Here is a 72089-nt window from a genome sequence, read left to right as displayed (position 1 = left end):
TTTATTAGTAGTGTGAGAACAGACTAATACAGAAGGAATGCTCTACAGAGAGGCCAAGAGGAATCTAACAGACAGCCTTCATGGGTTTCCCCACTCAGCCTATTAACATTAGATCTTATCCTCTTTGTCCGCTTATATTTCTACATAGCTGCCCATAGTTTGTTGAACCTAAGCATAAAAATGGCCAGTTTCCCTATATCTTTGGGTCTTCATTTTGAAGGCTCCTGGGTGATACAAACTATGACCAAATAAGTTTGTTTGTCTTTTCTCCTAATGAATCTGCCTTCTGTCAGTTGATTTTCAGTGAACCTTCAGAGGGCAAAGGGGACATTTTCCCTAGGCCCCTGCAAGGCCGAAATTGGAATGGTGCATCTGTAAGCCAAGGAACTCCAAGGATTGCTGGTTGTTACCAGAAGTGTGGAGCAAATTCTCCCAGAGTCCTGAGAAAGACCAACCCTGCCGGCACCTTGATTTCAGACTTCTAGCCTCCAGAGCTGTAAGGGAGTAACTCTATGTTGTTTTAAGCAACAAAATAGTTTGTGGTACTTTGTTACAGTAGCTTTAGGAAATTAGTACAATTGGGAACTAGTGACCTGGTATGCTTAAACATGGGAGAGACAAACAGGCAGACACGATGCATCACAAACTCAAAGTCAGGACAACCCGTTTTCTAGGCACACATTCCCATAATGGGACAGAGAACTGAGAGCAAAGTCTAGGAGGTGTAGAGACTGGTCTGGAAGCACCTGGATGCTTGGTTTCAACTGCCTGCCCTTGAGTGGGCCACATGGCAACATGCATCTCCCCGTAACAATGATGGACTGAGGTCAGATACTCCCTTCTGTTGGCTGGGCAAACAGCAACCCTTACATTACAAATGGTTGGGATGAAATATTTACCCAAATGACATTGCTCAGTGTGGGGTTGTGGCATAAGGCAGCTATCTCATTTATTAAAGCTGATCTACATGGACTGATTTTGGCTTCCACAAAGAAACAGTGAGGTCCTAACTGTAGTACCTCCAAATATGACCTTATTTGGAAACAGGGTCACTGAAGATGTAATTAAGTTATGAAAGTTACTTTGGAAAGTAACTTCAAATGAAGAAGTAGGGCAGGAAAAATGTGTCCCCTAACCACCATCCAAAACAGGAGGATGTACATGTATTTCATCCGTTACATTTTTTTCCACAAGTATTTTTGCTTTGAATCCTCACTTTAGAAACTGTTTCTCCTGAAAGCTAGGTGGCATTTCAGGGTCACTCTCTGCTAACAGGTGAAGGCCTGTCACAATTTATTACTATTTCAGTTAAAAGATTCACTCAAATAAATCACAGAGATTCTTAAAGTTGCTACAGAATCAGGGCACTTTTTGGGTTCTAACTTGGAGGGAGGAATTCAAGACCACAGACCCCACTTTGATGTAAGCATTTACACAGAACTTGGATCTGACTCAGAAAATTTTAGGACCACCTGGGGCAGATGGAAGAAAGTATTTAATGAGCACCTACTGTGTTCCAGGACCCATGGAAGGTGCATTTCACGGAAATCACATCTGTTACCCTGTGGTCCCGTGGCAGAGACATACAAAGGGGGTCGTTTCAAATGGAAAACATCTAGTTAGTCTGCAATGATCCAAACAAAAATTTTAAAAGAACACGACAGTTCCTTCTCTTAGAAGCCCAAAATCCACTTTCTTGGAGTCTAATGAAATGAGCCCTTTTTTTTTGGAAATGCAGTGACTCCAGGGTCTCCCAGGCAGGAATAAATCCTGGCTCTGAGTAGACCTTTCATCCCCTGTAATGAATTCCTCAGGCCCTGCCAGTCCGAGAGCAGCAACGGCTCCCTGAGAGGACAGAGTTTCATTGTATTCAACACTGTGATCTTCCCGCCGAAAATTAATCCCACAAGCTGCATCTTGAACAACACCCCCACCCCCACGCGGTCTGAGCCTCTGTCAGACTTTTGAATTTGAAGAAGTTAGAAAGATTTGGAAAGCGGGGGTTACTTTCTTAAGCAGGACAGATGCATTGAGACCACCTTGCCAATCATAAACAGAAGACTGGCTTCAGTTCCTCGGTCATAATTAAGCAAAACCACAATTGTTTCTCAACAAGCCCCTAACTGTTGTGTTCTCTGTCCAGGTGGCCGGATCACAAGACCCCAGGTACTTTTAAGGAAGTGGACTGGTCATGTGTGTGTCCTCTATATCATTCTTTTTGGCTCTCATTGTCGTTGTGTGATTAGTTATGGTATCATGACAAGACCTGGGGAGAGCGAGGTCACCTTCTGAGATAAGACACTCAGCAAGTGCCCCCCAGTGGTGGTGGTGGTGGTGGTTTTTAATTGACAAATAATAGCTGTATATATTTACAGGTTGCACTGTGGCTAGAGGACATTATGCTAAGTGAAATAAGCCTCCGGCAGTTGCTAGAACAGGTGAGGCTCTGTGGGTTCTCAAATAACAGTTACTATTTATATGTCCCTGAAGAGTCTTCCAGATTTGGGAGCTGCGGGTGAACGGTATAAGCAATCGTAAAAAATCTGAGCAGCTGCAACTTCCACCTTGCCTGGGCCTGGCTCCCGCCTGCAATATCCCCCTCCCAACCTCTCTCCTTTATCTGTCCCCCATCCCTCCCCATGCCAGAGTTAGGGGCTTTGCATGATACTGTTCTGCCTAGTGCTTGCTTTGCTGTTAAAATTCGGTCAACCTGAATCGCTGAATCCCTGGAGCAATTGAGTGGTTAAAATCTCAACATGGGAATTTTAGGTCCTTGTCAATCATATTCTAATTTTGACCTGGGCAGGTGTGATGCATGGGTCCTTCTCTCCCTCTGCCCCACCCAGATACATCATCCCAAACTAGCACCAGGCTGTCACCCACTCAAATACCTCTAAGGTTACATAATTGTCTAAATATAAAATCCAGACTCTCTGGCCTGGCATTCAAACTTGCCTACTCCCAGCCCTTCCCCAGAAGACACCCTAACGTACCTTCCAATGGTCTTTCCCACTTATTATTTATTTATTTATTTATTTATTTATTTATTTATTTATTTATTTTTGTGAGCCAGAGTCTCACTCTGTCACCCAGGCTGGAGTACAGTGGCGTGATCTTGGCTCACTGCAACCTCCGCCTCCTGGGTTCAAGTGATTTTCCTGCCTCGGCCTCCAAGTAGCTGGGACTAAAGGCACCTGCCACCACGCTCGGCTAATTTTTGTATTTTAAAAGAGACGGGGTTTTGCCCTGTTGGCCAGGCTGGTCTCGAACTCCTAAACTCCTGACCTCAAGTAATCCACCCACCTCGGCCTCCCAAAGTGCTGGGATTACAGGCATGAGCCACCACGCCTGGCCCCACTTACTGTTTATTTTTGAAAATCACACTGCTTTTTCAAAAGTTACGAGAGACATGTTAGTTGCCAAACCCAAAGCACTAAGTTCTAGCCTCTGTACTGATTGGTGCCAGGCACCTGCTGACCTCTCCTGCTTTCCTAAACATCTCCCTGCCTTTCCTTCCACTCCACCATGCTCTCCTGGCTTTTTAAAAGCAGCTCCACTCCGTTGCCTTTTCTCTAACCCCTCTTCCTTCTTCTGTTCATTTAACTTGGATTTCATAAGAATCCTAAGGACCCTAGCTGCCATTCCCTGGGCTCTGCCCTGGTGCCAGGCATTGAAATCAGGGCTTTACACACACAATCTTATTTAATTCTAATCATTGCCCTGTATGGGAGTTTCTATCATTATGCCCAATTTACAGATTAAGAAATTAAGGCTCAGAGAGATTCAGCAATCTACCCAAGGTCACACAGCTAGTTAGTGACAGAGCAGGGCTCAAACTCAGGTATGACACCATAGCTGTGGTGTTCATTACCGCCCTGGAGGCTGTTTGGCCTCCTTTCCTCTCCCCACTCCTCCTCTCCAGTTTCTTCTCCTCTTTTCCTCCCTCTACTCCCCTCCCCTCTTCTCTCCACTTGCAGTCCTCTTCCCTTTGGAAATCTCATGGATCTTGGAGCTTTGCACTGTTGCCTGAATGACCTCCCCTCAAAGCTCAACCTTCAGCCTCCATTTATTGCTTAAGCTCCAAACGCATCCCCATATTTACAGCTTTCTGATGGTCACCTCTTCCTTCGTGAGCCTTGTAGGTCCAAAGATAGCCCCTCACCTCCTCTCTTCTGCCTTGCCCCAAGACCCTGCATTCCTAGCCAGCATCACTCTCCTCCTGCTCACCTAGACTCAAGGCCTCTCTTTCCCTTGGGTCACCTTTCCCTCCCCACCCCCACCCAGTTCACACACCTCACTGGTCCTTCCCTTCCGCCTCTCAGTGGCTCAAATGTCTTTCTTCCCCTCCATCCCACCTCCATTTGGCTATGTCAGGCGTGGGTACCGCTTATTTCCATCACTGCAAGGGCCTTTGGTTTCAGAGCCTGTTTTCCTAACTCACATAGCGATGTCAAGTAACTTTTCATGAGCTGGAGCTCAGATTGAATTCATAAAAGCTAACTCTTACCTAACACGAAATGGCAGGCCCTACTGCAAGAGCCTTACCCACTCAGTCGTCACAACAACCCTAGGAGGTAGGTACTGTTGTTATCCCCATTTTGCAGATGGGAAACTGAGGCTCAGAGAGGCGTGGTCACTTGTCCTAGATTCCACAGCTAATAGGTGGCAGTGCTGGTATCTGAATCCAGGCAGCCCAACACCAAAATGCCTGCGCATAACCACTACTCCCAACTGGCTCATGTCACACCCCTGCTCAAAACATTCAGTGGCTCCCCATGGCCATTCTTGAGGCCTCCAGTTCTGTGATGGATAGTATCTGTGTGCCTGGAGGGACAGAACTGGCTCTTGGAGAAGTTTGCATTGTGCCAGCCCTAGACATTGTGCATCAGTGGCATAGGCAGAGGGGTTCTTGCAATTTGCCAACCAGCCAAGTGAATCGATTGTCCTTAGTGGGGTCCTGTTCCCAGAAGGGGCAGCAAGGGAGGGAGGGAGACACAGATAAGTTGTCCATTTCACATTTATCTCAGGGAGTGAGAGTTGAGATAGGGTCTCCTCGTACCACTGGTGTGGACAGAAAGAGCAACAGGGCAACAATGAACACTGGTGGTGGCCCTGGGGAATTTGGCCTTGCAGGGTGAAGTAATCATAATGTATGTTGCTTTTTAAAGGGGTGCCCAAGGAGCGCCCTGTCCTCAGACCTCCCTCGCTCAGGGATGTTTACCTGGAAGAACGAGAGGGCCCGATAACAAAGACATTGGGTTCTCGCCTCCAGGCCTCGAGACTGACTCTGTCCTAGCTGCTGTATCTTCAGGGGCTGAAGATGTTGAGAAAGTCGGAGGGAGGTTACCCAGGATAAGATAGAAGGCTCCAGACTACACAAGCCCTATTCTTTTAGAGTGAGTGGTGCAGAGTCCACGCATGAAGGTTTAGAGGCAGATCTGTGGTCCCTGAAGGAGGGATGAGTGTCCAGCTAGGACCCTTAGTGCTGGGGAGATTTCTGGGGGGAAATCTCAGGGTGCGTTTTGCAAAGGACCAACCTTCTCTGGCATGAATGCCTGTTGTCAGAAGAGCTTGCTGTCTTTGGGTATCCATAAGCAGGGTCTATTTTCAGCCATGGCCCCTGTCCCCCAAGCCCAGTGACAGGGTCAAAACATCCACATCCTCAGGGAGGGCCTAACACAAATGAGAAGGACTGGCTGGAGGAGCAGTGGGTGCAGGGATTCCTGAGACATCATTGGCTGAGTGTGGCCAAGGGAGGCCTCAGAAGATGTTTTACATTTTTATTTTCTTTCTTTCTTTCTTTCTTTCTTTCTTTCTTTCTTTCTTTCTTTCTTTCTTTCTTTCTTTTTCTTTCCTTCCTTCCTTCCTTCCTTTCTTTCTTTCTCTCTTTCTTTCTTTCTCTCTCTTTTTCTTTCTTTCTTCTCCTTCCTTCCTTTCTTCCTTCCTTCCTTCCTTTCTCTTTCTTTCTTTTTTTTCTTTCTTAGACCAAGTCTTGCTCTGTCGCCCAGGCTGGAGTACAGTTGCATGATCTCAGCTCACTGCAACCTCCATCTCCCCGGTTCAAGCAATTCTCCTGTCTCAGCCTCCCGACTAGCTGGGACTACAAGTACACACCACCATGCCTGGCTAATTTTTGTATTTTTAGTAGAGACAAGGTTTCACCATATTGGTCAGGCTGGTCTCGAACTCCTGACCTCAGTGACCCACCCACCTCAGCCTCCCGAAGTGCTGGGATTACAGGCATGAGCCACCGCACCCAGCCTAATTTCATTTTTTGATTGAGGTGAAATTCACATAACATAAAACTAACCATTTTAAGGTGTACAATCCCACGGTGCTTAGTACATCCACAAGGTTGTGCAACCACTACCTCCATCTATAAAGGTTTTGAGGCTCCCTAGCAGGGCCAGGGCAGGTGCAGGAGCTGCTGCTGAGGGAAGGGAGCGAGGTTGTCTGCACGGGGAGTGAGAGGCAGGCCTCGGAGGATCTGGTAGACATGGCTCGGAAGAGGAATCCAGATGTGGGGTGGGCAAGAGTCACAGCCTTGAGTGTGGAGAGGTTGCTGAGGGAGAGAGCAACCAAGGCAAGTAAGAAGACCTCCAGCGGAAGCCAAGAGCCCCTTATGTTAATGGGAGGAGGAAATGGGCCAGGGCCAGAGGCTGCCAGCCTTCCACACAGGCCCAAGGAGGTGTGCTTTGAGACCAGCCTTTCTTCCCTCTGTTGTGGCCTGAGAAGTGTTGGGGGAGGAGGGTGCCAACGGGTGGAGGGAATTTCTCAGCTGCTACGGATGGCTGGGCTACTTCCTGCCAAGGTCCTTTCTTCTTCTCCATTTCCCCAGCTATAGGGGACCCCACCACTGACTTCATTCTTCAAACTTTCTTTGAACAGGGATGTGCTTTGTAAGCCCTGCAGAACAACAGTAGTCCTGGTAGTTCTTGCAGTCAGGAGACCTGCACCTGCCCCAGGTGTCGGACTTTGAGGTTCCTCACTGGCGTTTCCCCCAGGGTGCGAGGGGCCCATCAGCCCAGAGCACATCTGGCCAGAGCTTGCCCTCTTCCTTCTGCCCCTGCTCTGGGTGCCTGGGATGCTTGAATTCCCAGCCCCAAAGCCTCAAGCATGCTTTCCAGGACCTGCCATGGCTGCCGCCTCCCAGGGCCTGTCCTCCCAAGGGGCCAGCACTATCCTTGTGCACAGCCCCCGGCCCGAGGGGGCCCAAGGGTCAGCGTTCTTGTGGAGGGTGTGGATAGAGCTGGGATGTGCAAATTGGGGTATCTTTTGTGCGGTGCCCCTCAGAGGTTGGATGAAGGAAGAGGGCAGCTGGGGGCTTCTCCCCGGGCTGCCGTGTCCTGGTGTGGAATTCTGAGAGTCCAGCGGCCTTGCAGGGCTTCATGAGGGTGTATTTGTTAATGGAGGAGGATAGACATGTTTTATTTAATAGTCTGTTAGGTGTGTTTATCATTGTAATTATCTAGGTATGTGGTAACCGCTCACTGATCATCTCACCCTGTGCCCTGTCCATGTCAGGAGGGGCCCTGCCTACAACCTCCTCACCAGGTTAGACTGTGATGGTTCCAGGCATGATTTTGAATGTGTTTCTTCACCTTAGAGCCTGCAATATGGTGATAGGGAATCCTTTCTTAGAAGAACAAACCTGCATGATGAGCTCCGTAAGTGATAGTTTGGTCAACCTTCCTAGCTCCTCCATCACTCCCTTGTATAGCACCTTTGTTGGAGGGCCAGGAATACGGACTTGTGTGTGTGTACGTGTGTGTGCATGTGTGTGTGTATGCATGCATGTGTGTGTGCACATGCATGTGTGTGTATGCATGCATGTGTGTGTGCACGTGTGTGTGCACATGCATGTGTGTGTGCACATGCATGTGTGTGTATGCATGCATGTGTGTGCATGTGTGTGCATGTGTGTGTGTGCATGCATGTGTGTGCGTGTGTGTATGCATGCGTGTATGCATGCATGCGTGTGTGTGCATGTGTGTGTATGCATGCATGTGTGTGTATGCATGCATGTGTGTGTGCATGCATGCGTGTGTGCATGTGTGTGTATGCATGCATGCGTGTGTGCATGTGTGTGTATGCATGCATGCGTGTGTGCATGTGTGTGTATGCATGCATGCGTGTGTGCATGTGTGTGTATGCATGCATGCGTGTGTGCATGTGTGTATGCATGCATGCGTGTGTGCATGTGTGTATGCATGCATGCGTGTGTGCATGTGTGTGTATGCATGCATGCGTGTGTGCATGTGTGTGTATGCATGCATGCGTGTGTGCATGTGTGTGTATGCATGCGTGTGTGCATGTGTATGCATGCGTGTGTGCATGTGTGTATGCATGCATGTGTGTGCATGTGTGTATGCATGCGTGTGCATGCATGTGTGTGCGTGCATGCGTGTGTGCATGCATGTGTGTGCGTGCATGTGTGTGTGCATGTGTGTGTGCATGCATGTGTGTGTATGCATGTGTGTGTGCATGTGTGTGTGTATGCATGCATGTGTGTGTGCATGTGTGTGTGTATGCAAGCATGTATGAGTGTGAAGTTTCCCCCACTTTCGCCTAGGAACCCATTGTGTGTGCTCGCATGGTGACAAGCCCTTGTGAAATCTCTAGAAATCCTCATCCAGCCTCAGGCTTAGATTCCAACTTGCCGGAGGACCCTGACCAAACCACAGTACAGTAAGCATCATGACAATTGCCGCATCACCCCTATCTCCACCCTGTCACCAGCCTCCCCACCTCCACTGCCCCTACCTCAGACATTGCCACCACCCTCACCACTGTCATGACAAATTCCACATCATTAACAAAGAACTATTTGGGCATCTACTTTGTGCCAGACACTGTTCTAAGCACCTGGGGTACTCCACTGAACAAAATAGACTATGCCCCTGTAGAGCTTAGATTTTAGGGGGAAAGTGGGGAGACACAATAAGCCATAATAAATAAGGAAATTAAAATGTTAGAACTTGTTAAATGCTATGGAAAGAAGTAGAGAATGGTAAGAAGGATGGGGAGGTGAGGCCAGTGGGCAGGCTGCAGTTTCATACAGGTTGGTCAGGGACATTTGAATCAAAACGTGAAGGAGGTGAGAGAGGTGGCTGCGCTAGTCCACACCATTTACTGAGTGCTTTTTGCACACTCACAGTTGTTTTTTTTTTCCCGCTCAGTCCCACAGGCTGCAACCTCCATCTCCCAGATTCAAGCGATTCTTGTGCCTCAGCCTCCCGAGTGGCTGGGATTACAAGCTCGCACCATATCCGGCTAATTTTTGTATTTTTAGTATTTTAGTAGAGATGGGGTTTCTCCGTGTTGGCCAGGCGCATCTTAACTCCTGACCTCAAGTAATCCGCCCGCCTCTGCCTCCCAAAGTGCTGGGATTACAGGCGCGAGCCACCTCACCCGGCGATACACCCACAGTTTTATGAAGAGGCCTCTGAAATAGACTGAAATGGCAAAGACTAAACTCCTTCAAGAGCGTTTTAACTCAGGCTCTAATCCGGTTGAGATTTCACGGTGCTACTGAGAAGCATCGCCGGGTTTCTTTTACAATGCTGCCCCCTGGTGTTGAGGAAAAGCAGTGCAGGGTCAACACATTCCAAAGTGGTCAGGAATTCAAGATCCCACCGTGGGTGAGAATTACCCACCCACTCCCAGACAGTAGCACAGTAAATGTTCCAAAATACGGAAAAAAAAATCATGACACAAACATGTTTTAAGTTAAAAAATCGGCCAAGGCCAAAAGTAAAAGGTACGGGACCAATCTGAGAATCTCACAATTGGCAAAAATATAAAATTGTATTTTATTAATTATATTAATATTTTATGTGGATTAGTGATATTTATATATTTTAACCAAATAGAGTTTATAGTTTTGATGCAAGGAAAATTATCATCATGGTCACATTAAGAAAACCCAGAAAGGGCTGCTCTGCTGATGGAGTAGTCATTCTTTTATTCCTTTACTTTCCAATAAACTTGCTTTCACTTAAAAAAGCAAAAAGAATGAAAACCAAAAAGAACTGCCCTGTAGGCCGGGTGCAGTGGCTCATGCCTGTAATTCGAGCACTTTGGGAGGCCGAGGTGGGCGGATTACTTGAGGCCAGGAGTTTGAGACCAGTCTGGCCAACATGGTGAAACCCCATCTCTACTAAAAATACAAAAATTAGCTGGGCGTGGTGGCATGTGCCTGTAGTCCTAGCTACTCGAGAGGCTGAGGTGGGAGAATCGCTTGTACCCGGGAGGTGGAGGTTGCAGTGAGCCGAGATCGTGCCATTGCACTCCAGCCTGGGAGACAAGAGCAAAACTCCATCTCAAGAAAACAAAAACAAAAACAAACAAACAAACAAAACAAAACAAAACAAACCCTACACTATTAATGAGAATGGAAGGAATTATCACTTACTGCACATTTGCTGTGTGTCAAGTACTGTGTTGGTGCCTTCCATTCATTCCTTCTCAATTAAACTTTACAGTGTTCTAGAAGGGACGTATTATCACATTTTACCTGAAGCTCAAAGAGATTATGAATATCTTATGGTTGGTAGAAGGGTACTGAAGCTCTAATTAACTAAATGTTATCTAGTCCCAAACCTAAAGTTCTCGTAAAACAGGTATGATGAGCCTGCACAACACAGCAAGACCCCATATTTACAAAAATTTAGAAACATTAGCCAGGCAAGGTGGCGTGTTCCTGTAGTCCCAGCTATTCAGGAGACTGAAGGGGGAGGATCACATGAGGCCATGCACCACTGCACTCCAGCCTGTGCAACAGAGCAAGAACCTGTCTGAAAAAACAAGAAAAACAAATAGGTGTGATGGATTCTTCCTTAACCAGATAGAAAGTATGTCTTTTAAACCAAGAACCAACCTGCTACCCAATGTGGAGCTGGACACATCCTTAGTGGTATAAAATACATCCATCTCCACCCAGACATGAGCATCATGTTTAATAGGAAAACATTAGAAGCATCTTCATATAAGTTTGGGATGAGAAAAGCCATCCACTACCACCGTACTATTTAATATTCTAAAGGTCAATGCAATTAACCAAAAAAGAATGATTTTAGGAGTTTAAAAATTAGAAAAGAGGAGGAAAATCATCAACATTTGAGATGGTGTTACAATTGTGTGCCCAGAAAATCCAAGAAAATAAAATGAAAAAGTATACACATAGCAAGGTAATCAGTAAAGTGGCAGGTACAAAATTAACATATGGAACAAAATAGCTTTCAAATAGCAACTAGTTAGAAGATACAGTGGAAGAAGAGGCCCCATTTACCATACCAGTAAAAAAGATGGAAGATATAGGCTTACATTTAATGTGAAAAGCGACTTGCCTAAGACTTCAAAATGCTTCTGAGAGGTCAGAGACTTGGACAAAGGGAAAGGCAGACCCTGTTCTTGGATGGGAAAACTCAATACCATCAAAATCTCCCCAAGTTAATTTAAAAATTTAGGGTGACTAACAAAAAAATCATTAGAAACTTGATTTGGAGGAGCTAGATTCATTGCTTTTAAAGTTTCCGTGGAAAAAATAAACATTCAGGAATAGCTTCGTGGTGACTAAAATTAATGTCTTGTATATTTAAAAACTGCTAAGAGAGTAAGCTTCAAATGTTATCACCACAAAAATGAGAAATATGTGAAGTGATGGATATGTTGATTAGCTTGATTTAATCGTTTCACAGTGTATACGTATATCAAAGCATCACATTGTACCTCATGAATATGTACAATTATTATTTGTTATTTAAAAAAAAGAATAACTAGGAAACCTCTAGGGAGAATAATGAAGGACAGAACAATGCTACCAAATATTAGAATATGTTACAAAATTATGATGATTTAAACAGATTAGACAGATCGATGGAAGGTATTTGCAAAAGAAAGTTAAGGAATCAGACCCAATGCACATGGAATTTTACTACATAATAGAGGTGGAGTTTTAAATCAATAGGGGAAAAATAAGGATCATTGAAATCCGGGGATTTGGAGACTTGAGAGGCCACTTGGAAAAATGTGGAATTAGAGCTATACCTTTTATATTACACTAAAATTAATCCTGGATGGGTCAGACTTAATCTAAAAAGGAGTCTAAAAAGGGAACTCATAAAAGTGATAGAAGCAAGAGAGAATTCTTTTATAACCTCAGAGGGACAAAGGCCTTTCAAAGTATGATACAAAGCCCAGAAGCCATAAAAAATGATGGATTGGTTCCAAGCACCAGAGATAAGTGAGAAGCAAAAAGGACAAATAAAGATGTGTGCAAAATAAGAGGATGGCCCCGTTAACATGATTTTCAGTAACAAAGTCAATTTCATATCATGCCCGGCTGGGAGCACGTGAGGACCCTGAAATGTGGGTAGAAATTGGTAGAAGGAAACTGACATAGGGTTTATCTAAATATTTTTGGTTTTCCAGGCTCAGTGGCTTGTGTCTGTAATCTCAGCTACTCAGAAGGCTGAGGCCTTCCTCAAGTAAGGAGAATCACTTGAGGCCAGGTGTTTGAGACCAGCCTGGGCAATATAGTGAGACCCCATCTCTAAAAAAAAAAAAAAAAAAACAGAAAATTAACTGGGCATGGGGCCATGTGCCTGCAATTCCAGCTACTCAAGGGGCTAAGGACGGAGGGTTGCTTGAGCCCAGTAGTTTGAGGCTCCTGTGAGCTATAATCGTGCAACTGCACCCCAGCCTGGCTCTGGAATTAACAACCTCATCCAGCCTGGGTGACAGAGAGAGACCCCTTCTCTAAAAATAAATAAGTATTTTTGGTTTGGGGAGATATGCTCGGTACCAACAAGAGCCTCCTTCTAATTGGAACATGTCAGTAAGTGTTCAGTAAGCAACGCCTTGTATTCCCTCTCTTACAATAAAGGAAAACAGCCAACAGAGAGAAATGAACTAAATTGTTACTGAAAACCCGACATGATGAAGAGCCATTGTCCAGAGCACACGATGAGTATGAAGGGCAGAGCGTTTATACAGAACGGGAGATTACAAAGAACAGAAAGATCTGGCAGAGCGCTTACATCAACACACTTGCATTAAGAACGGCAATAAAACAGATTAGAGTACTGAGAACTCTCTGAGTTATGAGTAATATAAACTGTAAACGTAAACAGCGAGGAGAATGTTCGAAACCAGAAGCGAACCCCAGAGCTGGGCTTTAATCACACTCCTTCTCCGGGCCTTTCTAAACTGGAGGGAGACAACAAAGACGTGATTGCTGGGGCGGATCTGCAGAGATGGGATCTGGGCCATGGTTATGGGTCCTGTCTTTTAAGAAAAGCAGCTTGAGAAATGATGAGGATGATGACATGGACAGTCGTGGCATTGGAGAGAGCAAAGGTGATGGTGTTTGGACTCCTGCCCTTCTTGAAATTTGTTACAAACCAGCAAACAATTCTCCTTTCTCCACCTAAGCATTGTCTAATTGGGCATCTGTCCCTTGAGGCTGAAAAATCCTGACTAGTAACTTGTCCACGATGTGGTACCATGTTTGATGTAGTTTGATGTAGGCTTGAGGCTTGAGGTCACCCAGGAAGACACGACTCCTGTCTCAGTTCAGCTCCTTTTCACCATGGCACAGCACAGTTGTTTGCTTCTAAGGAAGGAGACACGTGTGTTGCTGAGATGGCTCCTGAGGCACCTGCAAGGAACCCCAGAATCCAGCAGGGTCCACCTTTAGAAAACGCATGCACCAGAAGGAGCAGGATCTGCAGATTTCCCTTTGTGGAGTGGTAATAGTTGCTCAAATGAAAACATGTTGGCACCATCCTCATCCTCTCCAGACATCATCAAAACCACACATATTTTGGCCATCATCAAGAATCCTTTGAGTAATTGACTGGATGCTCCTAGCTGTGCCAGAGAATCAGCTGGAAGTACACTCTGAGTCACCTACCTTACTAATGGGTCAATGTTTCAGCTACATTTTTTTTTTTCCTTAGGGATAGGGTCTCGCTCTGTCACCCAGGCTGGAGTGCAGTGGATAGATCATAGCTCACTGCAGCCTTGAACTGAGCTCAGCAATCCTCTAGCCCTAGCCTCCCGAGTAAGCTGGGATAACAGGCACACACAAATACAACTGGCTAATTAAAAACAATTTTGTTGTTGTTGTTTTGGAGACGGGGGTCTTGCTATATTGCCCAGGTTGTTCTTGAGCTCCTGGTCTCATGCCTGTAATCCCAGCACTTTGGGAGGCCAAAGGGGGAGCATGATCCACTGCATCCGGCCAGACCTAAATCTTTAGGCAGCACTGCCAGGTGAGCTGGGGGAATTCCTGGACACTGGTCCCTGAGGCGCTGCTGCTGCAGCTCTGAGAGGGGTCCACTCTCTTTGAAATGTGTGTAAATAGAGGCCCGGGCCTCACTGGATCCTGCAGTGCCACAACCCAGAACCTTCTCCAGGCGGGCAGCCAGGTGGTTTTGGTTACATGAATCAGTGTTCCAGATGGGTTTGGAAGTAATTTTCCTCTTGGGCTGAGTTCCCAACTGCTTCGTCTTGGGGATGAAGTGAGGGAGGTGACCCCATCATGTGGGATGAGATGGGCATTACAGGGCGCCTAGCAGACCTATGCCTGGTGCAGTTCTGAGAGTGTCAGACAGGACATGAGCAGACCTAGTTTCCCGCCTGGCTCTGGAACTAACAACCTCATCTCCATCTGGAAAATGAGATGCTTGGGCTAGAATATGGGTTCCAAATATTTGGCTTATTAGTAATAGAGATTTTGTATATAAACTTGTATACAAACCCCTGCAAGTAGAGCTCCCTGGTAGCAGCTGGAGGTGTGTCCAGAGCACCCCACTGTCCCCACCATCATATCACATGTCACTGTCCCCACTGTCAGCTGGCGGTGGCTCTGCGGATCTCAGGATGCCTTAGAACACTGAACTTCAACCAGAGTGCCAGGTCCACAGGAGAGATTGACTGCTCCCAACACACAGGCTACTAGGTAGTTAGATAAAAATGAGAAATAGAATGTCACTGTGATTAAAAACAAGAAACCCACGCCTCTGGATAAGAAATGGGAGAAGGTCACAGCTGAAAGCAGGAGCTCACACTTGTGAGGAGCTAAGAAGACAAGTGGGCTTGAGAGGGGCTGGGATAGCAAAGCTGCCCGGCAGGGGCTGAGCTGGCCACCCTGCACTGGCACGGGGCCAGGACCAGCTGCCCGATCATCGAAGGGGCTGAGAATGCTGCCCACACACCATGGGCTGTAGCCAGATTCCAGGCTGCTTGCCAGGAGCTGGGCAGAGGCCGCGGATGAGACAAGTGCTCAGGCCTGTGCCAGGTCCTAAAACCGCTGCACCCATTGGAATGTGGAGCTAAGCTAAGCCACTACCATAAGACCTGCTTGGGAGCTAGGCACCCTGTAGATCCTTTAAAAAAATAAGCCTTAAAACGGCCCTGAAGAGAGGTGTACCTGCGGGAAAGCCCTCCAGTGGAAAAGGGGCTGTCAAACATGAATTTCTAAACACATGATTCTAAAGACATGAGAAAATCTAGCACCAAGAATGACAGATCCACAAAAATAGAGGAATTTATGACTGAGGAAATAGACATAATAAAGCCATCTGAAAATGACATTAAGACTTTCAGGTTTAGATAAATACATGAAGAAAGAATAAAACATTAAAGTAGATAAAAATAAAAATGAAATTAAGTGAAATAATAATTTTTAGAAGTTAAAAACTGTCACATAAATAAAGGACAGCATAGTATCCATGAAATAATATGAAGTTATGGGATAAGAAAGGCAGTTTTGAAATAGAAGAGGCAGATATGGGAGAAAAAAACCTCTTGGTTAGAAATCTGGGGTATGGGCCAGGTGCGGTGACTCACACCTGTAATCCTAGAACTATAGGAGGCCGAGGCAGGTGGATCACCTGAGGTCAGGAATTTGAGACCAGCCTGGCCAACATGGCAAAACCCTGTCTCTACTAAAAATACAAAAATTAGCCAGGCGTGCTGGCACACACCTATAATCCCAGCTACTCGGGAGGCTGAGGTAGGAGAATTGCTTGAACCCAGGAGGCAGAGGCTGCAGTGAGCTGAGATTGCACCACTGCACTCCAGCCTGAGAGACAGAGAGACTCCGCCTCAAAAAAAAAAAAAAATCTGGGGTATGAAAATGCGGTCATAAAAAATCCCTCAGTAGAGTATAGATTGCTTTCAGTTGAAAGCATGGCTGGGAAATTAAAAGACAGGAGTGGGGGAAAATCCCAGGATTTAGTAATGATATGGAGAAGCAAAGTATGAAGGAAAAGAGACAAGAGTTCAGTGGAGATGTCCAAAGAGAGTTTTCCAGAAATCAAGACATGGCTCACTGAATTCCAAGCTGGGAACCTTGACAATTGCACCCCTAGACCTGCAGTGCAGCTGCAAAACATAAAGAGAAAACATTAATAAGACAGAGAGGAAAGACAGATAATGGACAAATAAATCACAGACAGGTGACAGCAGGCTTCTAATCAGAAGCCACAGATGTCAGAGGAAATGAAGAACTATCTGTAAAATGGTAAGGGAAAAATTGTGATCATTGAATTCTATTCCCAGCCAAAGCATCATTCAATCGTGAGTGTAAAATAAAGACATTTTCAGACATTCAAGGAGTCAGAAGATAAGGAACTCATGGATCCTCACTGTGAGAATTAGAGAATATATTTCAGCAAGAAGAAAAATGAACTCTGGAAGGAGTGGGATGCAAGAAGCAACAATGAGCAAAGAGATTGGTAAGAAAATACATTGGTGATGCTAAACACTTTATTTCATCCCATCTAAGATGTTACCAATTATAAGATACACTGTTATGTAAGATATACTGCTACTTTATTAACTTCTAAGAAAAAAAATCAATTATAATTAAAGACAGAATTTAACCTCACGATCATAGGGAAGTTAAATAGTGAAACAATGTATATCTCATATATAATTGATAAATATGGTAAGTATTCACTCAAAATAATAACAATATAAATTATTATTATTGCTATGCCTTTTATTATGATATAATATAACAATTATGATATAATAAAAGACTTAGCTGTAATTATAATAATTTATATGAACAAAAGAACAATTTATGTTTTAAAAGAAGTCAGAACTAAAACTGTAGATAAGAATGACATAGTTGCTGGTGGGAGCTAAGTTATGAGAAAAGGGAAAGAACTGAAAATTCCAAACCTTGTTTAAAAAGGGGGTACACTGTCTTGATTTGTGAGAAACATATGAAATAAAGATGCCTATGACAAATATAAAAGTAACTACTAAATGAATAAAACAAAAATATTTAAATTCCAAGCAGGCAGGGAGAACAAAAGGGAATAAAGAACAGATGTGCAATGCCAGTTAGAATGGTGATCATTCAAAAGTCAGGAAACAACAGATGCTGGCGAGGCTGTGCAGAAATAGAAACACTTTTACACTGTTGGTGGGAGTATAAATGAGTTCAACCATTGTAGAAGACAGTGTGGCGATTCCTCAAGGATCTGGAACCAGAAAGTTGACCCAGCAGTCCCATTACTGAGTCTATACCCAAGGGATTATAAATCATTCTGCTGTAAAGACACATGCACACATATGTTTATTGCAGCACTGTTCACAATAGCAAAGACTTGGAACCAACCCAAACGCCCATCAATGACAGACTGGATAAAGAAAATATGGCACATATACACCATGGAATACTATGCTGCCATAAAAAAGAATGAGTTCATGTCCTTTACAGGGACATGGATGAAGCTGGAAGCCATCAGTCTCAGAAAACTAACACAGGAACAGAAAACCAAACACCACATGTTCTCACTCATAAGCGGGAGTTGAACAGTGAGAACACGTGGACACAGGCAGGGGAACATCACATACCAGGGCCTGTCGGCAGGTGAAGGGCAGGGAGAGGGAGAGCATTAGGACAAACACCTAATGCATGTGGGGCTTAAAACCTAGATGACAGGTTGATGGGTGCAGCAAACCACCATGGCACATGTATACTTATGTAACAAACCTGCACATTCTGCACACGTATCCCAGAACTTAAAGTAAAATAAAAAATAAAAATAAGATAAAAAAAGAAAGCATGTGCAATCTACCAGAAGTCAGAGAAGGAAAAAGTCAGCAAAGGGGAAGCAGGTTAAGTAGTAAACACAGCACTAAGTGACAGAAATAAGTCCAATGTAATGGTAATCACAATAAAAAATAAATAGGTGATAGACCCCTCATAGTCACCTAATCTAGATATCCAGATATTTTTGGATTAGAGCAAAAGCCACAATTACATGAAGTGTAGTTCTATGCTGTTTATGAGAAACATAAATCAAAAGACACTACAACATTAAAATGAAAGGGGCAACCACCAGGCCAATGTTAATGACACTAAAAAAGACAATGCAGCAATGCTAATATCAGACAAGATAAAATTTTAGGAAAAAAGGCAGTAAAAAAGACAAAGAGAGATGTCTCATACTGGAACAGTCCACCAAGAAAATACAACACAGGAACTTGTATGCTCCTAGAAGGATAGTCTCAGAACAATAAATAAATTATACAGTCACAGAAGAAATAGACACAGAATCAGAATTAGAGGTTTGGGGCCACATCTCTTGGAATAGATTAAAACATTGAGAAAAAAAAGATGGCCAGGCATGGTGGCCCATTCCTGTAATCCCAGCACTTTGGGAGGCTGGGGCTGGTGGATCATCTGAGGTCAGGAGTTAGAGACCAGCCTGGCCAACATGGTGAAACCCCGTCTCTACTCAAAATATAAAAATTAGCCGGTGCGGTGGCACATGCCTGTAATCCCAGCTACTCGGGAAGTTAAGGCAGAGAATTACTTGAACCGAGCAGGTGGAGGTTGTGAGCTGAGATTGTGCCACTGCACTCTAGCCTGGGCAACAGAGCGAGACTCTCTCTCAGAAAAAAAAAAAAAAAAAGAAGGAAAGAAAAAAAGTAGATTGAAAGGAAAAGAAATAGAATCAGGATGGCCAATGAATGAATGAATAAGAAAATCAGGATTAATACACCTGAGCATAAAGGGAGGGGCTGAAAGGGGGAAGAGAGGAGAGAGAGGGAGGGAGGAGGGGAAGAGAAATGGAGGGAGAGAACAGAAATCTTTGGCCCCATAGAAAGCATACACGTTTTTTAAAATTTAGGTTCAGGGGTACATGTGCAGGTTTGTTTTATAGGTAAACCCATGTCATGGTGGTTTGCCGTACGTATTATTTCATCACTCAGGTACTAAGCCTAGTACCCAATAGTTATATTTTCTGCTCCTCTTCCTCCTCCCATCCTCCCATCTCAAGTAGGCCCCAGTGTGTTTTGTTCTCCTGTTTGTGTCCTTGAGTTCTCATCATTTAGCTTCCACTTATAAGTGAGAATGATAAATAAATTATACGCTCACAAAAGAAATAGACACAGAATCAGAATTAGAGACTTGGGGCCACATGCCTTAGTTTGCTAAGGATAACTGCCTCCAGCTCCATCCATGTTCCCACAAAAGACATTATCTTATTCTTTTTTATGGCTGTATAGTATTCCGCAGTGTATGTGTACCACATTTTCGTTATCCAATCTGTCATTATTGGGCATTTAGGCTGATTCTATGTCTTTGCTATTGTGAGTAGTGCTTCAGTGAACATATGCGTGCATGTGTCTTTATGATAGAGTGATTTATGTTTTGGAGGGTATATACCCAGTAATGAGATTGCTGGGTTGAATGGTAGCTCTGTTTTTAGCTCTTTGTGGAGTCACCACACTGCTTTCCACAATGGTTGAACTAATTTACACTCCCACCAACACATACTCCCAGTGTATAAGCATTCCCTTCTCTCTGCAACCTCACGGGCATCTGTTATTTTTTGACTTTTAATAAGAGCCATTCTGACTAGTGTGAGATGGTATCTCACTGTGGTTTCGATTTGGATTTCTCTAATGATCAGTGATATTGAGCTTTTTTTCATATGCTTGTTGGCTGTGTGTATGTCTTCTTTTGAAAAGTGTCTGTTCATGTCCTTTGCCCAATTTTTAATGGGGGTTGTTTTTCTCTTGTAAATTTGTTTAAGTTCCTTATAGATGCTGGATATTAGACCTTTGTCAGATGCATAGTTTGCAAATATTTTCTCCCATTCTTTAGGTTGTCTGTTTACTCTGTTGATAGTTTCTTTTGCTGTGCAGAAGCTCTTAAGTTTAATTAGATTCCATTTGTCAATTATTGAAAGCATACAGTTTTTTTCTCACAAGACCACATAAAACCTTTCCCAAAATTGACCATATATTCAGCTACAGAAGAAATTTCAACAGATTCTAAAGAATTCTTTTACAGACCACATTTTTCTGATCTCAATGAAATAAAATTGAAATAATTCAGGGATTAATAAGGAAAACATAATAGAAAATCTGAAATATTTATCTTAGGCAATAATACCAATTTTACTTCGCCAAATTTGTGAGATGAAACTAAAGTGGTCCTTAGAGGTAAATTTTTTATTCTAAGATAAACTTGTTAGAAAAGAAAGACTAAAAATAAATTAAACTATTTGTTATGAGCTTTAATAACATCCAAAATATGCATGGGAGAGAAAGAAAAGCACTCTGAACATGTTAAATGGCTTTAAAAAATAATATTTAAAAAATGAAAACTTGTTGAATGAAGGTAAAATGAGCATTAGAGGTAAATTTATAGCCCAAGTGTACATTTAAAAAGTATAATCTGAATCTAACAATGAGGAAAGAATTATAGGACATTCTGCAACTTATTTTCAAATGGTTCATATACATAAATAAAGATTTTTCATAGTCTCACTGTTGATAAGGGCAAACAATTAGAAATAACTTAAATATCCACCCACAGGAGAATATGATGAGTAAATGAACTGTGATTACTTACACAATATAAAATAACAGCTATAAATATGAGTGAGTTACAGCTATACAGATCCCCACAGCAGAACCTCACAAACAGCCCAGGCACGGTGGCTCATGCCTGTACTCCCAGCACTTTGTAAGGCCAAGGTGGGTGGATCACCTGAGGTCAGGAGTTCGAGACCAGCTTGGCCAACATGGTGAAACTCCATCTCTACTAAAAATACAAAAATTAGCCAGGCACGGTGGCACATGTCTGTAATCTCAGCTACTCGGGAGACTGAGGCAGGAGAATAGCTTGAACCTGGGAGGCGGAGGTTGCAGTGCAGTGAGCAGACACGGCACCACTGCACTCCAGCCTGGGTGACAGAGCGAGACTTCTTCTCAAAAACAAAACCAAAAACAAAACCAGAAGAATGTCACAAACACAAGCAGAAAGCCAACTTGCAGAGGATTTCATGTGTTATGATGCATTCATTTATTAAAGTTTAAACATACTAGACAGTGTTTGAGGATGCATACATTTGTGGTGAATGTTTAAATGAATGCATGGGAATGGTGAATAGCAGATTCAAGATAATGTTCAGCTCTAGGGAACATGAGCAGGCAGACATGGTCCTGGAGGCATTCACAGGGGGTTTCAACTGCATTGGTTTAAGGTGTTACATTTTTAAGCTTCATGGTGGATACATGAGTGTACATAAAATTATTATTTATGTTATTCTATAATTTTAACAATTATACCACAGATAATCACTACTACATTTGATGTATGTCTTTACAGTGTAAAATACACAGACATCACATATATATGTGTGCCATAACAAATCTGCCTTCTTAAAAGAAGTCTGTTTTAAATTTATCCTTTTATGCTCAAGAGTCTTGCTCTTGGCTGATTCCTGGACTAGAAGCCTATTAAATGCAACTGATAGCTGTCCGTGGCATAAATTAATAAGCAAACATTGGGTGTTTCATTTTTGTGTAATTGCTTACCAGGGCAGGGCTGGGCAAATGTGGAAGATCAGTTGGATATCTGAAAACACTATATGAAATGATATTCCACCTGGCACACTTTCGTCTAAAGAGTGTCTGGTTAGTTGAAGCAGAGTAACAGCATTTCATGTTCATTTCAGATTTTCTTCTGGGAAGTTCAGCCCATTCAATTTAAGTAACTGGCTGCTGTATTCAACCTGCATCTACATCACATTGAATTTACTAAAATATGTGTTTATAATGGACCTCATTTTATGCCAAGGTACACAAAGTAGACTTCAACTTGTATCACAGCTGGGTTTAGGAGAAGCTGCATAAAAACTGAACTTTTATAAATTTAATGCCTTCTCCCCATTGATTTACATTATAATGTCAGATGCTTTGATTTCCTTTTTGAAGCTTTTTAATAAAAGGTGGAAAGAGCGACACATTAGCAACAAAAATCTCTTTAAATGGCTAATGATCCATCAGAAGCTTTTCAATTGCTTTAGGTTCACTTTTAATGGAATCCTTTTCTAATATGTGTATTTATAGCTCCTATTCTCCAAGACCCAGTCATCAAACCTTCCACGTGTGAATAATTATCCATCTAATTACAATCACGTAATCCTGTTATCAGCCAGACTTGTTCTCATGTTATCCATGATAAAGTGCCCGTGAAGGTGATGTGAGGAGCCAAGCTCTTTGTGTCCTTCTGTGTGCCCAGGAGATGGGCAGAAAAATATGCAATTTCTCATGTTTTCAGTTTATGCTTTACCATGAGTTTGAAGGAATCTTCCTTGTGAAGCCTCAGTCTTTGCAATGATGGTTTACATTCTGAGCATCCTGTGGAAGGAGCAGACTGTTCCAGCACCAGGAGGGGATCCATCCAACCCGGGCAGAAGGATGGTGAATAAGGAATGTCAAGGAGCAGATTCCTACCCTTGAAGGAAGATTCACTTGAAAGTAATTTACTAAGGGGTAGGCCTCAGGAAAACCCAGGGAGTGAGGAATTGGGACTGGGAAGGGAAGGAGGCCAGGCGAGAGTGCAGAGTGGAGCTGCAGTGTGGCTCCTGCTTCCCCAACCACCTGTCATGATGAAGATCTGCCCTCGGGGGCTGTGATGGTTACTTTTATGTGCCAACTTGGCTGGGTCGCAGGTTGTCTGGATGTTCAGTCAAACATTCTGAGTGTTTCTGTGATAGGGTGTTTTTAGATGAGATTAACATTTAAATCAGTAAGGCTGATTGACCTCTGCAATGTGGGTGGGCCTTGTCCAATCCGCTCAAGTCCTGAATAGAACAATAATGTGGAACCTCCTCCAATTAAGAGGGAATTTCTCCTTCCCGACTACCTTCAAGTTGGGACATCAACTTGCTTCTTGCCTTTGGACTTGGACTGAAACATTGGCTCTTGAGCCTGGCAGCTTTAGGACTGGAACCAACCATGGGATCTCCTGGCTTGCCAATGCAGATCTTGGGACTTGTCAGCCTTCATGATCATGAGGCAATTCCTTATAATAAATCGATTTATCTCTCTCATATATATACATATATATATATATGTACACACACATATATATGTATACACACAGATGCATACATGCATATACATATATATACACACACACATATGTATACATGTATATATGTAATCCCATAAGTTCTGTTTCTCTGGGGAACTCTAATATAGGCAAATACGTCCCCTGATCCCTGGCACTTCCAGGCTGCTGCATGTGGTCCAGGGAGGCTCCAGCAGCCTGGGACAGCCCTGCAACAGAGAAGCGAGAAGATGCTGGCTGTCTCCCCACAGAGAAGGCACACAGAGGACAGGGGCACAGGAAGAAGGAGGGGCACCGAGGGAATGTGTGGAGGCACGGGTCTGCTACACACGTAGTAACTCACTAACCTTACACCAAATCAGGACACAGATACTACAGTTATCCCCGTTTGAGGAACCTGAGCATGAGGAGAGTCAGCAAGCCGTGGAGCTAACTCAGATCTTGACCGCTGCTTTGGAGGAAAGTTATGAAATATCCTGCTGGGCTAGAGGTAAAGGGAGGAATAAGCAGTCATCAACACCCCTACGAGGCTGAGTTAATTCAAGGAGTCGAGCAAAAGAGGCAGGGGGAGGGGTAGCTGACAGCAGCGGGCAGAGGAGAAATGCTTGGACAGGGGATGCCGGGGAGAGCGGAGGACTCTGTCGCGCTGACCAGGGCATTCCCCAGCGTGGACTGCAGAAAGATTGCAGCAGAGACGATCTCTGCAGATAGGTCGTTTTCCTCACTGCCCTCAAACACCCAGCGTGGGCTGCTGCCCGCCGGGCCTAGGCTGGAACGAACCACAGGCTTCTCCAAGGATGCGAGGGTCTCAGCCGGCGGCGTTCCCGGCGTGGCCGCGAGAGGGCGCGCCAGCCTCGGGCACCGCCGGGGTCGCGTCCTCCGCGGGAAGCCTGGCAGCCGCGCGTCCACTCCAGGCTGCCTTGGGGAGGGGGTGCCCCGGGGCATTTCCTCAGAGCCCTCCAGCTCCGCCTCACTTTAGAGCACCCCCGCCCCTTTCTGCCCCCTTTCCCAGGTGGCAGCGTATGGGCGAGATTTAGACGGTATGGGACGTTGCCCTCCCCGCCACCCCCTGCCCTCATAGCCTAGTGCAAAGTCTGAAAAAGAAACTGGCCTTGGTGGGTCCCGAAAGATTGCAAATGTGGATAAGTAAACAAAATCTGAAGGCAGCCTCTTAAGTTTAAACCTGGGCCTTGCTTCTGTTTGCTTTGGCTTGAAAACGTTTGGGGTGGGGCTAGGCGTCAAGATGGAGTGATTGTACCAACATACCCCATTAAAGGGACTGTGCGGTTCCGCCACACAACGGGAGGGTCCTTCCGCACGGAATACACCACCCCCACTATCTAAAGCAAGCCCCTCTTGAGGGCCACCTCCTCCAGGAAGCCCCCGCCGGCAGGAGGACCCTCTGAATGTTGGCATTACTGGCCTGCCCACTGGTCCCTCTGTCCATCCCAGGAGCAATGCCCTGGGAATGCCCCTGGCAGGGGCCAGTTCCTGTCTGTACCCGAGACCCTGAGCGCTTGCAAATTAGAGATGGTTATTCTTTCCCTACTAGGAATTATAGGCTGGAGTCTACATAGAGTAAGAGAAGAAGGCCAATCACCGACCTGGAATTCCTAGCACCCCTTTGACCCGGCCTTCAGGTCAGAGCTGGCTGCGGGTAGATGGGCCATGGGGGAGATGGGCTTGAAACAATAATGCATAGGCCATGGGGAAAAGGGAGAGAGAAATTAGTGTCCCTTCCAGGTACTCTCCTGGACTCTAGAATGAATGTCTACGGAAGAGTATAAGGTCTTTTGGGGAAACTGAAGTCCAGAAAGGAGAATATTCCCAGCCAGGATCACACAAGCAATCAAACACCATTCAGATACGGTTAAATCGACTGGACCAACAATCCAAAGGTTTCCGTCCTGGAAGCTGTATCGCTTTGGGCAACTTGTTTACACCACGGAGGCCTTCATTTCTGAATGTGTGAAACGGTGAAGTTCTGCGGTGTGCGGTGTAAAATGGGGCGGGTGTGTGTGTGCAAAAAGCAACAACCCAGGTGTGCAGACCTGCCTCTGCCAGAGTGACCCTTCCCCAAACAGCATCTAACCCAAGAATGGGAGAATTGCTTGCTATGGAGAAATCTAAATATCACACATCAAACCCGTAGGAAACATTAGAAAATATATAGTCATCTGCCTTGAAGGGCAGATACGTGAACTTTTTAACCCAGAGCAGTTGCTACCAAGCTAGCTTTGAAATTTACTGCTTTTGGTCAAAATATGCTCTTCAGCTAGTGCTTTCTTCTAGCTGGTTGTCTTCCTGCCTGCCCTGTGTCATAAAAATGGGGGGCCCTTACTGCTTTATCAAGGGGAAGTCAAGACTGGGACTTCTAGTGCACAAGAAGAGAGGCACCACTGCTGCCTTCGCACAGGTTAACTTGGAAGACAAAGGAGCTTTGGCTAAGCTGGTGGAAACTATCAGGACCAATTACAGCGACAGATACGATGAGATCTGCTGTCACTGAGGAGGTAATGTCCTGGGTCCCAAGTCTGTGGCTCACATCACCAAGCTAAAAAAGGCAAAGGCTAAAGAACTTGCGACTAAACTGGGTTAAATGTACGCTGTTGAGTTTTCTGTACATAAAAATAATTAAAATAATAGAAATTTTCCTTAAAAAAAGAAAATGTATGGTCATCTCAATAAATCCTGAGCATAATCAATTACAACTCAGTCATCATTACTGAGAGGAAACTCATTGTAAACCAGGAGCAGAGTACCACTGCCTAGGACCATCAATGTACTTATACTGAGTATTAGAACAGCATTCTACTATAATCACAGTGAATGCCATTCCTGACATTTAAACAATAAAGGCATTGCTTTAGTCCCTTCCGGCTGCGATAATGAAATACCATCAGCTGGGTAGCTTGTAAACAACAGAAATTTATTTCTTTCAGTTCTGAAGGCTGCAAACTCCAAGATCAAGGCACTGGCAGATTCGGTGTCTGACAAGGAAGTCTCCTCCTTCCCCATGGATGGTACCTTCTTGCTGAGTCCTCACATGTGGCAGGGGATAGCCGGCTCTCTGGGGTCTCTTTTATAAGAGCACTTATCCCAATCATGAGGGCTCCTCATGACCTAAGTATCTCCCAAAGGCCCCATCTCCTAATACTATCACCTTGGGGGTTAGGATTTCAACATTTAGATCACAGCAGGCATTCTCACTAAAACAAAAACCAGAAGGCAGAGTACTTTTTTAATTTGAAAATTTGGGAGTTCTGGTCATTTTAATAAGAAATGTTAGGAATAATATTTTTTAACACTTGGAAAAGAAGAGGATTTTTTAAAAAACACTGTCATTATTTGAAGATGTTATAATTTAACACAAGAAACTAAAAAAAATCAATTGCAAATGCCGTGTTAAAAATGAGATTGTAAATTAGGTGGTTGGATACAAAAGTAATATCTTAGAAAAATGTTTTTCTATGTGCCAACAATTATAAGCTGGAAAGTAGAAAGGAAAATCTTCATTTGTAACAATAACAAAGTCTGAAAAGCCTAAGCAAAAATGTAACCAAAAATGAGTAGGAACTCCAATCCTTTTTTAATGAAAAGTTTCACTGAGAAACTAGCTTGAAAAAAAAAAAACTTTAATAAGTAAAACATCAAATTATGGTCCTGGTTAGGAAACCGCAAAAAATAACAATACAAATTCTTTTATATATCATTTGTAATTTTAAAATAGTTTTAATGAAAAGTCTTAATGGGACTTTCATGGGAAATCAATGAAATAATTCTAAATTTCTCTTGTGTTACCTTGGAAGAAAAAAATAAGTAAAAACATTTTATTTAAAATGAGGGCAAACTTATACCAGATTAAAACATATCACAAAGCTATACTAAATAGAACAATATGAATCTGGACTAGGGGCTGATGGAAAAGTGGTAGAGAAAACGTAACTCCAGGAACAATGTTACTATTAATTAATCGACTCATGTGAAATTGATAATATAGTTTTGAGCCATGAAGACATCAATTTGATGGAGTTCAACCTAATATATAATGCAAGGATTATTTCATGTAGTTCATAACAGGTACTTATAGGTACTTTTTTTTTTTTTTGAGATGGAGTCTCACTCTGTTGCCCAGGCTCGAGTGCAATGGTGTGATCTGGGCCCACTGCAACCTCTGCCTCCCAGGTTCAAGTGATTCTCTTGCCTCAGCCTCCTGAGTAGCTGGGATTAAAGACATGCACAACCATGCCCGGCTAATTTTTGTATTTTTAGTAGAGATGAGGTTTCACCATGTTGGCCAGGCTGGTCTCGAGTTCCTGACCTCAAGCGATCTGCCCACCTCAGCCTCCCAAAGTGCTGGGATTACAGGTGTGAGCCACGGCACCTGTCCCATCATAGCATTTTTAAGAAAAAATTGGGAAATGTTAAGTCTAATGGGGAGATGATTAAATATGTTTGGTTGCATTTTTATGTGACATATATGCGGTCATTAGAAACAGTTTTTTTTTCTTTTTGAGATGGAGTCTCGCTCTGTCGCCCAGGCTGGAGTGCAGTGGCACTATCTGGGCTCACTGCGAGCTCCTCCTCCTGGGTTCACACAATTCTCCTGCCTCAGCCTCCCGAGTAGCTGGGACTACAGGCGCCTGCCACCACGCCCAGCTAATTGTTTTTTTGTATTTTTAGTAGAGATGGGGTTTCACTGTGTTAGCCAGGATGGTCTTGATCTCCTGAACTCGTGATCGACCCGCCTTGGCCTCCTAAAGTGCTGGGATTACAGGTGTGAGCCACTGCACCCAGCCTACAGTTTTTAAATAGAATTCAACACTACAGAAAAAATATGACATTAATGAGAAGAAAACAGCATTTTGAATTGCATGTCTTGTGATTCCAGTTTTTGGCAATATATTACATATAAAATTATTGAGTATATATTATCTCAGAAAATCCATCTCTTCTCCATTTATTTATGATGCTTCTCTTATGCATGGGAAAAGGCTGGAAAATCGCTATGTATATGCATGTATGTCAATACATAAGTATATGCATATATGCAAATTCATGTTTGAATATTAAAATAACAGCACGGATCCAAATATGGATGATTACATATTAGGTAGTCTCAGCATGGGTCACTTTGGAGGGCTGTGATATGAGGGAAGTGGGGGCAGGAAAGGAGAGGGAGAAGAAAAGAAAAAAAGACTGAATTAACAAATTCCACAAAACTCTGTGTTCTGTAGTTCCTTCACTCCTCCTGGGGGTGCAGAGGGGTGGGGTGAGATGTTCTGGTGCCCTCTGGCTCTACTCCCCTCCTTAAGGGGCTTGAGGGGCAGTGGGGAGAGGGCAAGGCATCTAATCGTCAGGGGTCTCAGTCTCCTTTGGACCACAGACCCCTTTGACAATCTGGTGAAGCTTATGAAACCTTTTCAGAATTTTACTTTTAAAAAATAAAACATTTAGAACTGCAAAGGAAATCAGTTACACTGAAAAACAGTTATCAAAATACTTTTACAAAAACCAAATTGATGGGCAGGGCGTGGTGGCTCACGCCTGTAATCTTAGCACTTTGGGAGGCCAAGGCGGGCAGATCACTTGAGGCTAGGAGTTCAAGACCAACCTGGCCAACATAATGAAACCCTACCTCTACTAAAAATACAAAAATGAGCCGGGAGTGGTGGCTCACACCTGTAATCCCAGCTACTCGGGAGGCTGAGGTGAGTGGGAGAATCGCTTGAACCCGAGAGGTGGAGGTTGCAGTGAGCCAAACTTGCGCCATTGCACTCCAGCCTGGGCAACAGAGCAAGACCCTGTCTCAAAAAAAATTGATGACATAATAATAAATGTTCATGTTTATTTAAGTACTAAATAACCAGATCTAGCAGCCAGGTGGCTGTGATTTTTAAGTCCCATCTGAATGGAGGTGGCATTCTGAGGTATCTGCGCCAGCTGTCATGTGACTTGAAACTCCGGGATTTCTTTTAGTTATAGTCATGAATTCTGCTATCACTCCTGTGGCTTGTTGCTTCCATCATCAAATGAAGGAAATGCCCAATTTCAGTTACAGAAAAGTGAAAACAAAAGGGTATAGTTTTTCCATCCATGTTTACCCAAATTCTATCCCTGGGTCCCAGATGAAGCATCTCTAACTGTTGTGACCCCTGAATTCCGGTGTCCTATTCTGGCTCCTCCAGGGCACTAGGAGACTGAGCCTTTTTCTGCTTTTGTTTTCCTGCCTGCAGGAAGCCATGCAGCAAGTTGTGTCCTTGACTCCTGGAGAAAGAAACAGCCGCATAATGTGGATTTGCTGTGCTGTGGTCCATGCCTTCCTTGGCCTTCTCTGGCCTGACAAGAATGGGAGAAGCATCAGGATGCTGTAGAATGCTGGAAGGTCTGAGACACACGGACCTGGATGGACACATTTGTCCAAAACCTGAATTCCTTCTTACCACCCCAGTACACAGTCAGATCCTCCCTCAGGGCAGTTGTAGGTGCAGCCCACTCTAGGCCTGTTCAGTTGGTGCTTCTGGTTCCTTCCATTCCCAGGCCATCATGACATGAGAGTGGGAGGTGCCCTTTGCAGATAGCCAACTGCCCATTCCATGTTTTTTCTTCACTGTCCTGTTTTGTCCCCAGTTTTCAGAGGCCTGTTTTTCTTATGTAGCTTTTTAACTCAAGTCTTCATTTTACTAAAAGACTAAGAAACCTACTTATAATTTTATTTTACCCCAGCACTTTTTATGATTCAATAGGAATAATCCTATTTTGTTCCCTCTTTTCAGAGGCCTATATTTCTTACATACATTTTTAACTCAAGTCTGAATTTTACTAAGAGACTATGAAGTCCACTTATAATTTTATTTTATCCCATCACTTTTTATAACTCAATAGGAATTATCCTTTTAAAGGAACCCCAGGGATTCTCTGACACCTGTCACTAGAGTAGAGATGAAACATGTTTAATGGCCATGGGACAAGCTGCTATATCTCTTCTATCTTCATTAAGGACTCTACTTTTCTTCAATATAAAATGAATCTCTTTGTTCCATTTTAATGCCTTGAATTCTATGTAGTCTGAAACTAATTTTGTTATTCTTGCCATTTTGCATTTGCCTGATAAATCTTGACTTTTTTTTTAACATTTATTTTTAACTTTTCAAAGTTAAAAATGGGTTTTGTTTTAGTTTGTCTCTTGACAGCACCATATAATTCGAGTTTCTATTTTAACCTAATAATTTCAGAGTCCTTCTTTAAAAACATTTTTATTGTTTTTTTCTTGTAACAGGAATGTAAGTTCACTATTGAGAAAACAGATAAGCAGAGAGAAGAAGAAAAAAGAATCTTTCTCTTTGATTTTGTTAACATCCCTGCAACTTTCCAATACACTCATTTTTTTTCTGAATTATGAAGATTCCATTCTTGCTGCTTGCCATGGAGGGCCTCACAAACATGATCTCTTGAGCTCTAAGGTGTGGTAAGAAGTGCCTCAGAAAGCCGGGGAGGGGCAGTTTGGACCAGATCTGTTCTTGGTTCAAAGAGGAACTTCTGTCTTCACTTCGACACTCATTTCCTTGTGTTCATCTTTTCCAGCCAGCTTCCTTCTCTTCTCTTCTTTTTTCTCTTTTCTTTTCTCTCTCTCTCTCTTCCTTCCTTCCTTCCTTCAACATGGGATCTTGCTCTGTCACCCAGGCTGGAGTGCAGTCATGCCATCATAGTTCACTGCAGCCTCGAGCTCCCAGGCTCAAGCAATCCCCCTGCCTCGGCTTCCAGCTTCTTTCTTGTCATAGGATTGGAAAGATCATCACGTTCAAGATTAGGGTGAGAATCTAGGGAAATGGATCAATTAGGCAACTGTGGTGATCTTAAAGTATGCCCCCAAATTCTTTGACAATCTTCCCTTCAAAAGGTGTAAACTAATTATCTTTCCCTTGAAAGTGAGCTTGTTTTAGTGACTTGCCTCTAACTATGGAATGTGATGGAAATGCTGCTATGTGACTCCTGCGGCTAGGCCATCAAAAGGATGGTTTCAACCTGGCTCTCTCTCATCACTCATTTGGAGGTAAGCCAGCTGCCATGTCATAAGGGCACTCAAGTATCCCTGGGAGGAGTCCACTTAGAGAGGGGCTGAGGCTCTCCAGCAAGAGTCAGCACCAACTTGCCATCCAGTGAGTGAGCCACCTTGGAAATGGACCCTCCAGTTGAGCCTTCAGATGAGTGCAGCCCCAGCTGAAATCTGATGTAACCTCATAAAATACCCTGAGCCAGAACCACCCATCTAAGTTGCTTCAGAATTCTGAGTCACAGAAACTGTGAAAATAATAAAGCTTACTGTTGTTTTAAGCCACTAAGTTTGCAGTAATATGTTACTCAGAACTAAATAACTAATACAGCAACCATTATGCCTTTAGTGTGTGTGTTTGAGTAAAGAAACAAGACAAATTCCTATGGCTGCCATGATCTAGCCTAATTTACAAGGGCTGGGGACTCCACAATGGAATTTGGGGCTAGAGTGTCTTGGTAACAAACCAGGCTCATTTTCCTTGAGTGTCCATCAACCTAGCTCTCTCGTGGATCTTGGGTGGCCCCTTTGCTGGTTGAAAGTATAAGAAACCATAGTCCCAGCTGTCTCATGGCTTCCCATAAGAAACATCACCAACCTCTGATATGTCTTACATTGGAGGCTTCTCTGTAGCCCCACTGCCACCTGGTCAAGGACTTATCTTAGGTTGGGATCTCCTATAAGCAAACCCTGAGATAAGAATCTGAGTATAAGTAGTTTATTTGGGAGGTGATCTTAGAAGTTTCTGGTGGGGGAGTGGGGAAGTGAGACAAGGAAGGGAAGGCAGCTCTACAGGATGACTAAGGAGCAGATTAGTGGGCAGCTGAGGCTCAGTCATGCTGGGAACTTGGTGGTGCCCACCTGAGAGATGAGGAACCTGGAGTATTTATCATCTCTGCCCCTCTCTTGTTGAGGGTCATGCCTGGGGCTAGTAACTCCTTAACACTTCTGGTCTGCCCCGCACATAACCCTAGCATGGTTCAACAGTCAGAGAAAGCCCTCAGACAGTGAGATGCCCTGGGTGTATACAGCAACAGTGAGAGCTGGCCGGCATGAGCAGGTTACTGACCACATCTGCTACAGAGCTCCACCCTATATCTGAATGATTGCAGCAGCCTCTCAACTGGTCTGTCTGCTCCTCTTTGTTTTTTCACTTGGACCCTCTGATCTCTTGTCTACATAGAAACCCAGAGTGCAAATCTGATCAAATCACTAATTTCTTTTTTTGAATTACATTAAAAATTTTTGGCCAGGCACGGTGGCTCATGCCTGTAATCCCAGCACTTTGATAGGCCAAGGCAGGTGGATCTCTTGAGGTCAGGAGTTTGAGATCAGCCCAGCCAACATGGTGAAACCTGGTCTCTACTAAAAATACAAAAATCAGCTGGGCATGGCAGCGGGCACCTGTAATCCCAGCTACTCAGGAGACTGAGGCAGGAGAATCTCTTGAACCCGGTAGGTGGAGGTTGCAGTGAGCCAAGATCAGGCTACCGCACTCCAGCCTAGGCAACAGAGCCAGACCCTGTCTCAAAAAAAAAAAATTAACTTTTATTTTAAGGTAAGAGTACAAATGCAGGTTTGTTACATAGGTAAACTTGTGTCATGGGGTTGTTTTGTACAGATTATTTCATCCCACAGATATTAAGCCCTAGTACCCATTACTGATTTTTCTTGATCTTCTTCCTCCTTCTACCCTCCACCCACCACCCTCCGATAGGCCCCAGTGTGTGTTTCCCTCTTTGTCTCCATGTGTTCCCATCACTTAGCTCCCAAACTTATAAGGGAGAACATGCAATATTTGATTTTCTGTTCCTGTATTAGTTTGCTAAGGATGATGGCCATATTTCTTAACGCACGACAAATTTCCCTGTTTCCCTAAGGATGGAGTCCACATTCTTTAGCACCACACCTGTCATATCGAAACCATTTGGTGAACATTAACTTTTGTATCATTATTGTCATTGTTATTGTCATCATCGTCATCATCACCATCATCACCATCACAGAGCATTAGGTGGAATACTCGTATCTCTGACTTGGAGGATCTCCTATTTCATGTTCTATCCACCCAGAACACTCTTTCGTGAAGCCAGCAGCAGGTTTTCAGATATTTCATGCATTCTACCTTTATGACTGAATCATCACCTCTCTGAATGTCAGACTGTGTCTATTACTTCTTGTTTTTCCACCCTGCCTAGCCTAAGGATGGAAGCTTTAAGGGAACTCCATCATTTTTGGTTGAGATGTTCAATTAATTACCATCCCTTCCCATCTGATTCATAGTCAAGCCATCACCAAGTTCCATCAACCTCTTCCATCTCTTAAATCTGTCCACTTTTCCCCATCTCTAAGCAACCACCCAGCTCAGCTCCTTCATCTCTTGCCTGGATCACTGTGCTAGCTCCGTAATCATCATCCCTACATCCAGCATCACTTCTTCCCAATAGGTTCTCCACAAAGCAGCAGAAGTGACCTTTGAAAACCAACCCTAATCACATCAATTCACTTGTCTAAATGCCTCAGAGGTTTCTCATTGCTCTTAGAACAAAGCCTTAGTCATGTTCCTGCGCCAATGCCTACATGGATTGGCCTTTCTCCACCTCCCCTCCCACCTACCTTCCCTTCTGTGTTTGGATGCATGTGACACTGACTTTCTTACAGTCTCTCAAATGTTCCAGCATCCTTTCTAACCCAAAGGTTTTGAAAATACTGATTTCCCCATCTGGAATGGCCTCCTCATCCCTCTACCACCAGTGCGTATCATCTTATTATCCAAATATCTGTTTCAATGTTCTTTTCTTTTCTTTTTGTTTGGAGACAGAGTCTCACTCTGTCCCCCAGGCTGGAGTTCAGTGGCACGATCTTGGCTCACTGCAACCTCCGCCTCCTGAGTTCAAGCGATTCTCATGCCTTAGCCTCCCAAGTAGCTGGGATTACAGGTGCCCACCACCACACCCTGCTAATTTTCATATTTTTAGTAGAGATGGGGTTTCACCATGGTGGCCAGGTGCATCTTGAACTCCTGACTTCAGGTGATCTGCCCGCCTCGGCCTCCCAAAGTGCTGGAATTACAGGCGTGAGCCACTGCACCCGGCCTCAATGTTATTTTCTTGGAGAATACTTCACTGATACCCCAGACAAGATCAAGTGCATTGCAGAAGCTATCTTTTAACACCTCATAATTTTCCTTAAAAACACTTGCTATTTGTAACTAAATTTTAGACTGTGGTTCCCCAGAAGCAGAGCTTAGATAGTTTGGGGGAGTGATCCCAGGGAACAGGAGGTGGAGACTGGAAAGACTGAGACATGACAGGAGGGAAAGTCAATCGAAAGTGTGTTAATGAGTTGGTCACTGCAGTAGGCTTGTCCTGCTAAGGACTCTCCAAAGAGCCATGTAGAATGAACCTCAAAAATGTCCACCTGCGGGACAAAAGAAAGGAGCATTTACATTGGCTCCTGTACCCTATCGGTGAAGTAGGGTACTAACTTCCACATTCTTCAGGTTGACATATGCATCAGAATGGGTGAATGGATTCCTGTTCTTTCACTGTAACTGCTCCAGAGAAACGCTGGAGCAGAAGACAAGTGGTGCTTGATATATTAATAGCTGAGGCAAGGTGCTGTCATCCCACCTGTGTGCAGTTGGTTGCTGCAGCAATAGCTGATTAAATGAATTGGCAGAGAGGATGTGAGAGAGTAGGTCTTGGGAGGTGTATTTATTTTTGTGAGTATTGAATAATGAATAAAGATGAAAGCTTCTTGAGGGAGAGATCAGGCTTTTTTTGCTCACTATCTTCAATACCAAGCACACAGCAGGTGTTCAATAAACATTTGCTAATGAATGATCTATTGATTAGGTCTTGGTACATTCAAAGCAAACTAGGAAATAAGTAGTGCTAAAGACTTCCAAGTTCCATTTAAATGAGGCTCCTGTTTTCAGGTAGAGTCTGTGTCTAGGGCGTCAGGAATTGTTACAGCAGCTGGTGGCCTTGCTGAGCAGTTGGCACAAATGTCTTAAAGTTCCATGGAGGAGCAAGGACTGTGGACTCTTCCAGGAAAAGTGCCTGGTTCTATGCAATGAGAATCACATCGAAGAAATAGACTGTGATTACAAGATAAAAAGATAAACTTTGAAGTGAGATAAGGAAGAATTATTAGGAAACTGAACACACAACTGCAGATTTAAACCCCACTTCAGAGGCAGCATGACACCTAAATAATACAGCTTAAAGCCAAATTAGTGATATGGACCTCAAGCTTGAAAATGTGGAGGAAAATGACGAGCAAAGGGGGCAGCTGTGAAAGAGTAAGATACATACAGAAATGGAGACGTGACAGTGGGAAGAGCATTCCTATGCACTAATATTTCTGTTCTATTAAGGATATAATGGATTCATTTTTCCTGATGTGAAGAAAGATATATTTCATGCAGATTGGAATCATTCAATAAGGGACCTATAACTAAATGTAGATTGTAAACAATTTTGAATTTTTTTTTTTTTTTTTTTGAGACGGAGTCTCGCTCTGTCACCCAGGCTAGAGTGCAGTGGCACGATCTCGGCTCACTGCAAGCTCTACCTCCTGGGTTTATGCTACTCTCCTGCCTCAGCCTCCTGAGTAGCTAGGACTACAGGCGCCCACCACCACACCCAGCTAATTTTTTGTATTTTTGGTAAAGATGGGGTTTCACCATGTTAGCCAGGATGGTCTCGAGCTTTTGACCTCATGTTCCACCTGTCTCAGCCTCCCAAAGTGCTGGGATTACAGGCATGAGCCACCGCATCTGGCCAACAATTTTGAATTTTTAGGATAAAGGAAAAATAAATACCCCAATAGGCCACTCACTCCCAAATTTAAAAAGTTGTCTTTAAGGGAAGAAAAACATCAAGCTGATCTAAATTTTCACTGTCAACTCTAAATGTCAGAAATAAATGATGCAATTTGGGCCTGGTGTGGTGGCTAAAGCCTGCAATCCCAGCACTTTGGGAGGCCAAGGAGGGTGGATCTCTTCAGGCCAGGAGTTCGAGACCAGCCTGCCCAACATGGTGAAACCTTGTCTCTACTAAAAATACAAAAATTAGCCGGGTATGGTGGTGTGCACCTATAATGCCAGCTACTACTCGGGAGGCTGAGGCATAAGAATCCCTTGAACCCAGGAGGTAGAGGTTGCAGTGAGCTGAGATTGCACCACTGCACTCCAGCCTGGGCAACAGAGCCAGACTCTGTCTCAAAAAAGAAAGAAAAGAGGGAAGGAAGGAAGGAAAGAAGGAAGGAAGGCAGGCAGGCAGGCAGGAAGGAAGGAGGGAAGGAAAGAAGGAAGGAAGGAAGGTAGGTCATGTGTATTTCATGCATGAAAATAACACAAAATACTTCCTAAATTTCAGGGATTCAAAGATGCAGAATCAATGTGTCTATCTAAAGATGTGTTCTTATTGGCAGAAAAGCACAAAATAAAGAGCTAAAATTGGGGTAATCATAGCAAAGAAAAAGACTGAAACTGTTAAAAATAGTTAAAATAGAGATGTCAAGCAATTATGGTATGTTTGATTATAAAGCTAAATGCAAATATAAAAAACCATTCTCTAAAAGTAAGGTATATAACATGAAAATAACCATGTCATAACAGTCATTTGCTTTTAAAACCCAGATTATATTAACAAAGATGGGAGGAAGACAAGCAAAAGTGTGGCTAAATTGGTGGTTTCAAAAAGCAACACTCAAATAATAAAATTTCCTTTTTGACTTTGGCAATTAGAGGCATAGAAGTTAAAGAGTGCCTTTGAAAAACTTTAGATGACTAATAGAGGAATAAAAATATTGAGAAACAAAATCATGAAGGGTAAAATTGATCATAAATATTTGTACAAAAAAAGAGACTATGCTTGCACCATAAAACAGAATTCAAAGTACAAATAAAAATTGGCAACTTTAAGAGATTAAAGGAGAGTAAACATTTGGCATTTTGCATGATTTGGTTCACAGAAGCATTTTTAAATGCTTAGCCTAAACCATACACTAATTTGCACACATTTGGGATAATCTGTTAGTAGATTAACTCTGCTTTACCGTCTCTATTCCTTTGTTCATCAGTGTCACCTCAGGTTGGATCTCAGATTGGGACTTGGGTAGTTCGACCTATTGCACATTGAGTTAAGATTGTGGCAATTGTGTCAGACCACTGAAGGTATCAAATTTCATGGTTCACAGAGATGAGGAGACTGCCTAGTGTGTGGTTTTAATGAGAAAGTACAGAAAAAAATGAAAGAAGACAAATCATAAATATCAGTGTTAAATAAATTAAATTAAGATAAAATCCCATAGTTAAACATAAAAACTCTCAGATTGCATTAGAAATCCAATAATATTGCTTATCAGAAAAAAGCCACAAAAACCCCAAAAATTTAAATATAAGAGAATGAGAAAAATATGCCAAACAAATGAAAAAAAAGAAGGTAGAGGTAACAACATTAATACAAAAAAATAAGAACTAGTAATAAAGGCATTAAGTGAAAATAAGAACTAGTAATAAAGGTATTAAGTGAAAAGAGAAGAGTTTAAAATTAATTTTTCCCCATTCGTTACTTTCTGACTTTTAATCTGGGATCATTTCCTTCTATTTTAGGATATAGTAATTTGTAGCATTTTCTTTCATCATTTCAGTTGATGACAAATTCTATCAATTTTTTTTGTGTCTGTAAATATCTTCACTTCAGCTTCATCCTTGAATATTTTCACTAGATATAGTATTCTATATTGGAAGTTATTTTCTTTTAGTACTTAAAGATGCCACTTTGTTTTGCTTTCCATTATTTCTGTTCAACAGTGAGATATCAGTCTAATTGTTGCTCCTTTCAAGGTAATCTGTTATTTTCTCTTTGGTTTGTATCAATTTTACTACAATGTGCTTTAATATGTGTGGGCTCATTTTTGTTTATTCTGCTTGGGGTTTGTAGATACTCTTGAATCTGAGACTTAATGTCTTTCATCAGTTTTGAAAATTGTCAGCTATCATCTCTTCAGCTATTTCTGCGTCCTCTCTCTTCTCTTCCAATACACGTAGGTTAAACCTTCTCATTGTATATCTTACATCTTTTACACCTGCTCCTCTATTTCATTCCTTTGTCTCTCTATGATTTATTCTGAATTTTTTTCTTTATGGCTTCTATGCAATTCCCTCATTTTTTATTGTTTGAGTCTAATCTGCAGTTAAATCTATGTGCATTGAGTTCTGAATACCAGTTACTTTGCTTCTCATTTCTAAAATTTCCATTTCTTCGTAGTTTTTAACTCTCTGCCAAAATTTATGACATTTTCTTTCCTTGTATATCCCAAGTGTAGTTATTTAGAAATGTGTATCTGAAATCTTTGTTATCTAGAACTTCTTTGGGTATGTTTCTACTGTCTGTGGTTTTTCATTCACGTTGTTATGTTCCCTCATTTAGATGGTTATTTTTTTATTGACAGCCTGTCCTTGTTCATGAAAAATTACAGAAATAATTTGAGGACTAGGATAATGTTACCTTCATTCTGAGGGATTTATAATATTTTCTGGCAAAGGAATGAGGACCCCAGTAATCTGAGATCACCTTAGTTTAATTTTAGGGATTGAGATGATTTACAGCTAAGTTTAGTCTGTAAGAGGGAGGGTGGGTTTACTTCTAGTTGGCCTTTTCTCTTAAGGTATAGCCTTTTAAGGTTCTAACCAAAGTTGGAGTTTCACCGCTTATTGGGATTTGAACTTCAATTGTTGTCTTTTCAATTCCTTGGAGCTGAAAACACAGTTTAAATGTCTCTCAGTCACCTTTTCCAGAATTGGCACTCCTCTCCAGAGAAAAAACTCAGTTTTTTTTTCTCCTGTATTTTGACTCCACAATTCTTCACTAGTTTGTTAGCTCGCCAATGCCTTTCATCAGTTAATTCTTCTCCAGATTTTCTAGTAACTTTCAGTGTGATGGTTTGTCCAATTTACCTAGCATACGGGTGAGGTAACCACTTTCAACTTTTTAACTGTTGCTTCTGGCAAGAACTTCCATGTTTCTAAATAATATGTGTATATCACTTTTAAGATTTTACAAAATTATATCCCATCTTTCTTGCACAACTTTCCCTTCCAAATTTCCTTATTCAATCTTCTCAATATAGTTATGCAAAAAATCGATCAAACTGTTCAGAGAGTATTCTGCCTGTTCAGACATTATTCATTGTTTGACCAAATAATAAACTTTAATAATGTTTTCTCTCTTTTGCAAATTTTAATGTTTTTCTGAAATTGATCGTTGTTGAGCTCATTTTAAGGTTTATTTAGTTTTTGCTGCGACTGCTAAGTATTTCCCCCTCCACGCCTTGACGTATCTGTGAAATGCCTGGTAAGCAGCCGGTGAGGCAGGAGTAGAATCAGAAGAGTGTCATATCCCGGAGGTCTAATGCAGAAGGTATTTCAAGGAAAAGGGAGTGATCAGTTGTGTTACATGCTAGTAATGGGTCAAATGAAATGAGGACTGAGAACTGACCAATGGATTTGGCCATGTGGAAGTCCTGAGTGACCTTGACAAGAGTAGAACATGAGAGACAAATGTCTGAATAGAAGGGATTCAAGTGAGAATGGAGGAAGGAAAATTACAGACAATGACATAGACAACTTTTTAAGGAGTTTTGCTCTAAAGGGAGTAGAGAAATATGGAGAAGAATGTAGGTGCAAGGAAAGGATTTGTGGCAATCAGCCTCCAAGACGGCTCCCAGTGATCCCCACCTCCTTGTTTTCACACCTGTATTAGTCCATTTTCATGCTGCTGATAAAGACGTACACAAGACTGAGCAATTTACCAAAGAAAGAGGTTTAATGACTTACAGTTCCATATGGCTGAGGAGGCCTCACAATCATGGCGGAAGGCAAGGAGGAGCAAGTCATGTCTTACGTGGATGGCAGCAGGCAAAGAGAGAGATTGGGCAGGGAAACTCCCTCTTATAATACCATTGGGTCTCATGAGAATTATTCACTATCACGAGAACAGCACGGGAAAGACCTGCCCCCATGATTCAATTACCTCCCACCAGGTCCTTCCCACAACACATGGGAATTCAAGATGGAATTTGAGTGGGGACACAGCCAAACCCTATCAACCCCCCTTGTATAGTCCCCTCTTGTGTTGTACCTGGCTTGGTGCATGTGGCCAATAGCATATGAGAGAAGTCATGGTATATCACTTCAAAAGTTAGGTTATAAAAGATGGCAGCTTCCATTTTAGATGCTCTTTTGCTTTTCTGCTCTCTTGGATCTCTCATTCTGTGAGAAAATATGTCATATTTTGAGTAGCCCTATGGGTAGGTCCACATGATGAGAAACTGAAGCCTCTAGCCAACAATCCATGAGGAGCTGAGGCCTGCCAGTAACCAGGTGAGTGAGCCTAGTGCAGATGCTCCAGCCCCAGCTGAGACTTGAGATGACTACATGGAGGGCCCTGCATCAGAACCACCAGGATAAGCCACTCCCAGCATCCTGAGCTTTATAAATTCTGTGAGAGAATAAACATTTGCTGTTTTAAGCTGCTACTTTGGGGGATAATTTGTTATGCAGCAATATAACTAATATTGATTTTTTTTGAGATGGGACAAAGAATAGTATATTTGTGGGTTGATGGGTAGAATTTAGTAATAAGGGAAAAGTTGATGTAGGAGAGAGAGAGGAGAATTTCCAGAGGGATGTTCTTCTGTAGGTAAGAGAAGATGCAACTTGATTTACCAGTGAAGAAGTTGACCTGAATTTCGGCAATTTTTCTATAGTAACAGGTGGAAAGATGCAGGTAGATGGTTAGACGTGGTGGTGGGAGAAAAAAGTGGTTGAGAGGACTTACCTCTCAGTGTAGCATGTAATTAAGTGCCCACATTCTGTGGGGGAGACCTGAGTTCCAGTTCTGTCTCTGCTCTGTGCTACCTGTAAGATGCTGGGCAAATTATTAACCTCTTCAGGGCCTGATATGTAGGACATCTGCAAACATTTGTACTGTCAATCAATTCACAGGATTCAAGGGATGTTAGAGGACATCTAGTCCAAGATTTCTTTTTGTTTGTTTTGTTTTGAAACAGAGTCTTGCTCTGTTACCGAGGCTGGAGTGCAGTGGTGCAATCTTAGCTCACTGCAACCTCTGCCTCCCGGGTTCAAGCGATTCTCCTGCCCCAGCCTCCCAAGTAGCTGGGATTATAGGCATCCACCACTACGCCCGGCTCATTTTTGTATTTTTAGTAGAGACAGGCTTTCACCATGTTGGTCAGGCTGGTCTTGAACTCCTGACCTCAGGTGATCCGTCCGCCTCGACCTCCCAAAGTGCTGGGATTACAGGCATGAGCCACCATGCCCAGCCTAGTCCAATATTTCTTTTGTTAACTCTGTGTGTGTGTATGTTTGTGCCAGAAAATTATCACTAAATAAACAGAATAAAATACATTGAATTGCAAAGAAAATTGACTAAACTCTATTTATTAAAATGTTAAGAGAAAATAAATTTGCAATATAGTCATATATGTGTTTCATTAATGCACATTAAAAATAAGATCTAGACACAAGTTTAAAAACTTCAGTTTTTGAAATTTTTGTATTTTAAAAAATTTTTTTTATGGAGACACACTCTCCCTATGTTGCCTAGGCTGGTCTCGAACTCCTGGACTCAAACAGTCCTCCTGCCTTCCAAAGTGCTGGGATTACAGGCAGGAGCCACTGTACCCAGCCAATCTTCAGTTTTTAAGTAGTAATGAGAATAAAATATATTATAAAATATTTGCAGAATCCTTAATGTGACATAAAACATCTGTGATTTCTATTGGCGACAGTCATGGATGGTATTAATACTAATTGCCTACATTCATCATTGAAGGACATGTTGAATTTCAGTTGGATGCTGACAAAAAAAAATTTTTTTCTATGCAAATTTTACCAATTCCCTCAATTCTGGGGCTGTAGATCACAAGTTGGGGACCCTGACCCGGGCCAATCCCTCTATCATATAAAGATGAGGAGACCGAGCCTTGGGATGCAAACTGTCAGGACTGTACACATACCCTATGGCTGACCCGGAGCAGGAACCCAATTCTTGTATCTCCCACTGCAGTGGCTTTTGATTACTCTCCTTAAAATGTTTCAAACGGAATGACTAAGTACTCCATGAACCGTAGCAGCTTTTACCTTCCTTTAAGATGATTCTCAGCATTTAAAGGGGTTTTACCAGAACCCATGACTGAGCAGATTAGGGGTTACTTATTTCTGTTTCCTGTGTTGATGAGGTTTTCCCTTCCCCTCCCCACCTCTCGAGGTCTCAGTGTCTCCCTGTCGTTTTCCTCCTCTGCTCCCTCTCTCCGTGGGTGTATTTCTGACTCTGCATCCTTTGCTTTGTGCTATCCTGGAGTTTCTCTCCATCTGTCACTTGGTTCTCCCCTCTTTCCCAGCAGATTTAGACGTCTAGGTGAAGGAGACTTGGAGAATTCTTGGACAAAGTCCCCGGAGGACATGGTAAGTAAGCTCACAGTGTGTGCGTCATCTGTTTGGCGCACTTGGAAACCCTGCATTAGCTCATTCACCACAAAGCAAATATATGCTAGCATCCCAGAAACTGGCCTAGAGCCTTTTTCATCCTCTGTTATAAATCCCCCTAGGTGGCATTGATAGATTTCGGGGGTTCCCACTGAGCCTTTGTCATTAAGATGTTATATTTTCCCCTTGGTCTCTGCCAAAATGTTTTGTAAGTACTTACAGGGGACAGCAAATAAAATGTTCATGTTTTTGTGTTCCTCCTTAGCGTAGTATCTTCTACCACAGATACCTTTTGGGCTATTGCTGGTACAGTTATCCAGGTAAAAGACAGAACCATGTCACGTGTTAAACAGCAGGATTTATCTCTTATGTTAGGAATAGACCACTTAGATAAAACTCTCTCTTTTAAATGATATTAAAGCTTTCCTGTATACCAGGTTCATTTTTTTCCGCGTTGTTACTGAGTGGTTAGGTGGAGAGCACAGGAACATTTACACTCAGTCTCGAAACTCACAGTGCTCTCAAAAGACTCGGAGAGACACACTCGAAGCTGAGTAATCATTTAATAGTTGCTTAATAAATTTGAAGTAAGTACAATAATGGCCCCCAAAGATGTGCACATCCTAATCCGTGAAAGCTGTGAAATGCTGGGTTACAAAACAAAAGGAATTAAGGCAAGAGACTCTGAAACAGGGAGATTATTTTCAATAACCGAGGTGAGCCTGATGTCATTATATGGGTTCTTAAAAGTGGAAGAGGGGCCGGGCAAGGTGGCTATAATCCCAGCACTTTGGGAGGCTGAGGTGGGCAGATCACCTGAGGTCAGGAGTTCAAGACTGGCCTGGCCAACATGACAAAACCCCGTCTCTACTAAAAAAAAAAAAAAAAATTAGCCGGGTGTGGTGGCATGCACCTGTAATCCCAGCTACTTGTACTTGGGAGGCTGAGGCAGGGAGAATTGCTTGAACCCGAGAGGCAGAGGTTGCGGTGAGCCGAGATTACGCCACTGCATCCAGCCTGGGCTACAGGCTCCGTCTCAAAAAAAAAAAAAAAGAAGAGGAAGGCACACAAGATTGGAGAGATGTGAGAACCAGAAAAAAGGAAGGAAAAATACAAAGTGTGAGAGGAGCTCAACCTGGCTTTGAACAATCAGAATAAGCAAGGAAATGGATTTTGCTCTAGAGGATCCAAAAAGGAACACAGTCCTGCTGGTGCGTTGATTTTACCTTAGTGAGACCCATGTCAGACTTCTGACATGCAGAATTGTTGGATAATAAATATATGTTTTTTAAAACGCTTGGTTTGTGATAACTTTTTATAGTAGCAATAGAGACTAATGCAATAATAAAGACAAGGTGGTATGCAATCATGTTTCAAGTGAGAAATATACACAATTTGCTATGTGTTCAATGCCACAGAATAGGATAATTTTGCCGTGTGTGTGTGTGTGTGTGTCCAGTCGATGGGAATGTTTAGAAGTATGGTGGCATATTGAATTAATGGGTCCAAATGTTTACCCCTCCCTGTATTCACACTCTTTGCTCTGTAGCTCTGCATTCCCTCCCACTGAAGTTGGGGTGTATTTTTCTACCCTTAATTCTGGGCTTGGCCATGTGCCAAGTCCCTCTTTCCTAGTGGACATCACAGTTTTGCTGAGAGACGCTGTTCCCCCTCACAGTTTTGTCTTTGTTACATAACGACTCTAGCTGATAGGTCTTGATTGGTCCAAGTCAGTCATGGCAGTCTCATTCTTCTTACCTGGGATTGGTTCAAGGGTGGGCTTGTAACCTAGTTTTGACCAATGAGATGTCACTTCCCCTAGGGGTTTCTGGGAAAGTTTTTTATTAATCCTAAAAAGGAGGGAGAAGAGGATCATTTCTTCACCTGGACACTGTCATTTCTGCATGTGACGTCTGGAACCTATGTATTCATCTTGGGACTCAAAAGAATCAAGGAGAGGACAGAGCTGATCTATAGTAAATGATGACATGCAACTGGGGAATGCTTTGTCCCTTGCGTTGTTTCAGAGTTACTGAATTACCGACTTGGAGGGACTCCACTTTTGTGTTAGTCACGTAATACATTTTCTTATTGTCTAAGCCATTCTGAGTTGATGTTTCTGCTGTATAAAGCTGAAAATAGTTTTCAAATGCAAAATTTCACTTCTCTGGTTAAAACTTCTCAATGATTTCCCTATGCTCATAAAGGTCAAAAGCCATTGGCATGGCCTGTAAGACCCCACCCCCTCGGGCTCCTGACTGCCCTCCTGCTTCCTCTCCTGTGTCTTGTTTCTCATCATCCTTGCCACCCTTTTTTAATGTGCCATGGTCCTCTTGCCTCAAGACTGTGGCAGATGCTGTTCCCTATGGAAGAATGCTATTCCTTCTACTTTACATGGTAACCCTTGCTCCCTGACCCCCTTCCACTTTTCAGCCAAAATTTCATTTCCTCAGGAAAGGCTTTCTTGCCACCCCAGAATAGATGAAGTTCCCTGGTCATAGGTGGCAGATGGAATTGTCCGTCTCAGCTCTTCACCCTTCCCTGTATCCTGACCCATTGCCATGTGACGTGGTTTGGATGTTCGTTCCCTCCACATCTTACACTGAAATGTCATTCCCAGTGTTGGAGGTGGGGCCTGGTGGGAGGTGTTTGGGTCATGGAGATGGATCCTTCACGAATGGCTTGATGCCTTCCTCATGGTAATGAGTGAGTTCTTGCTTGGTGAGTTCATGCAAGAGCTGCTTGTTTAAAGGAGACTGGCTTCTCCCCTCTCTCTTGCTCCCTCTGGCCATATGATACACAGGCTCTCCTTTTGCCTTCCACCATGATTGTAAACTTCCTGAGGCCCTCACCAGAAGCTGAGCAGATGCAGGTGGTACACTTTCTGTACAGCCTACAGAACCATGAGCCAAATAAACCATTTTCTATTCTAAATTACCCAGTCTTAGGTATTACTTTATAGTAATCCAAATGGACTAACACATCATGTGACTTCACAACTCTTGCCTTTAAGGTGAAATGTGCATCCCAGCCCATTAGCTTTGGATTTGACTATGCGGCTTGCTTTTGGCCAGTGGAAGTGGCAGGATGCTGGTTCCCAAAAGGATTTAAGAAGCCTAATATGCCTCTTCTTGTTCCTTTTTGCTTCTGCCATTTTCATGAGAACATGCCATGGCTGGTCCACTGGTCCAAAGAGGATAAAATAGACATGGAGCAGAACTGGATCCAACCTGCTGCTTAGAGACATCCAACTGAGTCCAACCTAGATCAGGTAAAACCCAGCCAACCTGCAGATGTGTGAGCAAAATGACTGCTTATCATTATATACCACTGAAGTTGGGTGGCTGCTGCACAGTAAGAACACATCATAGCACATCCTGTACTTCCCTTTCTTGATATTATTAGAAAATGACCAATACAAAAGTTAGTCAGGTCGTGGTAGTGTGTGGCTGTAATCCCAGCTACTCAGGGGGCTGAGGCAGGAGAATCACTTGAACCCGGGAGGCGGAGGTTGCAGTGAGCAGAGATTGCGCCATTGCACTCCATCCTGGGTGACAGAGTGAGACTCCATCAAAAAAAGAGAAAATTATCAAATATAGAATGGAGGTAACTGCTAAAGATTTAGCTGTGATAATTTCTGTGATATATACAATTCTTTGGAAATGAAAAATTTGGAGGTTTTCATTTAGACAATAGCTAAATATATAAGTGCAAACATTTTATGGATTTTTAAGATAACTGAGTCCTGCCTTGTGATTTTTCAATGTCCTTATTCATTGTGTTTATGATCCTGCTGGTATCAGGCCAACTAAAGAATGAGGTGGATTTAATTTATAAGTGATCCTTCACAGCAGGGGTAAGCTGGTGAGTATTCTGGTGTACTGCGTGGTGGCAGTTTGCTCAACAATGGAGCAAAGTGGTAGAAGAATTTGACTGCAAAGCAAGGTTATGCTAAATTTAAAAAGATCTTGTGGCAGTCTTCATTACAATCGTAGTGGGAGCAATAATTTCATTTCAGCCAAATGGCTGACAGTTTATAGCATGTCTTTCGTGTAGATTCCATAATTGAATCCTGGAAGTCTGGGAAATTTTTTTTCTTTAAAAGGAGGTTCAAACATTTTTATTTTCAAGTTCAAGATCCTGTTCTTGGCTTATCAGGGCAATGAATCTTATTGAGTTGACTGAGAGGGGGAATTAACCTTTGAATTTGGAGAGTTAGAAAATAAAATAGCCCAACCTACAAGTGTAGGTGCATGGGGCTGAAATCAAGACTTGGAAGTAGATTCTTTGAAAGGCAGATGCCTAATGCACTCTAGTATAGCCATCACCTCTGAGATGGCAAAGTTCTGGAGAATGCTCTGTGGGTGTCTGTGAGGGATGGAAAATGGTAGCAGTGGCCTGGAAGTCTCAGTAAAGTGCATCTGTTGCTGAGCTTACCACTGATGGCTGCAGTTGCTTCTATAGCTGAGCAGTAGCACTGAATATGTGGTGGAGGACCAGCACGTGGCAGTGATATAGTTTGGATGTCCCACCTCCCAAATCCCATGTTGATGTAATCCCCATTGTTGAAGATGGGGCCTGGTAGTAAGTATTTGGGTCATGGAAGCAGATCCCTTATGGCTTGGTGAGTGAGTGAGTGAGTTCTTGTGAGATCTGGTTGTGTAAAAATATATACCCCACCCCCTCCACTCTCTCTCTTGCTCCTCCTCTGGCCATGTGAGGTACTTCTCCTGCTTCACCTTCTGCCATAAGTAAAAGCTCACTGAGGCTTCCCTAGAAGCCAACCAGATGCTGGCACAATGCTTGTTCAGCCTGCAGAACTGTGAGCCAATTAAATCTCTTTTCTTTATAAATTACCCAGCCTCGGGTATTTCTTTATAGTAACGCAAGAGCAGCCTAATACAGGCAGCACAAACCAATGGCAGTAAAGATAACATCAGTTCAACAGACACCAGACAGAGCTCTTCCAGCCAGAAGTGGAATTCGATGGTTCTGCCATTTTGTACTGTGTAAGCTCAAGGGTTCTTTGATGAGTGATGTCAGTGAAGCCTCCGAAATGTGGTACTAGTCTCTCTACCAGTTTAGGGGAGCTGGTTCCATCCAGTTTAAGAAATAAAAAACTTCTACCTTGAATGTGCAGAGGAGTTCATACCTATCAAACATGTAAGTGTTGGGCTGAATAAGCATGATTTGTGACATATTTTCAGGGAACAGCTCACCTTCTCTAGTAGGTAGAAGCTGTTTCTGATCCTTTGATGTTGTCCTACAGAGGAAGGTGATAAAGACTTGGCAAATACAGAGCTCTGACACACAAATATTATCGAAGTAACAGTTTTCTCTAGGCCTATGTTATCAACAGGAAACATTAGACTGAAGGATAGTCCCTGATGTGTTTATTTGGGCTTGTGAATTCTTGAGAAATGCACTTTGTTGGTACGGTGATCTTCTCCTCCAGTTTAGAGTACTGCCAGACTATGGGAGAAGCAGAAGTCAAGGGGGTGGGGTTCAGCAAGCCCCTCATGCTTCAGTCACGTCACCCTCAAACTCCAGCATAATTTCCACTTTATCTGATATGGTTGAAAAACTGCATCTAGCAACCTAAACCACCTAGCTGTAATTTCCAAGTTCTGGGCACAATGTTTTACTATGTCACTGGTGCCATCTGGGTTACACAATATTGGCAAAAATCAAACAAGCCCAGTTAAATTGCTCTTATATAAAAATGACCAATCCATAAATAAGCAAATGAATTAAAGACCTAGGAGAGCCTAAGCTCAGTGGGCCTGTCCAGGGATTAGCCCACCCTTTTGGATATGACCATGTAGGTGGGGAAGACCAAAAAGTTCTACTGGTACTGGCACTACTGTCAAATGGCTTTGGCCTCTCTGGGCCTGGTGGATATTTGCAGCAGGTGGACCCCTCTCATGACCCTCCTTTAACTGTTTTCTCCCACCACTCCCTTGGCTTCTGGTTTCCCAGCTTTTCACCCCACTGGTAGGGTCTCCTTACTTTCTGGCAGAAACTCTCTTATTAAGCAGGTTTCCTTTCAAAATAACCCCAAGTCAACATTCCTATTTTGTGTGGCAGGCTGTCCCCAGCTGTTTTTACCTGCATGAATCTAAGCCCTTTGCAACGTTCCTGGGGTGAGTTCTATCTTCCCACCTTTTGAATCTGGCCTGGCCTTGTGACTTGTTTGACCAGTAAAATACTGAAGAAATGACAGTGTGTCAGTTCTGAGCCTAGGCCTTCAGAGGCTGTCCTTGTTTCTTATTGCTGTGTAACAAATTGCCACACATATAGTGGCTTAAAACAGGAGCCATTTATTATCTCACACTTGTTTAGGTCAGAAGTGTGGGCTTGGCTGGTTCATCTGCTTTGGGATTCACAAAGCTAGAGTTAAGGTGTCAGCCAGGCTGGGCTGTTATCTGGGGAAGAAGCTTATTCCAAGCTTATTTGGTTTTTTAGCCAAATTTAATTCCTTGCAGTTGTAGGACTGAGGTCCTTGTTTCCTTAATGGTTATCAGCCAGGAACTGTTCTCTGCTTCCAGAGACCGCTGTATTCCTTGTCATGTGACCTCCATCTTCACATCAGCAGTTGTGTGTCAAGTTCTCATGCTTTGAAACTGACTTCCTCTTTTGCTACCAGCTGAAGAAAACTCTCTTCTTTTAGTGTTCATATGATTATATTAGGCTCACCCATATAATCTCTTTTGTTATTACTCAAAGTCAACTAATCAGTAACCGAATTACATCAAAAAATCCCTTTTGCTATGTATTATTACATAATTATGGGTATGCTATCTCATCATAGTCACATACCAAGGATAATAGGATGAAATATCTTAGGGGGTTATTTCAGGATTCTATCTACCACAGTCCACCTCTGGTCCCCCAAATTCACATCTCTTCCATGTGCTAAATTCACTTACTCTTTCCCAAGGTCTTCAGGAGTCTCAATCCACTGCAGCATCAACTCAAATTAAAAATTATATCTAAATTAGCTCAGCAACTTTCTATATTCCTCTCCCCTCTGGCCCCAGATGACCACTATTCTACTCTCTTTCTGTGAGTTTGACTATTTCAGACACTTCATGTAAGTGGAATCATTCAGTATTTGTCCTATGGCTGGCTTATTTCACTTAGTGTAATGTCTTCCAGATTCACCCATGTTGTCGCGTATGGCTGAATTTTGTTATTTTTTAAAGGCTGAATAATATGCCATGTATATTTGTGTACTACATTTTCTTTATCCATTGATGGACACTTAGGTTGTTTCCACATCTTGGCTACAATATGAATAATGCTGCAATAAACGTGTAAGTGTAGATATCTCTTGAAGAAGATATTGATATACATTATTTTGAATAAATACCCAGAAGAAGTGGGATTGCTAGATAACATAGTATTTATATTTTTAATTTTTTGAGGAACCTACATATTGTTTTCCACAGTGGCTGCGGCTGCACCATTTTACATTCCCACCAACAGTGTATAATGGTTACAACTTCTCCACATTTTGTCGTTTTTTTTTCTCTATATATATGGAGATGGAGACTCACTCTGTCACCCAGGCTGGAGTGCAGTGGCCCCATCTTGGCTCACTGTGACCTCCACCTCTCAGGTTCAAGTGATCCTCCTGTCTCAGCCTCCCGAGTAGCTGGGATTACAGGTGCATGCCACCGCACCTGGCTAATTTTTGTATTTTTAGTAGAGATGGGGTTTCACCATGTTGGCCAGGCTGGTCTCGAACTCCTGACCTCAGGTGATCCACCCACCTCAGCCTCCCAAAGTGCTGGGATTACAGGCATGAGCCACAGCGCCTGGTCTGTTGTTGTTTTTATAACAACCATCCCAACAAGTGAGAGATGATATCTCATTGTGGTTTTGATTTGCACATTTCTGATGATTAGTGATACTGAGCATTTTTTATATACCTCTTGGCCATTTGTATGTCTTCTTTGGATGAATACATTTTAGAAATCTGCTGTACAACATCATGTCTATCATTAGCAATATTGAATTGTGTACTTAAACATTTAAGAGGGTGGATCTCATGTTAAGGATTCTTGCCACAATAAAAAAATAAATCTCATTTGGTCAAAGTCTAAATTCTCAAAATTTAAATCAAATGATGATGATTTATGAAATTTCATGGAGTATGCAAATTCATGGGTCACAATTCTCCTCCATCTGTGGACCTGTGAAACTAAAGGGACAAGTCATCTGCTGCCAACCATCTCAACATATGATGGCAAGACCATGCGTAGATTAATAGTTATGGACATTCTGGTTCAAAAGGGTTGGTAGATGGGGAATGGAAGGCAAAAATGAAGTCACTGATACAAAGCAGCTTTGAAATTTAGCCAGGAAAACCTTAGCCAAAATTCCTTGTTTAGGTTTCAAGCCCTGGGAATAATCCTCCATGGCTCTTGGCTTTGCTCTGTGGGCCCTTGGCTCTGCATTCTGGTTCTTGGTTCTGCCCTATAAGTGATTCATTTTTCATAAAAGATAGCAAGTGGTTGAAGCATAGTAGTTTTATCAGCCTGCTTTGAACCAGTGGAAATTTGGAGGTTTGAAAGCCTTCCTTTGTGTTGTATTGTCTCTGTCCACTTCAATCAAGTTGGTAGTGTTTCTGCTGATATAATGTTCTCAAGAACTTTGTGAATCTCTTGTGGATGTCTTAAGGGTTTATTCCATTATGCTTGAGCCACATCACAAATATTTTCAAGATAATGTAATTTTGGCTTCTGCTGAGATGGATGAAGGACAATGATTTTAAACTTCTTGAGGCCTTTTGGTTTGATTGAGAATATCTGTGAAGAACACTCTTTATCACTTGGAAAGTTACTGCGTAGTCGAGTTCTTTGACCTTTTGATATTATCCTTCTCAACTAGAAATATTTAGATGAGATCTGAGGTTTCAGCAAAGGGTCATACAGTCACAAACTCAGACTTTTCTCTACTTCACACTTTCAGCAACCATTTTGGACTTTTAGCATCTTTTGACATCTGGAGAGGCTGAGAATTTCCAAAGTCTTTCCAATTCCTTTTTGTTTAATAGTTCTTCCCTCAATTTATCTATCTGATCTTGTATTTTGCTATAAGGAATACAAAGAAGCCAGGTAACACCTTCAACACTTTGCTTGGGAATTTCCTTAGCTACACGTCCAAATTTATCACTTACATGTTATGTTTTCTACATGACTACAGAATACAATTTTGATAAGCATTTGCCAGTACATAACAGGGATCTCCCTTTCTCCCATTTTCAGTAACATGTTTCTCACTTTCTATTCAGCACTCACCATCAACATTCTTAAAGTCAAGATTTCCACCAATAGTCTGTTCATGGTGCTTGCAATTTCTTCACAGTTTCTCTTGGAAACTGGATCTGACTCCCATAAAGAAGCCCATGCTAACCTGCTAAAGAATAAGACCATACGGAAGAGAGATGAGTTGTTTAACTGGGGCCGTTCTGGACTATCCAGCCTACAGCAAACCTGCCAGCTGACTGTAGATGCGGGAGCAAACCCAGCCAAGATCAGCCAAGATCAGCCAGTCCCAGCAAAGACAAGAAGAACATCCTAGGTGGCCAATAAACTTTTGATCAAAATAAATCCTTTATGTTCTACACCACAGAAGTTTTGTGGCTGTTTTTTATGCAGCATTATTGTGCAATAGATAATTGATACACATGAAATTTGTATGCCTTGAATTCTTGTACATTTGACATATTTTTGAAAGGGAGAGCAATTGGTTTCAAAAATAGCACAATTCTCTCTTTTCCCTCCCTCTTCTAGCTTAGGCTACCTTTAGAGTCCTCAGACCTGTGAAATACATTACTATTCCCTATAATTGCAGGAATACACATCAGATCTCCAAGGGGTCACATTAAAGATCTCGTTTTTGGGGCTTGCATGAAGAGAAAAGCACCTTCATCCTTCCTCATTGTGGGGAAGCTTATGACAATGATCGCTTGTAAGAAATCCTCCTTTCAAATCCTCTCCTTTTCTCCAACTATTCAATGCCCATTTTTTGGTCTCCTTTAGGGAAGGGGCTTGTCAGAAACTTTTAAAACTCAAATGTTGATCTGGCAACTCATTTTGGAATGTATTATGATACCTTATTTGAAACTTCAATTTTAATATCCAGTTACACTTGAGTAATGTCTGTCTCCTCCACTAGGCTGTAGTTCCGTGAGACACAAACTCTTCTTGCTCGTGTCGCTGGCATCAGCACCAAGGACAGTACCAGACACATGCCTCACTCCACACTTACTTAATGAATCAATGTGAATAAACCTGTTATACATTATGTCATGAATATAAATTCATAAATTGCCTATATTTCTTTTTCACAGAGCATGGATGTGGTCATTTTTCAACAGATCTTTTAACTCTTTTATGGAGTGCCACATTAAAGATCCCTTTTCAGAAATGCTTAGCAATGTGGGATCCCAGCTGATTTTCACACTCAAGTTATTGTTGCCTAGGAGAGGACACAATGAGGTAACTTTCACATAAAACAGAAGTCTTCCCTAATAAGGCTTCTCTGAAAATTCTTCAACCTTAAAATCAAAGAACAAAACCAGAATGTAGTGTCTTACAAACATTAACAACATTCGTACTTTATTCTACCCACTTGTGTATATAAGTGTCAACTCTGGCTCCTCTCTGGCTGGAACACCCTTCATGAGACTACCCAGTGGAGTAGGAATCAAGCTCCTTTGGTTCTAAATTTAAGGCAGCCCAATTAAAACATCTGACTCATCCAGGCTGTTCATGGGGAGCATTCTCACATTCATAAATTATGGAATGGGCTGTAGAGTCTTTGAACACTCCCTGGCAGCTGTTTTAGTATCTTTCTAGATAAGAAACAAATGCAGATTTTTCATCTTTTCAATTATTACCATCACTCATTATCATTCATATTACATAGCATGATTCATGTCTGGAGATCAAGAGAGCAGAAGGATTTTAAGGGCAAACTGTGAAAAGGAGAGTGAAAAAAGGAAGGGAGAAAGTCAGAGAGAGACCACAAGTTGAAGATCAGTGGGTTCTTTTTTCCAATGATGGCTGTTTTTTATTTGCTGATAAGCTGAGAGTTTAATTACTTTGGTAAACATTTATTTGTGAAGACTTGGTAACAGACTAATATATGACCCATTTTGGTTTCATCAAAGCCTCAAGCCCAAGGGATACTAGTCTATGGAGGACATTTAAGATATAAACAGCCAGTGGTTAGGGGCATAGTATGGTGGTCCTGGATATTTAGAAATCATCTTTAGCACGCAGCTTCTGCCACAAAGGGGCTAAAAGATCATAAAAGAGTACATAATATTTTTCTTATATGATAGTTCAGATTATTTTTCAGGAAATATTTGCCCCTTTGCACCTCCAATTATAGGTGGAACATACTTCCCCACCTCCTTTGATGTTGAGTTAAGCTAGATAACTTTATGGGCCACTGGGATGTTAGTGAACATGATGCAAGAAGAGGCTTGTACTGTGCTTGAAGCTTTGGGCTTGTCCTCTTTTGATTCTTCTATGAATAGGTCCTATCTCATCTCCTGGTTCAAAGGTAAGAGACATATAGAGTTGACCTGGACCCTACCATAGCTTGAAGCTGGGCCCAGTCATGCTTATCCTAGATCAGCTAAGCTATAGGTGTGTGAGAATAAATAACTCCTGTTTTAAACTACTGAGTACTGAAGTGATGTTTTATAACTGAAAATTTGGCTAGTTTATTTCCCATTTCTGGGAGAGAACCTCTAAATTTTTGGAATTTCCTGAGTGATAGGAGTGTCTTTGTTATTCATGGTGGGTCCCTTGGATCACAGGTAAATTTATGCTAATGAGATGACTCAGGATGGGGTCTGGTCATACCAGAAAGACCAAGCATGTAATCAAAGGGTTGGAGCTTTGGTGATATCTGCCTGATCTTCTGATAAAAGAGAGGGTCTGGAAATCAAGTTTAATCATGTGGCCAATGAGTCAATCAATTATGCCTATGTAATGAAATTCCGAGGAAAACTCTGGACACCAAAGGTCTGGTGAGCTTCACTGGCTGGTGATACACATCAATGTGACAGGAGAGTAACATCTTGAGGACACAGAAGTTACATGGTTGGAACCCTTCCAGACCTTACCCTATCAGTCTCTTCCTTTGGCTGGTCCCAAAATTGTATTGTTTATAATAAAATTATAGTTATAAGTATAGTGTTTTCCTGAGTTTTATGAGTTATTCTAGCAAATTCTTGAACTTGAGAGGGCAGGGGGAATCCCTGAATTTGTAGCCAGTTGATCAGAAGTGTGAATGGTCTGGGAACCCTGGAGTTTGCTGATGGTGTCTGAAGCGAAGTAGTCTTTTGGAAGACTATGCTCTTTATCTGTGAAATTTGATGTAACTCTGGGTCGTTAGCATAAGAATTACATTCAGGTGGTTTGTTATACATCAATATCTGACTGACACACACTATCTACATAAAATGGTGATCAAATAAGATATGAGTGTGAAAATGTTTACAAACCATAAATGCAAAGCAGATTTAGGGAATTATTCTTGTAAGCTAACCATAAGTATGTGAATGTGTTCCCTTCCTGATAGGCAAGGCAGAGTCTAGTGATTCTTCAAGGTTGGATTCATCTGATATGTTCATCATGATGTCTCCTCTAATCTGCCACTTTTTGATTCATGGGGTTCTCTTGTGACTCTGATTACCTCCTGCCTTGATGATGGTTGTATTCATGCATATATCTTATCCCTAACCTGAAACTGTAAACTTCTTGAAGTTAAAAGCCATGTCTGATGTCCAGGGATGCAGTGGATTGTGATGAACATTTCAGGTGATTGACAGAACTTCTCTGTGCTGGATATTTTTTGTGTGCTACTCGGATACCTACTATCCTTTTCCACCTTGCTCTTTGCTCTGGGAGGCCCACCAGTATCGACTACCACAATCAGCTCTTGGACTCTCTGGTTACAGTTTGGGGTGAATTTGTTGCTCAAATTGTTCTAGCTTGAGGATGCAGAGAACTGGATGACTCATATTTTGCTGGCGGGAATATAAAATAATACAGCTGCTGTGGGAAATAACTTGACAATTTATTTAAAAACTAAACATGCAGCTGTCATATAACCCAGCAATTTCAATTCTGGGCATTTATCCCGGAGAAATGAAGACTTTGGTTTACATGAAAACCTGTACATAAATGGTTATAACAACTCCAAACTGAAAACAACTCAGATGTCCTTCAATGATGAGGATTAAACAAGCTGTAGTGCATCCATACCATGTAATATTACTCAGTGATAAAAAGGGATGGCAACTGATACATCCAGCAACCTGGATTAATATCCAGACAGTTATGCTGAGCGATAAAAAGCCAACCTCAGAAGTTTACATACTATATTACTCCATTTATACAGCATTCTTGAAATGACAAAATTATAGAAGTGGAGAACAAATTAGTAGGTAGCTGGGAATTAAGGAGAGAATGGGAGTAGGAGGGAAATAGACGTGGCTATAAAAGGGCAACATGAAAGACACTTGTGATAAAAATGTTCCGTATCTTGACTGTGTCAATGTCAATATGCTGATTGTACTGTTGTACTATAGTTTTGTAAGATGTTACACTGGGGGGAAACAGACAAAGGGCCCATGGGATCACTCTGCCTTATTTCTTAGAACTGCATCTGAACCTACCGTTTTCTCAAAACAAAGAGTTTAATTTTAAAAAAGAAGCTGGCCGGGCGCGGTGGCTCACGCCTGTAATCCCAGCACTTTGGGAGGCCGAGGTGGGCAGATCACGAGGTCAGGAGATCGAGACCATCCTGGCTAACACAGTGAAACCCCGTCTCTACTAAAAAATACAAAAAATTAGCTGGGCGTGGTGGCGGGCGCCTGTAGTCCCAGCTACGCGGGAGGCTGAGGCAGGAGAATGGTGTGAACCCGGGAGGCGGAGCTTGCAGTGAGCCGAGATCGCGCCACTGCACTCCAGACTGGGGGGCAGAGCGAGACTCCGTCTCAAAAAATAAAAAATAAAATAAAAAATAAAAAAGAAGCTAAAAATATTCCAGCCATTGGGAGCCCTTCATTTGGCTCCTGTGTCCTTTTGACTTAATGTGGCTTTTTGCTCATTTTGCCAACTTTAATCTAACACCACATGAATCATTCTATTCTTCCTCCTTTATATGTCAGCAATCTCCTACACTAACAGGAAGAAATCTGACTCCCAATATCCACCCTCTAATTACTTAATGGTTCAGTACCAGTATACATGTCAACCAGTATCGGAATTGTGAACCCATACCCCCTTGGGAAACAACTTTATCGACTACAGTACCATGCTTATATAGAATCCCTTTTGCCTTTAGTCTTACAGTCTCCACTCATTTCCAAGGTTACTTAGGTCAGCATCTCCCCCTGCCCAAACACACCCTTCAATAAGGGTATTTCACACATTTGTAATACAATTAGACTTTTTTTCCTCATAGTCTGCGTTTCCTCATGGGATCTCCCAACCTCTTAAGTAATTTTCTTTTAATTTGTGTATATTAATATTCACTCTTTGTATCAAGTTCTATTTATCTGTCATTACAGCATCGTACATAATAGTCACTCCCAAAATAATTCTCTGAGCCCCACCTATTCAACTCCTTCCTCTCATCTGAACCCTGGTAACCACAGACCTGTTTACCATCTCTATAGTTTTGCCTTTTCCAGAATGTCACATAAATGGAATCATATATTATGTAGACTTTTAAAGTTGGTTTTATAAGCTTAACAATGTGCTTTTAATCCATACATGTTTTGCTTGGCTTGTTTATTCCTGTTTATTGCTATTGTATTGATGTACCACAGTTTATCTATTTACCTATTGAAGGACATTTGGGTTGCTTTCAGTTTTCAGTGATTATGAGTAAAGCTGCTGTAAACATTCACATACAGGCTTTTATGTGGACATAAGTTTTCAAATGAGTTGGATGAATGCCTAGGAGTGTGATTGTTGTATTGTATAATAAGACTATGTTTAGCTCTACAGAAAAACCTGCGAAACTGTCTTCTAAAGGGGTGGTACTATTTTGTATTTCCACCAACAATGAGTGAGAGTTCATGTTGCTCTACAACCTTACTAGCACTTAATATTGTCAATATTTTCTATTTTAGCCACTCTAATAGGCACGCAGTGTCATTTCATGTTGGTTTACTTTGCAATTCTCTAATGACAAATAATATTAAACACCTTTTCATATGTTTATTTGCCATCTTTTTTGGTGAGATGTCTGTTCAGATCTTTTGCCCATTTTAAATATGGGATTGTTTGTTTTCTTACTGTTGAATTTCAAGAGTTTTTAATGTATTTTGGATACAAATCCCATATTAGATATATGGCTTAAAAATAAGTCCTTCCAGTCTATGGCTTATCTTTGATCTCTTCACAGTGTTGTTTTTAGAGTAAAAGCCTTTAATTTTAATAAAGTCTAATTTAACCTCTTTCTTTCAATGAATTATGCTTTTAGTGTTAGTGAGTCTAAAAACTCATTGGCAAACTCAAGGCCACATAGATTTTTGTCCTATGTTTTCTTCTAGATGTTTTAAAGTATTACATTTCATGTTTAGTTCTATCATTCATTTTGGGTTAATTGTTGTAAAAGGTATAATCAGTGCTTAGACTTTTTTTGTTTTTTCCATTTAGAAGTTCAATTGTTGCAAAACAATTTGTTGAAAAAATTATCCTTTTTCCATTGAATTGCCTTTGCTCCTTTTTCAAAGATTAGTTGACTAAATTTGTGTGAATCTATTTTAGGGGTCTCTATTTTGTTCCATTGATCTATGTGTCTGTTCTTTTACCAATACCACGCTGTCTTGATTACTGTGGATTTATAGTAAGTTTTGAATTCTGGTAGTGTCAGTCTTCCAACTTTGTTCTTCTTTAGTATCATGGTGTCTATTCTGGGTCTTTTGTCTTTCTCTATAAACTGTAGAATTAGTCTGACAATATATACCAAATAAGTTGCTGGAATTTTGATTGGGACTGTATTTGATCTATAGATCAAGTCAGGTGTTATCAAGAGTTGACATCTTAAGTATATTGAATCTTCCAATCCATGAACATGGAATATCTCTCCATTTAGTTAGATCTTTTATTTCTTTCATCAGAGTTTTATAGTTTTCTGCAAATAGATTATACACATATTTACCTAAGTATTTCATTTTTAGGGTGGTATTGTGATATTGCATTTTTAATATTAAATTTCAGTTCATTCATTGCTGGTGTACAGGAAAGTAATTGATTTTTATATATTAACTTTGTATGCTGTGACTTTGCTGTAATCAATAATTTTTTTTTTTTTTGGTTTTTTGGGAATCAACAAAAAGCTCCTGATTATAGGCATTTTTTTCAAAGACCATTTTATTTCTTCTTTCCCAATCTGTATACATTTTGTTACTTTTTTTTTTTTTTTGCACAAAGTAGGACTTTTAGTACATGCTGAATAGGACTGATGAGAGAAGACATCCTTTCTTTGTTTCCCATCTTAAGGAGAAAGCATGTGGTTTCTCATTATGAAGTATGATATTAGCAGGAGATACTGCAGTGCAGGTGTTGCTGTGTGCTCTCCTCTGTGTCCTCCAGCCATAGAACAGAGACAGCTTTATACCAGCTGCAGCCCTGAGCAGCCATCCCCAACTCTTCTCAATCTTCTTATTTGAAGGCTTTTCTTCTAAAAACAACATTGCAGTTAATGTCTTGTACACTGAACATTGCCCAATCAGTAACTAGATCTGTAAGGTATGGTCCTCATAACAGAATTGCTGGGTCGAAAATATACACATTTGTAATTTCAGTAGATATAGCCAAGTTGCCTTTTGCAATGTGCATTTCCACTGCAGTGCATGAAAATGACCATTTTCCACACACTTGTCAATATGATATGAGCCCATAGGCAAGTTACTAAATTATCTGTACTTTAGTTCCTTCATCTGTAAAAGGGGGTAATAATGAGATTCACCTCATGGATTTACTGTGAGCACTAAAGATGTGTTAAGTATTTGCAACAGTGCCGGGCACGTAGTACATGTTCTATAATTACTAGTAATTATTCTTACAATTGTCAAATGTTTTGATATCTGACAATGTGGGTGGTGAAAAGTAGTACATTTTGTTGTAGTAGTTTAAATTAACATTTATATTAAGTGAGATTAGGCATTGTTTCAATTGTTTTAAAACCATTTGCACTTCTTTTTTGTGAATTGCTGGTGCAAATCCTTTTACACACACAAATCGCTTCTGCTCATGTGCCATTGGCTAGAATTAGTCATGTGGTTACCCCTAGATACAAAGATGGTACTGCTTGGAAATATAGTGCATTGGGCTGCCTCTTTACAGTGACCGTTTCATACTGCGATTTGTTTCCATATTTGTGCCTACCCCCACTTTTTTGGACTAAGATAGCTGACAGTTTATTTAATTTCGCATTTTTTCAAACAATTAGTTAATAATTTATTAATTTTATTATTTTTTGTTTTTCTATTTTAAATTTATGTTTCTGTTTTATATTAAATTTTTCTTTCAATATGTAATCTTTAGGTTTATTTTGATATTTTTCAATACTTGTGACTGGGACCTTACGTTATTTATTTTCATTTGATCTCAATTATTAATATATTGAAGGCTAAAAGTTTCCTCTGAACACTGCTTTAGCTATGTCTCATATGTTATATATCTTCATATTCTACACAATTGTCAGTTCTGAAATTTTCTTTTTTAGTTCAGAATTATTTAAATTAAAAAAATTAAATTTTTTATTTTATTGTTGTACATTTCTAGATGTATTGCATTAGTATCAGAGAATAGTATTTGATTATAGCTCTAATTGTGTCTTATTTGAATCAACTGTTCTAATATAGAGTTATTTTATAAATATTCTATGGGTACCTAAAAAGATAAAAAGTTTATTTCCAAGGATCACACACAAACATACACACACATTAAGTTTTTATCTATTTTACATGTATATATAGTATGTGTGTGTTGTATATACACGTAAAATAACTGATAAGAGGTGTGACATGAACTCACCTTAAAATCACTAAAGCAGGCTACAAACCAGAAAGAGGGTTAAAAGAGGGGTCATAGAAAGAATCTTCACATCAGTACTAAACTTCCTGGAAGTTGACATATATTTATTTTCTCTGCTGTTATTGGCTAATTGTGGCTTTGGCTCTTTAGAAGCTAACCAAGCTCACTGATATCAGTATGTTTACACTGCTGTATAAATTTCAATATACTTAATAATATAGTCTTTGCTTAAGAACCTTTCTAGGTCTCTTGTTGAGAGGTATATATCCAAAATTCATTTAGGTAGAGACTTGTCTCTGTGTTCCAAATAAATGAAATGTCTATTTTAATGGGAATTATCCTGGATAGAGGCGTACATTGACTTGGTCAAGGAGTAAATGTTGAGCAAATTTTGCCATGAGCCAAAAAGTTTTATCCCAGAAATAGTCTTACCAAAGGGTCAAGACATACATTGAATTTGCTGGAACAGCAGCCTAAGCCCAACAAAGCTTTGGCTAAAGCTTGTGAGTAATTCTGCTATCATTTCCTGTTTATAATCACCAGAGTAGAAAGGCAAGCTCGGTGACCGAGTGAATCCATCCATGCTTAGACAGGGCCGAAAGAATCATGAGCAGCATCCAGAGACTGCATGAACACTGTATCTAAGTGAGGGTAAAGGGAAGATGAGATTCTTGGATAATTCCCTTTCTTGATGCCCTAAATTGCATCTCATTGCAAATAAAGAAATCATAATTGGTCTGGTTTAGAAGGGAGAGGCAGCTTCAATTATGTAATTATGTCAGATCTAACAGCAAAGGGAAATTACATCAAGCGTAAGCTTCCTCCAAAGACCAGTTTAGAGTTCTCTAGTGTCATAAGAGTAGCCTCCCTTAGAGTTGCAGGTGATTAGCTAGAATAACCAAGAAAAGGAAGTGAAAATGGACTTTAAGGTCTAAAAGGAAACTTGCCTGACCAGTGGTATGGATCCTTGGAACTGTGAGGGGCTCATAAAGTGGGATAACCCAGTCTGGATTCTTAAAATCATTTGGTGATCTGAGAGGTGGTTGTATATATGAACTGAAAAATCTTAGCAAGTAAAAACTGCAAATTTGGGACACAAATAGGACAGAAAAACCCAGAAGGGAAAAGGTACATACTGTACTAATAAGGCAAGTGGGTCTTAGCTATTATTTGTAAACTTGAATGAAATATTCTTATTTTCTTCAAGAGTTTGTGGAGCAGTTCTCACTGATTAACTTATTTCCATTGATTCTCTTGGCCATTAGTTGTTAACTTTTTTAAAAGAGCCATGGACCCCTTTTCCTCCTGCATATGATTATCCAGTTTAGAATTATGTGGGAAATTATCTTCAGTATATCCACCTAAATGTAAAAGTTTGTCTATAATTTCAGGGGGCTCCAACAGTGTCTGAAACTTATCCTCGGACCTTGAGTTAAGGCCATTTTCTTTAGGAGGCAAGCAAGATTAGTATTATTATTTCTGCCTTACCAATGAAGAAACGGAAACCCAGAGTTGTCAAGTGACTTGTTTTAGGTAACACAGCAATGTAGTGTCAGATTTTAGACCAGAACCTAGATTTCGTGTTCCTTGTCACCACAGCATCCCTTGGAATGCAATCAGTATCCGTCTAGCAAAACCACCAGGAGTGTACACCTTTACTGGAGCATGCTGACGTCATGTGAGAAATGCTTCTGGTGTAGATTTTTTTATGAGAGAGTTGAGGCTGGAGCAGGCTGCATTGCATTCTGCTTAATTTCTTCATCAATAACCTTGCTGGACTTGCCAGTCCTTGCAAACACTGAGAAATTGGCTTGTCTTTGAATTTTTTATTGCATTATTATGCTCCCAATCGATATGAGAATCTCTACCGTCCTGCTGCCCTTGGAGAAGGATACATCAGAAGACATTTGTATTCTGAATTCTGCCTTGCATTTGTTTGCTGGGAGAGAGCTGGAGAGCCAGGGCTTGCTGGGAGACAGGAGAAACTTTCATTGTGGTTGCTATCTTGCCTCTCTGTTATGTACATCCTTGTCACAGCACAACTGGCCTTTCTGTTCGAAAAGAAGTCAGAAATGTCCAGGAGCTCATTTGTGTAGGTGAGCAATTTGCCTTTGATAGTCTTTTGCCTCCTACTTAGACATCCTACCATCTTCTAGGGTTCTTCCCCACTCCCCACCACAGACCTCTCTCTCAATCAACTAGTAACTGACATTTGTGTAGGTGTTAATAATGGATTAGACCTTTATCTGTTCAAACTTACAGGAATGTTTACATGTTAATAAGGGGCTCATGGAAAGCATCAATAATAGTGCTCCATTATGGGCCGACAGGCAGTGTGACAGGCAGCAGACAGATCTGGGAATTCCCTGATCCCATCTGAAATCCCCTGAATAACATATCGGGAGTCCCCTTTTCTTCTATGCATAAGAAAGTCCTTACTTATGGAAGATAGTATGGCGGTTCACTTGCCTCCATTACAACCCCTCCCATTACATAAATGCTGAAAAGCTAGAAACAATAATTTCTGCACCACCTTAGAGTTAGAGTTCCAGCTATGTTTAGGCTCCACCAGTTAGGTGAATTTGTGCAACCCAGAGACATGGAAAGAAAAGGAAGGGTGTAGGGAGTCTCTTTTGCTGGTGGGGATTGTGGTAGAAGTGGCATAATTTTAGAGCAGTAGTATAGCTTTCCTGGTCATGACAGGTTAGATGCTCATTCAATAAGTGACAGTGTTAGGAGTTTTCTGATCTATCAGTTGCTGCAACAGGATAAAGTGGCTCTGCAGAAACAACTGGATGCTCAGTCTAGAGTATTTTCTCTTGACCTTTCAAACAATTTTGGGAGCACCAAATCCCCTGCTTCAAGTCCCTTGCTGGTGACACTACCTAATGTGGATCTCTTGCATGCACCCAAACCCGGATCAGTTCTGGTTTGGGCACCAGAAATGGCTGCAGACAACAGATTTCCAAGGCAATGAGAATCTGGATTTGGCAATCTGACCTGGCTGGATTTGAAGAGAACATGGACCCAGTTGCATATTTTTAAGTGGACAACTATGTTTTTTATTATAAATTTTAATAGAATAAATAAAATAAAAAGGATGTAATTTCTAGCATATTGTAAATACTGCATTGACATTTCAAAATATAATAGCCCCATCATTCTTTTAAATGTATCCAATGGAATCTAGCTACCATGGTGATTTATTATCCTTAATTGTTCACTTTTAAAAGTACACAAAGTCCTCCTTAACAGTTAGAAATTGTATAATGTTTATATTTCCTCCTTGAATTTATATTTCCATTTCATATCTACCATAAATTATGTCCTCACAAGTATGTATTTTATGCTCAAATATTTGTATTGTTAGCCCTAATATACTTCATTGCCAAAAAAAGTTTATAAAATGAAATTTTAATTGTTTGATATTTTCTGTGATCATAAAAATCCTCAAGTTCTAGAATTTACCTATATATTGTTGTTATTACAATTATTAGTATATATAATTAATCAAAAGAGTATAAATATGTTACCCATTAAATAGGTAATTATTAAACATAAAAATTGATGCTATTGGAAACATTTCTCTCAATGAGATGAATGAAGCTAGTTTTTTCCATTTAGATTATGTTCACATGAATGAATGTTACTGCTACTAGAATGAGAGAGTTTCATCATCAATTCGATTTCATTTTTAATTTTTATATATGTAACCACTAAAAAACTTTATTTACATAAATAAGTAGATGGGAATGAAAGGAATTTTGTCATAGCAGTGTCATTCAATTCTCTGAATGCCTTCCTAAAATAAAATGGCTCTTAAAATTATTTTAATGACTATTGAAAAATTCTACTGGTTTTCCTTCAGTTTTTTAAACAAAAAAGTAAGAATCTCCTAATCTGTAAAGGGGGGTAAAAAAGAAAATTGTTGCCGAGTCATCAGATTCATCCACTTTCTCAATTGCTGGGCAATCATTTCCAGACTTACAAATGACTATTAATTATAGCTGTTTCTCTTTCACTTAAAGAAACTGTATTTAATCTCATAATTCAGAAAGGTTTGGAGGAATAAAAAATATTCTTAATTTCAATACACTTTTACCAATGCATTTTTTTGTGGTAAAATACTTTTATGATGTAATTTAAATAACGTTTTTATTCAAAATCTTAGAGCTGCAGATTAAGCTCATTCAATTTATGAAAAATGCCTGCCATATATCCTAATTGACAAAGCCAGTGTTCACGGTCAAATTAATGAGCCAAGTCAGACCTAATTTCTGTCAGAAATACTCTGACTCCATTTTTCAATTCAAATAAGCATGTTATTACGCATTCCTATGACAGCCATTTAACTTCTGAATTCTATGTCCAAGATAGAAGGGCAGATAGGATAAAGCATGCATCCTTGCTGAGAGCTTGCCACCTGGGTGAAATCAGATGCCTCCAGCTTCCCCAGCTCTCATGTATAGGCTTTTTGTTTTGTCCTTAGGTTGCTTTCCATAAAAATTGATACATCCTTTACCAAGAGTCAGGAAATACACGTGGTGAGATCATTATAACACTTCTCCCTAGTCTATAATATATGCACTTTCCATAAGGATTGATACATTCTTTACCAAGAGTGAAGAGTTACAAGTGGTGAGGTCATTATAACATTTCTCCCCAGTCTACGATGTAAGAGGGCACCTCAACACAGGCCAAAAGCCTGTTTCTAATGCCATAGTCATTCCTTAATAGATGTACATGCAATATAAGAAGAACCAGTCTTGATATGCCTTGGATCAAGGAGATTCCTTGACACAAATATTGGAAATTGTACCTTTGATTGATACCCTGGAAATTTCTAAATCCTAGGTCAATGCACCATAGGATTGGTGTATAACATTTAATTAATTAATTAATGTTATGTATTTTTATGCTCAAATAAAATTAATAAAATGTTATGATTTTCTTTTGAAAAGTAATTAACAGTTTTCAATGAGAAGGTAGAAATAGAAAACCAACAAAACACCCCAACTCCAAGTAGAACAGTTTTATGAAAGTACATATGGAAAATGAGATTATACCAATTGATTCCCTTAAAACTATTCATGTCTTGGGAAGAGTGGTAGACATACCCTGGCTTAAAAATGCTGAGACAGAGAGGGTTCTGTTATTTGCAACTGGAATCTGCAATGGGAAGAATTCAGAAATATTACCTGCAATACTGCAGATGTTGTGGGGCATTATCACAGGATGTGGACGATTAATCAGGATATGAGCAAGGAGGGGGTGCATAGTATGGCCTCAGACGTGCTGCAGGCTAATGGCTTTATGAACATTCCTGCTAGGGTGACCTGATGTCCTGTGTTGTACTCAAGTAGCTCCTCTGCTGCTGACTCTGATCCTTCCATGTATATAGTAGGTGCTGAAGAAATATTTCAAATCAGAAAATGTTAAAACTGCTGGGCATCGTGGCTCACTCCTGCAATCCCAGCACTTTGGGAAGCTGAAGCAGGTGGATCACTTGAGCCCAGGAGTTCAAGACCAGCCTGGGCAGCAGGGTGAAACCCTGTCTCTACCAAACAAACAAACAAACAAACAAACAAAAATTAGCTGGGTGTGGTGGTTCATGCCTATAGTCCCAGTTACCGGGTAGGCTGAGGTGGGAGGAAGGCTTGAACCTGGTAGGCAGAGGTTGCAGTGAGTTCATATGGCTATACTCCAGTGGTGTGCACTGGAGTTGCCTGGGTGACAGGAAAGAAAGAAAGAAAGAAAGAGAGAGAGAGAGAGAGAGAAAGAGAGAGAAAGAAAGAAAGAAAGAAAGAAAGAAAGAAAGAAAGAAAGAAAGAAAGAAAGAAAGAAAGAAAAAGAAAGAGAGAGAGAGAGGGAGAAAGAGAGAAAGAGAGAGAGAGAAAAAGAAAGGGAGAGAGAGAGAAAGGGAGGAAGGGAGGAAGGGAGGGAAAAAGAAAGAAAATGTTAAAATTTGGTGAGACTTGAGCAATCATCTAATCTAATAATCTCCATGTGTAGATGAGAAAACTGAAGTGCTGAACAGAGAAACAGTTTGTCAAAGGTGACAATACTCAGTGAAGTGGTTGACCTACCATGGCTCTGCTCTGTCTCAATGTGTCTAACAATTTACTTTTTAAAGTTTCCAAAACTAACAGTGTCTGCAAAAAAGCAAATACACCAACTACAGATAAATATCTGGTTTTAATACACTATCTTGAGGATAATGAGATCCCTTGTCCAGTGGTTACAGCCGCGTGATTCTTAGCCACAGCAGGGTTCAGGGAAGAATGTAGAGGCAGTCCTGGTGTGGTATAAAAGGTATAAAAGGAGCAACTAGGGTAAGGTCAGGGATAGGGAGCTATGGCTGGCTACAATGCCTGACTCCAAAGAGGAGAGAAAAATTTCGAGTTGAATTCACAGTTAACAGTGGGTCTTACTCAATGCAGTAGCTATGTTTCAGGAACTTTGCATATTGAGTTTTAGGAAATACAATCCTGTTTTAAACAGGGGGTGGCACTAGTCATTTAGAAGACTGTTACAATGGATCACTTTTCGAAGTGAAAGACTATAGGAGCTGCTCAGTGGTAGACAGGGTCGAATCCACGGATAAGTGAACAAGTGCATTGAAGTGCTAGGCCAAATTGTGGAGGTGCTGGGAGGTGACAGAGCAGTATATGCAAGGAATTTGGTGACACATGGCAAAGTAGGTTGTCTGGGCCAATCACAGGGCATAGCCCTTGGCAGGAAGACCGTCATCTTTGGGTAGGTCTTTTAGCAGAGTCCAGCAGCGCTCTAATGCAGAATGGCACTGGGGCAAAGGTCAAAAGCAGGCAGATCTAAAGACCTGGAAAAATTGGAATAGCAGCAGGTTAACTAAAGTAGAGAGTTTATTCAAATAGTAAAACCAAGGCCCAGTTACAGAAAGAAGATAAACCATCGTTATGAAGGCAGTATGGCAAAGTGGTCGGGGTGCTGGCTGTGCAGTCAGAGGATCCCCTGAATGTTGGCTCTACAATTGACCGATTATATAACCAGGTAGATGGATGGCCAAAAAAAAAAACAAAAACCCCAAATAGCCTCAATTCTCCACACCTCCCTATATTCTCATTCTTTGCAATGTAACTTTGCAGTTCTTTCTATCAAGAGGAGGAATCTATTTTTCTGTCTTTTGAATCTGGGCTAGCCTGTGACATGCTGTGGGCAAAAGAAAGGGGCAGAATTGTGATGCGGTGCCAGTTCTAACCTACAGCCCAAGAGGACTTGCATACCTCAGCTTCCTCTGTTGGAATCCTGTTTAGCTGCCATGTGAGCATGCTTGCACTAGCCTACAGGGGCAGAGACAAGTCAGCTCAGCTGTTCCACCTAAGGCTCCGGACTTGTGTAAGAACCCAGTCAAGATGAGCACATCTGATGTGCATCTGACTACACATGCCACAGAGACTTCATGCAAGACTAGAACCACCCAGCTGAGCCCAGCCAAAATTGCTGATCCACAGAATTATGAGCCAAATACATGGTTATTCTTTTAATCTAGTAGGTTTGGGGTAGTTTGCTACACAGCAATAGAACTGATACAGTGATCCTGGGAAGGTTAACTAGCTATTTTGAGCCTCAGTTTCTCCTAGGTGAAATGCAGATGATAATAGCGCCTACTTCATAGAGTTATTATGAGGATGTAATGAAATAAAGCCTAAAATTATTGAAAATATTATTTGGTAACTACTAAGGGCTTAATAAATGTTGTTGCTATTATTACTAGATTGAGGCATAAGGGTGGTTATAGGATATGATTTGGAGACATAAGAGGACTCTTGAAATCCCCCCACATGCATTATTTCAAGATTCAGCAGGAAAATGGCTTAGTGAATGTATCTACAGGGAACAGGAGCTGGGTAGGAAGCCAGCCCAGCTTTGTAATGGGTATCCCCTTATTTACAAAGTTTGCAAATCTGAGTTTCTACATTTCAAGTTTTCTGAAAACTGGACTTGCCTGCACTAACTACTATTTCTATGTTCTCAATATAGAAGCTGAATGAAGCTGTTCTTTTGTAAAGACTTTAGAAACTCCAGCTCTCTATGAGTCAGTAAAAACCCCTTTTAAAAAAGAATCTGCAGGCTGTTTAGGTACTAATTGTCCCTGGACTATTTTTAATAAACCATTTTTTTCAGCTTATCATTCTCCATCTGCTGATACCTCTGCACAGGTAAAATGAAGTACAATTTATCTTACCAGACTAAAATATGATCCATCTAGCACTGAATGGGTTTTAATCCAAAGCAAGTAATTAATCGTCATAGCCTAGTAATTACCAAGCAGGGATAGGATTACATAAAAATGGCTCTTGGATGGGAACATGATTCTGTCCAATTTTAAAATTCCTTTTGGTCTTATCCTCTGATTTATGAGCCAGCTCTAAAAGGCTGAAGCAGGATTTGGTGCCAGTCCTTGTCCAAGTGAAGTCTCACCCTCCATTTAGGTAATTAATGGAGGCCACTAAAACTCAGATCTCGTTAGGCTTCTTTATAATCAATTGCTTCCAGGATTAAAATTGAGACTCTTGATTGGGGAACTTGAAGCAGATCCAGCAGCCTCAGCTTTCTGATTGCAGTTTTTAAAGCTTCAGCCATTTGAACTTGACAAATAAGATTTGTACCAAGCACCCCAGGGATGTGGAGGCCAGCAAGGTGGCCAAGGTCAGAGGATTGGCAATAGATTCAGAACCATGATGTAGTTCCTAGCAATGGGATTTCTGCAAACACTTACGTGCATTTTCCTATATGGCCATGTTGTATCCTTCTCATTTAAATAAGGCAAACTCAAATTGTGAGGTCTGTGCCTTTTCCATTAGATTTCTTATTCTGAAATTTTTATGATTCTAAAATTTTATCTTACAAAAGATTCACTAAGGTATTTTTCCAAAAATGCATATTACTAGCTGTATGTTTGATTTGGTAGGTCTGAGGTGGGGATGTAGAATTTGAGTTTTTAACAAGGTCCTCAGGTGATTCTTATGCTCGTTCTCCAAGGACCACTCTGTGAAGACATTGCCGCAGTGATGAATTTCTAAAGGTTCTGTGTGTCTATGAGAAGAGCGGAGGATGAGGTTGTTATCTCTGCATGTTATTTCTGAGTTGTTATCACTGCCCACACAGTGATCACAGTAAAGTCCTGCATTCAGTGGTATCCAATAAAAGTGACTCATTATTACTCACTGTGCTAGAGTTCATACTCCACCAGATGGAATTCAAGTAGCCATTAATTTATGCCATAAAAAGTTGGGAATGTATTAGTACACAGACAAATGTTTGTTCTTTTAAAAGAGCAATAAAATTGATAAACGCTAAGCAATAGCAGTAATAAGCAAGAAAAAAAGAGAGACGGCACAAATACCAATATTAGGAGTTAAAAAAATTTGATGCTGCTACAAATCTATCAGATATGTATTAATCATGACTTTTTATTTTCTAACATTTTGGCATCTGGGCCCTTGCTGATCTTAGAGAGCCTTCCCATCTCAGAGACTTCCCTGTCTTAGGGCTGATCCTGAATAGACTTTTCCTCTTAGGGCTACCCAATTCCTAGACATAGTAAAGAACTTACCTGCAAGGGTTCCTTTCATATGCAAATAAACCAGTTCAACAACCCCCTTTGTTGAGCTCTCACATGCCTTGCCATTATTTCCCTGCTCCAATCACCCCAGGTCCAGGTTTCCAACAACCAGGGGCGGCCCTTCTCCCTAGAGCCTGCTGAAATTATTCCAATTAGCTAATCATAAACCTACTTAGCACACTTACCCTGCCTTGGCATCTCTTTCCACATACACACACATGCACACACACATACACACAAACACATACACACACACACACAACCAACACAATACTCTTGCCCATGTTTCCCCCTCACTCCCTCTGCTCCTGACTGACCCTGCTGCTTCCCCATGTATTTCTCTGTGGCATGCTGTGCCTTCTGCTTCTACGGAACTGTAGATATTAATACAAAAATCTTCCTTCATGATAGTCATTTCTGTGCCTGTGTATTTTATCACACATGATTAAAACAAATCTGATGGACATTTTACAACACATCAAATCAACAATGGATAGAACATCCAGACAGCAAATCAATGAAGAAACATCAGACTTGAACCACACTATACACCAAATGGACCTAATGGATATATGTAGAGCAAGCTTGTCCAACCCGTGGCCCACAGGCCACATGCAGCCCAGGATGGCTTTGAATGCAACCCAACACAAATTCATAAACTTTCTTAAAACATTATGAGATCTGTCGCAATTTTTTTCTTAACTCAACAGCTATTGTTATTGTTAGTGTATTTTATGTGTGGCCCAAGACAATTATTCTTTCAATGTGGCACAGGGAAGCCAAAAGATTGGACTCCCTTGATGTAGTACATTCTACCAAACTGCAGAGGAATACACATTCTTCTCAAGCACATACAGAACATTCTTTGGGATAGATCACATATGAGACCACAAAATAAGTCTTCACATATTTAAGATTTAAATCATATCAAATATCTTCTCTGACCACAATGGTATGAAATCAGAAATTAACAACAGAAGGTAAATTAGAAAATTCACAAAAATGTGGAAATTTAACAATGCACTCCTGAACATTCGATGAGTCAGAGGAGAAATCAAGACATACCTTGAGAGAAACAAAATGAAAACAATACATACTAAAACTTATGGAGTACAGCAAAAACAGTAATGAGAGGGAAGTTCATAGTGATAAATGCCTGCCTTAAAAAAGAAGAAAGGTCTCAAATAAACAACCTAACTTTACACCTCAGGGAATTCGAGAAAGAAGAACAAACTAAACCCAAAGTTAGTGAAAGTTAGTAAAGATTAGAGCAGAAATAAATAAAATGGGAACTAGAAAAACAATAGAAAAAAATCAACAAAACTAAGAATTAGTTTTCTGAAATGATAAATAGAATTGGCAAACCCTTGACTGACTTAACTAACAAAAAAGGAAAGAAGACTCAGATAAATAAAATTAGGAATGAA

The sequence above is a fragment of the Gorilla gorilla genome, chromosome 21 (assembly GCF_029281585.2).
Source record: "Gorilla gorilla gorilla isolate KB3781 chromosome 21, NHGRI_mGorGor1-v2.1_pri, whole genome shotgun sequence".
Taxonomy (NCBI): Eukaryota; Metazoa; Chordata; class Mammalia; order Primates; family Hominidae; genus Gorilla; species Gorilla gorilla.
This window is presented reverse-complemented; position numbering follows the sequence as displayed.